Source organism: Peromyscus californicus, unplaced genomic scaffold, assembly GCF_007827085.1.
Source record: "Peromyscus californicus insignis strain IS unplaced genomic scaffold, ASM782708v3 Scaffold_12__1_contigs__length_115047231, whole genome shotgun sequence".
Lineage (NCBI taxonomy): Eukaryota > Metazoa > Chordata > Mammalia > Rodentia > Cricetidae > Peromyscus > Peromyscus californicus.
In genome coordinates, this window is record NW_026294413.1 from 36,046,454 (window position 1) to 36,118,542 (window position 72,089).

Genomic DNA, 72,089 nt, shown 5'->3' on the forward strand with positions numbered 1-72,089 from the left:
TCCCTTTCTGAACAGAAACAGATGAGGAGTGGATTTGGGGGAGTGAGGGGGAGGAGGTGAGGAGAGATAATGGGAATAGAAGAGGGAGGGCAACATGTAAAACAAATGAATGAATCTAATAAATAAAAAGAAATAGTCATTGTTATTATAGGAATAAATACCAATTGCAGAGGTAAATGATAAATATATATATAAATGAATACTAAAATATGAGTACATAGACATAAAATAAAGACAATCAGATAAAAAAAGTTACTAGAATGAGCAATAAAGTACAGCAGGAATTATATGAATCCTTCCTAAACTTTGTTTGAGGAGAGGCTTGAATTAAGTTAGGGCAAGAGTTATACAAAGATATGGGAGAAAAAGTTCACCTGAGAATGTATCAGAGAAGTCAAAGCCTCTGAATAATTTTACTGGACTGTGTTGACAAGAGGAAGGTAACATTGAGATGCAGTGATACCCATTGGAAGACTTGCAAGAGATGAATGAGAAACAGATTGTGTCTACACCTCTGGAAATAGTAATCAGCATGTTAGAGTTTACAGCTTGGAAGTCAAGACAATAATAAAGGCACACCAGTACATGTGCTAGAGACAAGCCATGGATACTATAAATATTCGATTTAGCCACACATCAAAGAGTGTTGTTATTATTAATAATGAGAAAATCATGTTGAGGATATATCAAATAGTTAAGTGTTAGATATGTTCAATTTGAGATATCACCCACATACTCTAGGAGTAAAAGCAAGAAAGTAGTTATAGTTTTCATTCCCACCCTACAACAGCCCATCCAGGAGATCTCTTCTATTTCCCCTTCCTAGGGAGATTCTTGCATGCCCCCTTGGGCCCTCCTTGTTACATAGCCTGTCCAAGTCTGTGGATTGTGGCATGATTATTCTATATTTTAAAGCTAACATCCAGTTATGAGTGAGTACCTTGTCTGTCTTTCTGGCTCTGGGTTACCAGGAAGATTCTTTTCTAGCTCCAACCATTTGCCTTCAAAATTGCTGATGTCATTGTTTTTAACAGCTGAGTAACATACCATTGTGTAGATGTATCATGTTTTATTTATCCATTCTTCAGTTGAGGGACATCTAGGATGCTACACAACTTTATGCACTTTACACCTCGTATGTGAGTTTCTTTTCTGAGTCTTGTAAACAAGGAAAACTATAACTATATATCTCATCTTCAACTCCCTCAGAGGCCTGAAAAGGAAATAATACTACCTGAGTAGGCAGGAAGTGCAAGCAAGCGACTTCCAAAAAAATGTGAGAAATGGCAGAAACAGCTGGCTGCCTGGACAGTTCCTGCAGGTTCCTCTGCAATATTGGGGCATTATGGAGTTAGAAAGAAACCTGGTACTAGGGAAATTCCCAGGATACCACAAGGATGACCCTTTAAGAGACTACTAGCAACAGTGGAGAGGGTGCCTGAACTTCAGTAATCAGATTTGTGAATACCCTAACTGTCATCATAGAACCTTCATTCAGTAACTGTTGGAAGCAGATGCAAAGATCCATAGCTAAGCACAAGGCCAACCTCCTGAAGTCCAGTCAAATAGAAGGAAGAAGGATTATATGAGAAATGGGAGTCAAGATCATGATGGGGAAATCTACAGAGACAACTGAACCAAGCTCATAGTAACTCACGAACTTTAGACCAACAGCCTGTGGATCCTTCATGGGACTGGAGGAGGCCATCTGCTTATGGGAGACAGTTGTGTGGCTTGGTTTGTTTGAGGGGCCCCTGGCAGTGGGATCAGGATCTATCCCTGGTGCATTAACTGGCTTTACCTATGCAGGAGTCCTTTACTTATGGTCAGACACCTTGCTCACCCTTGATGAAGGAGGAGGCTTGGTCCTGCCTCAACTAAATGTACCAGGCTTTGCTGACTCCCCATGGGAGGCCTTACCCTTTTGGAGGAGGGGATGGGGAGTGGGCTGGGGTGGAGGGAGGCTGGGGGAGAAAGGGAGGAGGGAACAGAGGTGCATCTGTGGTTGGTATGTAAAATTAATTTTAAAAAATTAAATAATAGAAATATCCAGTATGAAACAACATGCTCCAGCTTTCTGAGAGATCCTATCCTTAAGTAGAGTAATGGATGAACAATTTTATGAGCAAAGGGTGTCTATGATCTAGCTATAATAGATATATAAACAGCTAGGCTAGTCAGATTCCTTGACAAGTCATGTAATCTACTCATAGAAACAGAAAGTGCAGCGAAGGACGAAAATGCACTTTTCAAAAACTGTGTAAAAATTTCCCTGGCAAACACAGTAACTAACCATGATATTTGAAAATGCTGAACAGGTAAACTAGTTTTGTTTGAAATCCTCAGAATTACTGACTTTACTAGAAATAAAAAGTATCTGTATGAGAGTAGAATAATTTAGTATTAAATTTGTATGGCAGTAGGCAACTTATAAAATTATTTTAGAATCATTGAAAGCTAAAACTCACCAAAGAAAGACATATGAATGATTGTATTAACCAAGGAATCCAAAATATGCCTTAATCAATGCTGATAACTTTAAACTTATGTAATTCATAGATTTATTGAATCAAAAATAGAAGTATATATATGATTTTCACAATATATGAAATTATTATGCTTTTCTATATTTGTCTGCAGTATTTTAACTTAAAGAATAGACACACATCTTTACATCATACTTTATATACATGGACATGGATCTGCTTAAAGGAATGAGAGATTCTGTAAATTCTTATTCCCGCAAAATTGATGCTCCTGGGTGGAAGTAATTCATGGCTAATGGCTCAGAATACCATTACACAACTCTTAGATAAAAGCAATAAGAACACTGAAAATCAAAGCAATCTTAAGAGTACATGAAAATTTTAATCTAAACTTAAGCAAAGAAAATTGTAGCATAATTGAGTACTTATAAGGAATCAGAGTAAAATGGACCCACATTTTAATGGAACCAGATGGCATATTCTCATGTTTTTACCATGAATTTTTATTAAATGACACATAAGAATAATTAATTGGTCAATGTTTTTTAATCCTTTAAAACTTTTATTTATTTTTGGGGTGTTTTATTATTTTTGTAATTTTATAATTTAATTTAATTTTGCATATCTGCCACGGATTCCCCTGTCCTCCCTCCTCCTGACCCCACTCCCCCGCCTTCCTCCCAATCCTCCCCCCATTCCCATCTCCTCCAGGACAAGGACTCCTCTGGGGATTCAGATCAGCCTGGTAGATTCAGTCAAGGCAGGTCCAGTCCCCTCATCCCTTCACCCAGGCTGAGCAAAGTGTCCCAGCATAGGTCCCAGGCTCTAAAAAGCCAGCTCATGCACTAAGGACAGGTCCTGTTCTCACTGCCTGGAGTCCTCCCAAACAGTTCAAGCTAATTGACTGTCTCACTTATCCAGAGGGCCTGATCCAGTTGTAGGCTCCTCAGCTATTGGTTCATAGTTCATGTGTTTCCTCTAGTTTGGCTATTTGTCCCTGTGCTTTTTCCAATCATGGTCTCAACATCTCTTGCTCATACAGTCCCTCCTCTTTCTTGCTGATTGGACTGCCAGAGCTCCACCTGGGGCCTGGCCATGGATCTCTGCATCTGCTTCCATCAGTCATTGGATAAGAGTTCAATCATGACAGTTAGGGTGTTCGGTCATCAGATCACCAGAGTAGGTCAGTTCAGGCTTTCTCTCCACCATGGCCAGTAGTCTATTGTGGAGGTATCTTTGTGGATTTCTGTGGACCTCTCTAGTACTTTGCTTCTTCCTATTCCCATGGGTCTTCATTTATCATGGTCTCTCTTTCCTTGTTCTCCCTCTCTGTTCTTGATCCAGCTCAGGTCTCCCACTCCCCTAAGCTCTCTTTCCCTTGAAACTTGCCCTTCATTACTGCCCCCCCCCCACATCCAGCTTGATCATGTAAATCTCATCCATTTCTCTGTCATTGGGTGATCCCTGTGTCTTTCTTAGGGTCCTCTTTACTAGGTAGCCTCCCTGGAGTTGTGAGTAGCAGTCTAGTCATCCTTTGTTTTACATCTAGTATCCACCTATGAATGAGTACAAACCATGTTTGTCTTTCTGAGTCTGGGTTACCTCACTCAGGATGATTTTTTTCTAGATCCATCCATTTGCCTGCAAACCCCATGATGTCATTGTTTTTCTCTGCTGAGTAGTACTCCATTGTGTATATGTAACCACATTTTATTTATCCATTCTTCAGTTGAAGGGCATCTAGGTTGTTTCCATGTTCTGGTTATTATAAAGAATGCTGCTATGAACATAGCTGAGCATGTGCCCTAAAACTTTTAAATCAATTATTCATCATTTGATAATATGAAAGTAGTGTCTTGGGGCTGGAGAGATGGTTCAGTAGTTAAGAGCATTGACTAATCTTCCAGATGACCAGGGTTCAGTTCCCAGCATCCATATGGTGGTTCACACTGATTTGAATTTGTATCTACAGTTCAAGGGTATCATTTCCCTCTTCTGGTGTCCAGAGAAACTGCACACATAAAGTATAACAATATGTATGCAGGTAAAATATCTGTATACAAAAAATAAATACAAATCACAATAAAAAAAATCTAAAAGCAATTCTCTGGTTCCCAGAAAACAATTTTATTTAGAAAAGCATCTATGTAGTTAAGTCAGAATTTAATATTTAAGATAAATATTTATGTCCCTAAGATTCAAACATAAATAAAATAAGCAATATGCAGTTATCAAACATATTGTTTGTTAATCCTTAACAGAGATGAAAGTGAATTAAAAGTAACATTTTCATATCTTATCATGAATTCATTTAAATCACTAGAGTTATGTGCTTCTTCCTTGAAATTATAATGGCATATCCCAGAATAGTTACAAGAAGAAAAAAACTAAATACGCATGTCTCAAAATCATTGTTAAAAGAGATGAAGAAGGAATTGAACTCCACTGTGGATGTGTTATTTGCTATCACAGGATTAAATACATTGATCTGCAACCCAATTGGTATTATTCAAGCTGAGCTACATTCCTTGCAACATGTGACCTTTGTTGATTTATCATATATCATTTTGTCTTAGACTTTTGTTCTGTAAATAGAAAACTAACAACTCATCTATAATAGCTGTTTCAAAAACCAAATGTTGATAATCTAGTGTTTTAAATCATGTTAAAATAAATAAGTAATGAGACAATATACATACCTGAATGTAAATATTCTGCAATGTTTACACACTGAAATACCATATAATTTGTGTAGTTGGCATGGGCCTCCCAAAGTTCCTTATGTAAAATTTGATTCCTAGAGTGGAGTTATAAACAGATGCCATGATCCCTTATGAAGTGAGCCCTAGTGGAAGGGCTTTAGGTCATTGGATATGTTCCCTAAAAATGGATTATAAGATATGATTCTCAGTTTTCAGAGAGTGACCCTCTGTCTTAGCATCAGCCTGTGTTGTTTAGGGATTTCCACAGAACTCACTCACCCAACAACTCAATCAAACACAAACTAGTCCCACCACTGGTTACAAGGATGGCCAATGCAGACTCCATATCTTCCATTACTAGGAATCCCCACGTGGGTAAACTTTATAGATTCCAGGAAGTTTCCATTGCACTAGATTTCCACACTGCCCCCTAAATGCATCCCAATCCCATCTATCTCTACCCACATTCTCTCCCTCCATTATTTCTCCCAACTGATAGCTCCAATCTCATTCCCACCCACCCCCAGACCACCTTCAAAATATATTCTGTTCCCTCTTCCCATAGATATCCATGCTTCCCTTATAGAGCACTCCTCTTTGCCTAACTTCTCTGGGTCTGTGGAATGTGTTTTTATTATCATTTATTTAACAGCTAATATATACTTATAAGTGAATACAAACCATATTTGCTTTTCTGGGTCTGGGTTATCTCACGCAGGATGATTTATTTTTTCTAGTTCCATCCATTTGCCTGCATTTTTTTATAAAGAGCTGAGTAATACTCCATTGCATAAATGTATCATATTTTTATCCATTCTGTTGAAGGAAATCTAGGGTTTTTCCAGTTTCTAGTTATTGTGAATAAATCAGCAATGAACAACATTGAGGAAATGTCCTTGTAGAATGAGCCATCCTTTGGGTAGGCCCATGAGTGGTATAACTGGATCTTGAGGTAGATCAATTCCCAGTTTTCTGAGGAACTGCCATATTGATTTCCATAGTGGCTGTACAAGTTTGCACTCCCACCAAAAATGAATGAGTGTTCTCTATGCTCCATATCCTAGCCAGCATGAGCTGTCACTTGGGTTATTAATCTCAGCCATTCTGACAGGTATAAGATGGTATCTCAAAGTTGTTTTGATTTACATTTCCCTGATAACTAAGGATGTTGACCATTTCTTTAAGTATTTCTCAGCCATCTGAAATTCCTCTATTGAGGATTCTCTGTTTAATCTGTACCACTGTTAAAATTAGATTACTTGGATTTTTAATATCTTGTTTTTTGAGTCATGTATATATTTGGATCTCTATCAGATGGTGATTGGTAAAAGTCTTTCCCCCTTCTGTATGCTGCCACTTTGTCCAATTGACAGTGTCCTTTGCCTTATAGAAGCTTTTCAACTTTATGAGGTCTTATTTATTAACTGTCTATCTTAGTGCCTGTGCCATCAGCATTCTTTTTAAAAAAAAAAGTTGTCTCCTGTGTCAATGCATTCAAGGCTATTCCTCATTTCTGAAAACAGACAGCAGGGCCCCATAGCCAAGGACAACATCCACATAGCCTGATGAACAAAGCAAGTTCAAGCTGGTGCCTGCATGGAGCCTTCACCTTATGTTCTAGTCTCTTCAGCACATAAAGGTATTCTTCAGGCTACAAAAGAGAAAGATGGACACAAATCCAGACACAAAACCCTTAACCTACAATCTGTTCTGCCTCTAAGATGTGCTGGGACAATGGTGGCACAGAAATTGTGGGAGTGGCCAACCAGTGTCTGGTTTAACTTGAGGCCCAAACCATGAGAAGGATCCCATGCTCTACACTGCCTGAGTGGTTAGGAACTGAAGACTGAATAGCTCAGAGACCTAGAGTAGAACCAAACATGAGTGGCAAACTAACAAACAAACAAACAACAAAAGCAATGCAATAATTCCTAATGCTATTCTGCTATACTGACAGATCAGTGCCTTGTCCAATTGTCATCAGAGAGGCTTCCTCTGCAGTAGATGGGAGCAGGTGCAAAGGCCCACAGACAGACATTATGTGAAGAGAGAGTTTAAATTGGTGATCCTCCTTGGTTCCCTCCCCTCAGAGCTCCGGGAACCAAGCAGAAGAGGGGTAGGAGAGCTTCTAGGAGTCAGAGGAAATGGAGGAGAGCAGGAGAAAATGACCTAATGAACCAACTAAGCAGGGCTCATATTGGCTTACAGGGAATAAGCATAGGCCCTGCATGAGTGTGCACTAGGTCCTCTACATATACGTTATGGCTGTTAGCTTGGTGTTTTCATGGGAGTCATAACAGTGGGAGTGGATGTTTTTCTGACTCTTTTTTTGTGCTCTTGATACTTTTTATCCCATTGGGTTGCCTCATCTAGCCTCTATATGAGGGCTTTTGCCTAAACTTACTGTATCCTGTTTTGTTCTATTTGTCTGTTGTTTCTTGAAGGAGAGCTCTTTTCATTAGGGAAATAAAGGGTGAGTGGATCTGGGTTAGAGAGTGTGTAGTAGGGAGCTTGGAGGAAAGAAGGAGGAAAAACTGTGGTTGTGATGTACCATATAAGAAAGAATCTATTTTCAGTAAAATTTTAAAAGAAAAATGATTCTCTTTTCTCTTTCCCTTTCTCTGCTTCTTGGCTTATGATCAAAGCAATCACACTACACACAAGCAACCATGCCCATTCTCTAATCAGAAGCAAAAATTATGGACTAAATAATTTGTAGTTCAACTGTCAGAATAATGCGGAAAACTAAGACTCTCCTCAGATATGTCAAAGTTGACAAGTACAGTGCCATATTAATATATTGAACTTGTCAGTTTACAAAGTACTTTTAATTCAAAGCATAAAACGTGCTAGTACAAGGATTAACAATTAGTAAACATTAGGAAGGCATTAAATAAACTAAAAAGAAAAATTCAATATATATATATATGTGTGTGTGTGTGTGTGCATAATTATGATTTTCACAATAAATATATAATGAAGCTAACCTACATTATATACCATTGGTGTGAGAAGTTGAAATTATTTTTTATGATCACACTTAATGGATAACAAATACTTTAATATTTGATATTTTTTTTTCAGTACAGCAGTTCCTCAGAAAGTTGGGAATTGATCTACCTCAAGATCCAGGTATACCACTCTTGGGCATATACTCAAAGAATGTACAATCTGACAACAAGGACACTTGCACAGCCATATTCATAGTGGATCTATTTATAGTGCCCGGAAACTGGGAAAAACCTAGATGGCCCTCCACAGAAGAATGGATAAAGAAAATGTAGACCATTTCTACAATGGATTATTATTCAGCTGTTTCTAAAAAAAAATGACATCATGAAATTTGTGGGCAAGTGGATGGAACTAGAAAATATCACCCTGAGTGAGGTAACCCAGACTCAGAAAGACAAACATGGTATGTACTCACTCATAAGTAGATACTAGATGTAAAGCAAAGGATAACCAGACTGCAACCCAAAGATCCAGGGAGGCTAGCTAGCAGGGAGGCCCCTAGAAAGGATGCAGGCATCACCCAGTGAAGAAGAAATAGATGAGATCTACATGAGCAAACTGGGAGTAAGTGGGGGAGTAATGGAGGGCAATGATGAGGGTTAAGAATATTGGGGAATGGGAGGTTTGAACTGGAACAGTGACAGAGTGGAAATGCAAGGAAAAAGATACCATAATAAATGAAGACATCATGGGAATAGGGTTCTAGAAAAGTTCCCAGGAATCTACAAGAATGACCTCACCTTAGACTGCTGGCAATAGTCAAGAGGGTGCCTGAACTGGCCTACTCTGGTGATCAGCTGGCTGAATACTCTGTCATCATAGAGCCCTCATCCAATGACTGATGGAAGCAGATGCAGAGATCCATGGCCAGGTGCCAGGCAAGCTCCAGGAGTCCAATCAATGAGAGAGAGGAGGGAATCTATGAGCAAGAGATATCAAGACCATGACTGGAAAAACTACAGAGACAACTAACCAAACTAATGGAAATGCATGAACTGTGGACCAATAGCTTGGAGGCCCCCATGGTACTGGACTAGGCCCTCTGGATAGGTGAAATAGTTTCTTAGCTTGAACTGTTTAGGGGACCTCCAGTGGGATCGGGCCCCATCCCTGGTACATAAGCCTAGTGCCTATGGTGGGACATTTTGCACAGCCTTGGTGCAGAGAGGAGGGACTTGGACCTGCCTCAACTGAATGTACCAGTTGGAATTCCCCATGGAAGACCTTGCCTTGGAGGAGATGGGAATGGGGAGGGTAGTTAGGGGAAAGGCTGGGGAGCAGGAGGAAGGAGGTGAGGGGAATCTGTTATTGGTATGTAAAATGAATAAAAAAATCTCTTAATAATAATAAAAAAGAAGAAAAAGATATATATATATATGTATATATATATATATATGTGATAGATAGATGAGTGATAAATAGATGATAGATAGATAGATAGGTAGATAGATAGGTAGATAGATAGGTAGGAGACAAAGTATTTAAGGGGATTCAGGAGGGGTTAGAGGGAGGAGAAAAAAGGAGAAAAGGCCATGAAAATGATATAAGTACAATATATCTATAAAAATTTTAAATAAATTAAAAATTAAATTAGCTATATCTCTACATACACATACATGAATATTGAAATATAAAATAGAATAATTTCTGGTATTTTGGGCAATGTGGCTAGACCTGGAAATCATGCTAAGCACACTATGCTAGGCACAAAAAGACAAGCATCATACTAGTTATCTAATATTTAGAATCTAATACAGGTTGACTTCAATGACATTTAAAGTGGGGTGAATTATGACTGCCAGGGGACATGGAGGTAAAAAGCAAATGCTAAAAATTTGATCAATGGGTACTAGGCAATAGCAATGCAAACTTCTGACATGGTGTGATATAGTAGGTGAAAGTAAAGAGTAATAATGTGCTATAAAGTTTAACAACTCAGGAAAATCTTTAAAAGTTTTCACAAAAAAAGATAAATGTTAGAGAAGACAGTATGTTTACCTTATTTAAACATTAAACAGTATACATATTATACATATATGTATTAAAACATAAGGTAGCTCAATAATATATATAATATAAACTATTTTTATTTCTAAATATCAGTTCAAATAGGTAAAATTAACTCAATCTACTGCAGATTTTCCCTTCTATGTAAACTGACTGTATATGGACCTTCAAATCTTTATCAGGAAAAAAATTAAAAAATAAAATCATCCCTCAGATCCACTATTTTGCCCATGAACTTAACATGAAGCAATCAATGGGCTCACACAGTGATGTTTCAGAATGATTGAGACTGTTTTAAATGCTGGCATCTCTAGATTATAAGCTAGTTGTATTATGAAGTCAATTTGCAAGTCACACAATATAAAGGTCAGAAAAGACCTTAGAGGCCATCAACTTCCCTCTCCAATATTTGTGTAAAACCTTCTGGAATGTCCTTTTCCTTGACAGATGGTTTTGTATCCTTTGGTTAAAAATGTCAAGTGATCACCAGCTTGGTTTTACAAGCAGCCCATTCTGCTTTTGGACAGTTGAAAGCATCATTACATTCTATTCTATCAAACTTCTTCACAATACCTTAGTCTTTTTGCTCCAATTGTTTATTTAATGCCATATATATATATATATATATATATATATATATATATATATATGAGAGGTAAAAGAATATATCCAACAGAATAGACATATATGATTATGTAATGATTAAAATATGTTATTAGAAATTCCTTTGGGTACTGAGAATGTTCAAAGAGACAAGGTTGTGTTGTGAAATCTGGTGTTCTGCTCAGTTCACAGAGAACAAGCTTAAACATGTTATAAGTCTCAGCTGAGAAAATCACTCGATAATGGTCAAAGGACAGAAATAAATGATGCCCAGGGGAGAGAAGAGAGACCTGAGGAGTCTGCACGAGGAGAATGCAATACACAGGTCTTGAGAAGATAGTCAGTTAATGGTCTTTAAAATGACAAAGAGGCAGGAACGTGATGGAAGAAAATCACACAAGAAGGAAAATGGAAAGGGAGAAGCTGGAAAGTGGAAAATGTTTAGGGCAGTTTAAGTCCTAGCACCTTCTCCTGAATATGTTCCCTTTTATTCCCTCAGGTGGCACACAGTCTGTTGGCAAACTCTCCTACCTTGTAACTTGAGAACTTTTATCATTCCAAAACCTATCAGCAGAAGTATCTCCAATTCCATCAATTCCTCACACCATGGAGAGACACCACTATGCCATTGGATTTCTCAGTTTTGTTCAACGCAGGTTATAAGTGCATCACCTGAAGTAAATGAGGAAGAGGGTAGAATCCGGAATCCTGGACCCTCATTTCTACTACAGACACAGGCAATCAGAAAAAAAAAGAATCCCTCAAAAAATAGAGAGAAGAGCAGAAGTTTCCCCTCCCCCTAAAAAATTTAAAAAATGAGTATGATTATTACTCTAAAAGTGACCTCCCATATCTGCTAAACTTTAGCAGCTAAAGGGAGTATTTTGAAGTGACATGTTTCAAGACTATAGTGAAGGCACAAAGGTCTGTAAAATTCACTGATAAAGGCGAGTATACCCAGAAATATGCAATACTGTCATCATACAATCATTTCATACCAATCACTATTCCTTTTAGCCCACAAGAAGAAAGATAATCATATAAAAATAATTAAAATAATTATAGGAATACATTATATTGAAGATATAATTGTTCATTATAAAACTAGGTGTACTAGGAAAGAGAAGTGTTTTGAATAATATTAAAATTAAGTTGTTAATGCAAATACATTTCTATAACAAGTACAGTTTCATGCATGAATTCTATCAAACCATTTAATGATTATACCTATTCTTCCACACAATTGAAGAGCAACCATTTTCAAAATCATTTTATGAAGCAAGAATTACTTTAACATGAATGACAAGCAAAAACACTAAAAATGTAAAAACAGTTCAATACTCCTGATGAACATGAGCAAAATTTTTCAATAAAGTATTTGTAAAATGGTCTTCATTTACCATGGTCTCCTATTCCTTGTTCTCCCTATCTGTTGTTGATCCAGCTGGGATCTCCCGCTCCCCCAAGATCTCTTTCCCTCGATCCTTGCCCTTCATTACCCCCACTCATGTCCAGGCTGTTGACGTAGATCTCTTCCATTTCCATCATTGGGCGATCCCTGTGTCTTTCTTGGGGTCCTGTTTTCTAGGTAGCCTCCCTGGTGATGTGAGTAGCAGTCCAGTCATCCTTGTTCCATATCTAGAATCCTCCTATGAGTGAGTACATACCATGTTTGTCTTTCTGAGTCTGGGTTACCTCACTCAGGATGATTTTTTTCTAGATCCATCCATTTGTCTGCAAACTTCATGATGTCATTTTTTTCTCTGCTGAGTAGTATTCCATTGTGTATATGTACCACATTTTATTTATCCATTCTTCAGTTGAAGGGCATCTAGGTTGTGTCCAGGTTCTGGCTATTACAAACAATGCTGATATGAACACAGCTGAACAAGTGCTCTTGTGGTATGATTGAGCATTCCTTGGGTATATGCCCAAGAGTGGTATAGCTGGATCTTGGGGGAGATGGATTCCCAATTTTCTAAGAAAGCACCATATTGATTTCCAAAGTGGTTGTACAAGCTTGCATTCCCACCAGCAGTGGACGAGAGTTTCCCTAGCTCCACATCCTCTCCAGCATAAGCTGTCTTCAGCGTTTTTGATCTTAGCCATTCTGACAGGCATAAGGTGGTATCTCAGAGTTGTTTTGATTTGCATTTCCCTGATGATTAGGGATGTTAAGCAATTCCTTAAATGTCTTTCAGCCATTTGAGTTTCCTCTGTTGAGAATTCTCTGTTTAGTTCTATAGCCCATTTCTTAATTGGACTGTTGGGCATTTTGATGTCTAATTTAGTGCTAGAGAGGCCCACAGAAATCCACAAAGATACCCCCACAACTGACTGCTGGCAATGGTTGAGAGACAGCCCGAACTGACCTACTCTGGTGATGGGATGGCCAAACACCCTAATTGTCATGCTAGAAACCCCATCCAACTACTGAGGGATCTGGATGCAGAGATCCATGGCTAGGCCCTGGGTGGATCTCTGGGAGTCCAATTAGCGAGAATGAGGAGGGTTTATATGAGCGAGAATTGTTGAGACCAAGGTTGGATTAAGCACAGGGACAAATAGCCAAACGAATGGAAACACATGAACTATGAACCAGTGGCTGAGGGGTCACCAACTGGATCAGACCCTCTGAATGGGTGAAACAGTTGATTGGCTTGATCTGTGTGGGAGGCACCCAAGCAGTGGGACCGGGTCCTGTTCTCATTGCATGAGTTGGCTGTTTGAAACCTGGGGCCTATGCAGGATCGCTTGGCTCGGCCTGGGAGGAGGGTACTGGACCTGCCTGGACTGAGTCTACCAGGTTGATCTCAGTCAGCAGGGGAGGCTTTGCTCTGGGGGAGGTGGGAATGGGGGACGGGGTGGGGGGAAGATGAGAGGGGCCTGAGGGGGAAGAACAAGGGAATCCGTGGCTGATATGTAGAACTGAATTGTACTGCAAAATAAAAATAAAAATAAAAAAAATTTGTAAAATGGCTTCAATAGCACATTAAAGGTTCTTATGCCATCCATGTGTGATCTTCCCTGGTATGAAAATGTTCCATGTATGCAAATTAATTAATTAAACAACATTAAGACAATGACATCTGAAAACTGTGTGATCATTTCTGTAGATTCAAGAAAAGTATATGTTGAAATTGTGTACTGTTTATCATGAGACAAAGTTCTTTACAAATTCAGAATACAAGGAAAGCATATGAAATTCAGACTGTATCTGGAATATCCACAGGTAACGTCAGAGTTGAGTGAAAACTGAATGTCTTCTCTGTAAGATCAAGAGAAGTGAAGGATGTGCATTACTTCATCTATCCCACATAACACAGGAAGCCCTGGGCAGAATGAACAGGGCTATGTGTTGTTGGTTGTTTTTGCTATTTGGGGGATGGGAGGTCCACCACCCAGCTCCGAATTATCACACATTGAGGCTTATTCTTAATTATAAAAATCCAGCCTTAGCTTGGCTTGTTTCTTCTCAGCTTTACTTAAATTATCCCATCCAGCTTTGCCTTTGGGCTTTTACCTTTTTTTACTTCTGTAAATCTTACTTTGACTCCTACTCTGTGGCTTGCTATGTAGCTAGGTGGCTGGCTCCTGATGTCCTCCACCTTCTCTGGCTCTTTGATCTTTGCTCCCTCTCTCCTCTCTCATTCCTTCTTCTATATATTCTTTCTGCCTACCAGCCCTGCCTGTTTTTCTCTCCTGCCTCATTATTGGCCATTCAGCTCCTTATTAGACCATCAAGTGTTTTATGCACAGTAACACAGCTCCACAGCGTTAAACAAATGCAACATAAACAAAAGTAACACACTTTAAAATAATATTCTACAACAGTTATGTTATCAGTGTTAGTAGATGAAATAATTTCATGTGTAGAAAAGCTATACAACGTAAGGAAACTGGTGACAGCTGATAAAGGAATTCAGTTAACTTTAAGATGATAGCGACCCTACAAAGAGGAAAGCAATAAAAGTATAATAGCATAAAAAGAACATAATTATTGTGGGGAAATCATAACCAAGGGGTCAAAAACATGTGATGAAAAGTGTAAACATTTAGCCAGGCGGTGGTGGTGCACACCTTTAATCCCAGCACTCGGGAGGCAGAGGCAGGCGGATCTCTGTGAGTTCGAGGTCAGCCTGGTCTACAAAGCGAGTTCCAGGAAAGGCAAAGCTACACAGAGAAACCCTGTCTTGAAAAAAAGAAAGAAAGAAAAGAAAAGTGTAAACATTGAAAAAAAGCAATCAACAAAAGCACATTTATGACTATATGCTATTTTAGATGGAGATACATCCTGCTTGCATGAGTTACAACACTTAGTACAATTTAATGGTCCACAAAGCCAATGAAACTGCTGTCAAAATACGGCTGGCATTTTTGTGAACGTGTAGAAATATGAAAAAAATCTAAAAATTCATACAAAATGGAAAGATTTTTGAATTACCAGCATGATTTGGAGAAAATTAAAGGCATTTTCTAATTACAATTTATAATGCATAAAGTAATTAGACAGTATACTGCAGGTATAAATATAGACTAATATAACAAAGATGAAAGCTTGAAATGAATTTCTATATGGCCAGCTGAGCTTAAATAAGGATGCCAAGACTACACCTGGCAGAGTGATAGTCTACAACAGTTAGTATTGAGAAAAATAGGTATCTACTGGTAAAGTAATGAAATTTGGCCTTTATCTTGTATACGTTTAGGTAATATACATGGATGTATATATGTATATACAGACATACGAAGCAAAAAGGGATGTACTGAAATGGGGTACAACTAATAGGAGATGATTAGTCAGAGGCTCAGGACCCAGGAGATGCCTAGTCTGTGAAGCTACATGCCTGAGCAGCCCCAGTCTAGTGAGGAAGCCAGGAAAATTCCTACAATGCTGCTAGTATCCATTCCACATTGAAAAGCCAAATAATCTGGAGTCTGATGTTAATAAATGATGACAGCATGACTACAGGATAGACATTCACAGTGAAAAGTGAGTCAGACAAGCAAGCAGCCGCGATCACTCACCTGTCCTGTTTGTCACCAGGTCCCTTGCTGTAAGATACTGCCTCGCCTGGACGTGGCTCTTTTTGCTCAACTAATCCGCTCTAGAAATGGCCTCAAGAAATTCTTTCAGAGGCCCATCTGCTGCCTAATTCCAAATCTAGTGAAGTTGACAATAAACATTAAGGTCAAAGATAATCTTTTGAGAAATTAAAAAAAAAAATCTTCCCTGTAAACCAGCAAATTCATTTTGTGTATGAATTTAAAGGAAATGACATGAAAATTTCAAAGAGATATACGCACTCCCTTGTTTGATGTAGAATCGTTCAAATCTGATAAGATGTGCAAACAACTAATGTCCATTGATGCACTAACAACAAAAGTATGAAAAAAAATTAATGAGATATTTTTCTCTAAAACAAAAGAAATTACATATTTGAGAATAAGTGCTTTAAACAAGATAAAATAAGTGTAGTCACAGAAAAATAAATATTCCATGACTTTTCTTATGTGAAGTTTTTAAAATAGTCAGCTCATTAAAGCAAGAAGCAGAATGATGATCGCCAGGGCCCAAGACTGAAAGTATGAAATGCTTTTTTTCTACAATGGGCCTAAAGTTCCAGCTGCACAAAATGAACAGCAGACCGTGACTGCAGAGTCACATATTCATTTCTCAGAACATAGTTTTCAATACTTAAGACAGGGCTAAGTCCTGTGGAAGCATGGCATCTTCCCAGATTGTGATTTAAAAGTGAAACGATTTTACAAAGTTAACAAGAAGTTAAATGTTTCTGGACTGAATTACATGATCGCATAATTAGCACTGAATTCTGCTTTTAGTGACCAGAGTTAGAATTTACTTCCTAGAATGAAAGTGATTATGATGTGTCCAGCATCTTAAAAAACAGAGAGTACTTTTAATTAAACTGATAAAATATAGCTAATATCTGAGAACCTCAGGAAAATTTTCTGGTTTGAATTCTTTCATGTTTTACTGTTATTCCCACAATACTTTGATTCAAATGAGTGATCAACTTGTTGCTTTGATTTATATTCCTATCTGTGTCATAGTAGTGAAAAGACAAGGAATTTTTTTCCTGCTTAGAAAAACAAAACAATTTTTATTCATTGACTTTTGGAATAAAAGCTAAGTTTATCTCTTATTTGTAATTCAATAGCATTTAATAAAACCAGGTGTGATGATTTAAATGAGAGTGGCCCCCATAGGCTCACTGTTTAAATGCTTAGTCCCCATCTGAGAAGGAATAAGAGGAATGCCCTTGTTAGAAGAAGTATGCCACTTGAGGTTGGCATTGAGGTTCCAAAATCCCATGCCAGGCCCAGTCTTTCTGACTTTCTTTGTGTGTCTCTGTTTCTATCAGTCTTTCTCTGCTTCTCTCTCTGTTTTTTTCCTCTCTCTTTCTACATGCTGACTGTGGATCAGGATGTAAAGTTCTCAGCTATTGCTTCAATGTCATATTTGCCAGCTTCCTGCCATGATGATCTTGTAGTAATTCTCTAAAATTGTAGATGAGCCCCCAATTAAATTATTTATTTTATAAGAGTTGTCTTGGTCATGGTGTTTATTCACAGCAACAGAACAATAATCAAAACATCAGAAAAACATATTTTTCCTTGTCTAGATTACATGATATATTAAAGAAATTAAAATATACTGTAAACATGTTTGGTTACTAGTAATTGTTATATCAAGAAACTTTGTCTTGTATCGTATATATTAGATATTCAATAACCTTAAATGTGGAGAGTTCTGTATATAATGTTGTCTTAAGTCATATACAATCATATATATCTTATACAGTATTAAAATATACAATGATTAATTTGACAGTATACCACTGACCCATTTTATTTGAAAGTGTAGCAATCATATCCATGTTCAGTGGCTTGAAATAACAGTAATTTATTATTACTCACGTGCCTGGTTGTTTGATTGATTGAGACAGGGTTCATCAGGGCTGTTCTGTTTCATATGGTTTTAATCCTCCTTGGACAGGTGTACTTGCCTTAATGCGTTCTTTCCATGGTAAGGCTTGAGGTACAGAAACAAACCCAACTCTACAAGCACAGTTCCAGCTTCTGTTTTCTGTCTGTCTGTCAATATTTCATTGGCTGAATAAATCATAGTGTTAACCTCATACTCAACAAGCAGGAAAAAAACTGTACCTTTATTGTTGTACAAAACTGCTAAGTAAATGTATTTTTAAATATATAAAAATAGTTATTTAAGCAATATTATTGCTGTAAGTTAGACTCTGATTGGGTACTTGTAAAACTTACATTCTAGTCATCAAGCCATTTTACAGTATTTAATGAGGTCAAGCCACCTACCTTCAACAATTTGTTTACATAGTCAGAGTGTTATTAGTAAGTAAAGGGATACAGGTAAATTCCATATTTACTATCCATATTGAGGAACCAAACTATGTAAGTGGAAATCAAAATTTTAAAATGAGTGTACATAGATTCACCCATTTTTTTCCAAGAAAGGTGGAAGAATAAAAGAAAGGGAAGACCAACAAAGGACTTTTGATAGTCGTCTGCATGACTATTGGATTTTCTCATTACTTTTGCTATCAAATATAATCATTCTGCTGTCAGTCGCATCTAATTTTTTCTTAAGGCTTCTTTCCTAATTTTCTCCCAGGGTATTCACTGTGTTGCCATCATTGCTGTTTGTTCAGGTTTCTTTGGTTTGTCTGTCTGTCTGTCTGTCTGTTTTATTTTAGTTAGTATTTATCTTTCTACAGTCAAGTCAGTATTGGATCAACTAGGGAAACTCAAAATAGCTAGAATAACAAAATCCAGAAGTTCGCAGCTCAAATATCCTCATTATTGTTATATTGTTTTTATCTTCTATATTCACCATACATGTGATTAAAATAATTTGTGAAATTTAATACATTATTTGTTGACTTCACTTTATGATATATATGCATATATATATTTATATACATATATACATATAATTTTATATTTATATGCATGTATACATATAAACTGAAATCACTGTTTTGTCCTACAGCTTGTTCAAAGACCTTCAATTGCTTCTCTCAAAGTCATTTCATGCAGACTCCCCTTCACTATTGCTTTCCTAGACTGAAATAGGATAGGCTTTTTGTGCATGCATAGTTTGCTGACTTTCAAAGAGGCAGGGATTCATAAGAAAACAACATCATCATGTGCAATGATATACAAACTAAATGCAAAAATCTATGCAAAAGAATGTGAAACCATTTGGACTGTTACTAGGGCTTTTGTTCCTGGCTCAAATGCACTTAGGGCAATGTCTTTAGAAGGAGTCTTTTCAAAGGTAAACTCACAGCTGAGGATCCTCAGTTCTGCCATAGCACAATATGATGCCCCTGACAAACATCCCCTGCCTTTGTTATTCTCTTTAGTTGGTTCAAGAAAACAGTCTAGTCTAGGCTTCTCCCCTGCTGTTTTATATAGAAAGTAAGCATCATGTCTGTTCTAAGCTTTCAGGTTAAGTCTTTGAGTGTACTCAAATTTTGAAGCAGGGTGCAGACTTAGAAAAGAGGAGTTACATTGAAAAGTCACAGCATATTCCTGTATAAAAGATACATACCTCGGCCTTGTAACTGATACCACTTCCTCCTGCAATATTGAAACAGACTTCTGGTTCTCATTTATAGTATGCTCAATGTGCTGTTATTCTGTCTTCCTAAATGGTTTAATTAGGTGTTATCATTTACTTGTTTGAGGCTAATTCAACACTATTCTAAACAATAGTTTAATTGTTTTATTCATTTGAGGTTTATTTAGCTGCAGTATTTTAAAGTAAAATCACATTAACTCCAGTATATACTTTTAAAAGTGACAGAATTTCCAAGTATACACCTTTTTGGGTTTTTCTTTTTGGTGTTTGGTTTTGTTTTGGTCTTAAGAATACATATACATATATATATATATATATATATATATATATATATATATATATATAAATCAATTTTTTCATTCTTATATTTTTATTTATATATACATAATTTACTGTTTTTCATTAATTTACAGAATTTATAAACAATCTTTTGAGCATTTAACATTCTGAGGTCTGGCAATGCTACAGAGATTGCTAAATGATATTCACATTCAAATGGAAGTAGCTGTCTATGATAGTTCATTTCACATAGCTATTTTTCCTTCATTTATTATTTACCTGTTTTACTTCCATATCTGATGTTTATAATGATAGCCATGATGAAGCATGTCTTTCTTTTTCTTTGTTGCAATATTGGGTGTCAAACTCTGTGAATTCTAGACAAGTGCTGGAGTCCTAAGTTATGTTCACAGCCCAAGAATGTTCTTTTTTATCCAAGTTCTCTGTAATGTCACTTATTTGCTATCTGTCTCCTTGGGAACCTGCGTCAGTTTCCCTGCCTCATGAATTTGGCATGGACTTTGACTTTTTTAAAATGAATGAGAAATGAAAGAAATGACATTATTTTACTTCCTAGGAGAGGCTGTCAGAGTAATTATAGTTTTTGCTTTGATCCTCTGGGAACCATGAGTCAATATGACGTGAATAAGGCCAAATGAAAGATCACAGGGACAGAAAGAACCATACATCCCAGAGGCCCCTATCCTTAGAAGTCTTTTCATACGGAATCAGAAACAGTGAGGCCATGGAAGACTAACAGGAAAACTGTAATGCAAATCATTCCTTGTTGATCCATGCAAATGGTGCATCACACAGGAACTGTATGGGTTTGCATAGACAGAGTGACCTTATTAACATAGTGCTCAGAGTGAAAAGTGAGGAACAGGAGGAGATGTACCATCCAATCCAACTTCCCTTAGTAAAATATGGATATGTACAATAATACCCACTTGAATACTTAGAGACAGTACATAATACATAATATTATTTGGTTTCCTGTGGTAGGAGAGGAAAGGGATGTAGCACAAAGACAAATTTTGTAGCACAAAAGGAAATTTACAAAATAGGAGTAGGTTCTTCCGATAACAGCCTAAAATTTATGGCCACTGGTGATAATAGTCTTAAAATAATGGGGAACACACCTTTCTGCCCAGATACCATTCCCACTTCCCAAACCCACAAGGCCACTCAGGGTTATTAAGTAATAATCTCCTTAAATGTGGTATTTGTGGCTATTATCTCAAAGTCCCCTGGATTATATGAATGTGAAAAGCAGTCATGATTGATCACAACTTGTTGGAAATAAATTTTTTTTTAAAGTTCAAGAGAATAGTAAAAATGTAGCCATTTTTAATGTCCAATACTTTAGGAAGGAACACTAGCATAGAGAAAATTCAAAAAGGGCTGATACACTGATTTGATGTGAGACAGTGGTCTCCTTTTCAATTCCTCCATCTTATTTCTTTAGGACACAGAGCCTTATCTAATGAGCTATTTGGGCCAGGGCTTGACATTGCTCCCTTTGTCTGATCATTGGCTCATTCACATAGCAGGCTACCTATAACGCCTCAAATCTCAGTGTTCTGAGATAAGCCCTACCAGCGATGCTAACATCTCCTGCTTCTATGTAACTGTGATGCACTTTAAGCATACCTCGTACTGAAAAATGGACCATAACAATTTATCTCTTACACATTCACATTTAGTTTTGTTGAAAAAAAAATGCATGTGTTTAAAACAATCTGTGGCTTCTTGGCTGTCATGTTTGTTTGTGTTGTTGTTTCATTTTCTTTAAATGAAACTGAATTTAATTTGATTTTCCACCCTTATATCTATTCCTAGCAAAAGTTTTCAAGTTTTAGCAACTACTTTAAGAGAACATTTACATTCTTAGTTCTTAGTTCTCACCACAGGGTAACTTAGTTACTTATTATTACTTATTCTACTCTAATGTACAATGGTAAATAATATATTCTATGTGGTTTAAATTATTTCAGGATGTTTTAGATGATTTACAAAATAGTATATTTTTAACTGTCTAATGTATGATCCCAGAGTGCCAAAAAGTATGCCCGGTATAAAGGAAAGAAAGCAGGCACCTTGTTTTAACTTATGGGAACAAGAGAAAGAAACCAGTCCGGTAGGGTAGGAGTCCCAAAGCAGCAGTTCTGAGAATGTCCTTCTGGAGGCCAGGAAGAGAGTTCTTTGTTATTGTGTACACTTGTCTGGAGCTATATGTAACGATGTGACTGAAAATGAGATGGGACCCTGAGACACCTTGTGCTTGGGTCAACTGCACTGATCAGCTCATCTTCCATCATTTTTCCTTCTACTTTCTGAATTAAGACCTTTAAAAAGCCCAAAGGCTAGCAGTTTGATAGTATCCTACTTCCTGCAAATAAAGAAGTTTTGGCTCTTCTCCTGCTCTTAAGTTCCAACTGCTACTTTCTAAAAGTAACACTTAGTGGTCCAGGAATTTCATTCTTTGAGTTGAGAAGAAATGAAACTAAAGTCCATTGATGTAATGGAAGTCTTGAATGATTGAGCATCTCCAGCCCTGTTTCCTAAGGTAAACCTGGCCTGAGCCAAAGGGACAGGTCCTCAAATTTTAAGACACCCACTTTTTCCAATTAAAGTTCTTGAAGAGCTTCACAGCAGGGAGTCTTGGGTAAATAGACCAATGACACTTGGAAGGAGGCCTCCTTCAGCCTTAGATATGCAAAGTTTCTGACTTTTAAAAGAATTACTTGTGATAATAATATTTTAAGAATCTATGGATTTATGAATCATTGTCCTCAAGGAAACATGTCATAAAGAAGGGGAGTGGAATGGATATATTTAATAGAATTAGAACTCCATCTGTATATGCTAATAACATATACCTCACACAAAGAACACTGTGACCCTAGGCCAAAGACTAGGAGTGCACAAGAAATAAAAGAAGCACTTTGCATTCTATTTCAATGTCCAGACTTCTCTCTGCTTTTCCAGAACCTTCATTTCATCTCAGTTCTCAAAATTACTTGCCAGCAAAGCTTATGTGAAGTAAAAGTTTGATTAGGAACTCATCTGGATTTTAAAACCCATGGCATTTCCATGTCTAACTTCAATCAAGGCCTTTGTTTTCTTCTTCAAAACATCACTGAAAATCTATTTCCCATATGTGTATATATATATATATATATATATATATATATATATATATATATATATAATTTATAAATTCAATTATCTGGTATAATTCATAAAATCAATGTATTTGCTCATGATTACTTGCTGTGAGTGCTTAATGCTAACTTACTATTTTTTCCATATATTCACCACTTTTTAATTTTTTCTTTTATTTTGTTTTGTGATAGGATAGGTCCATATAGCACATGGTAGTATCTAATTAATACTCCTCCTGCCTCTTCTCTTCTGCATCCTGGCCTTATAGGTGTGGGGAGCATGACTATCTTATCCTGTTGTTTTCCTTTTTCCTTATTTTAGTCCTTTAAAAGTTCTATTTAAAGTTACTTTTCTTTACTCTGAAATTTGTCCACTTCAATTTCTTTAGTTTTCTACATACTTAACTGTTAGATTTTTTCCCTTATAAAAATGTAGCTTTGCTTTGCTTTTGAAATAAAAGTCAGGTTTTAAATAAAATATTGATTTCACTGTCTTCTCTATTTCACATCAAAACTCCTTTGCTGGGGTCTGATCAGGCCACCAATAATTTTAATAACTCACTTTTTCACTTCTAGAATTTCTATTCCATTGTTCTCCAGATTCACATATTATATTTTATAGATTATTCTTTTGCTCACATCTCTTCAGTTTAGTTTCTCTTCAGTTTTCTGCTTGAGCTTGATAATTTCTATGTATCATAGCTATGGCTTGGACATCATTGTGCAAAAATCTTAGAAAGCTTTCTCAGTGTGAAATTTCATTTAGTCAGAAACCTACAAATTCCAGAAAAATAATTTTTTGGCTATTTTTCATATGTTACAGTCAATCTGTCACTCAGAGGATAAACCTGGATCACTTCTAAGGATAAAATCAGGTCATTCTAGGTTATTTGTGTCCAAAAATTTTAGTTCAGCAGAGTTACTGCTTAATTGGGGAATGTTCAAAGACTTTGTACAATTCTTGGGATTAAGTTCTTACCTGTTTTTCACTTGAAATTTTCCAAAACACAATTTGATTTCTCAGCTATTTGTGTAAATAGGCCTACAACCAAAACAAAACAAATCAAAACTAGAACAGCTTCTAAGTGCTGGTTTTGAATGCATGAGTCATTTTCCTTATTAGAATTTAGACAGAAAAAATACACAATATTTTGTTGATATTTCTGCAAGATGTTTTAGAAATAATACTTATTGAACTTATAGAATTCTGTGCATGGAGAAATAAAGTAATGAAACACATGGTTTCATGTGATTATTTTTTTTGAAAACCCTGGCTTGATGAAATTCTATTAGTCCTAACTTATTAAAATAAAATGAGACTATAACAATTACAAAAACTAGTGACACTAAGTCATTCTACACAGAGGAAAGCCAAGTAAACTTTAATGGAGGTCACCATTATGCTCCTTTAATTAAACTCTAAAATTATCAACATAAAGAAATTCACTGATAATTAGGGATGTTGAGCAATTCCTTCAATGTCTTTCAGCCATTTGAGTTTCCTCTGTTGAGAATTCTCTGTTTAGTTCTATAGCCATTTCTTAATTGGACTGTTGGGCATTTTGATGTCTAATATCTTGAGTTCCTTATATATTCTGGATATCAGTCCTCTGTCAGATGTGGGGTTGGTGAAGACCTTTTCCCTTTCTGTAGGCTGTTGCTTTGTCTTGTTGACCGTATCCTTTGCTCTACAAAAGCTTCTCAGTTTCAAGAGGTCCCATAGATTGATTGTTTCTCTCAGTGTCTGTGCTACTGGTGTTATATTTAGGAAGTGATTTCCTATGCCAATGTGTTCAAGACTACTTCCTACTTTCTCTTCTAGTAGGTTCAGAGTAGCTGGATTTATGTTGAGGTCTTTGATACACTTGGACTTAAGTTTTGTGCATGGTGATAGATATGGATCTATTTGCAGCCTTCTACATGTTGATATCCAGTTATGCCAGCACCATTTGTTGAAGATGCTTTCTTTTGTGCATTGTACACTTTTGGCTTCTTTGTCAAAAATTATATGTTCATTGGTGTGCGGATTAATGTCAGGGTCTTCAATTCGATTCCATTGATCCACATGTTGGTTTTTATGGTCCAGAGACAGCCCAAACTGACCTACTCTGGTGATGGGATGGCCAAACACCCTAATTGTCATGCTAAAAACCCCATCCAATGACTGAGGGAATTGGATGCAGAGATCCAAAGCTAGGCCCTGGGTGGAGCTCTGGGAGTCCAATTAGCGAGAAAGAGGAGGGTTTATATGAGCAAGAATTGTTGAGACCAAGGTTGGATAAAGCACAGGGACAAAGAGCCAAACGAATGGAAACACATGAACTATGAACCAATGGCTGAGGGGCCCCCAACTGGATCAGGCCCTCTGAATGGGTGAGATAGTCAATTGGCTTGATCTGTTTGGGAGGCATCCAGGCAGTGGGACCAGTCCTGTGCTCATTGCATGAGTTGGCTGTTTGAAACCTGGGGCTTATACAGGGTCCTTTGGCTCGGCCTGGGAGGAGGAGACTGGACCTGCCTGGACTGAGTCTACCAGGTTGATTTCAGTCCTCGGGGGAGGATTTGCCCTGGAGGAGGGGGGAATAGGGGGTAGGCTGGGGGAACGGGAGGGGAGCGGGAGGGGGGAGAACAAGGGAATCCATGGCTGATATGTAGAATTGAATTGTATTGTAAAATAAAATAAAAAAAGGAAATTCACAAGTGGGCTTCTGACAGCTCACTCTGAGATAGTCTCACAAAATTATGTCTATACATTTACACATAAAAAATTACTATTGTTATAACATATTAATATTCACAAGGATATTGTTCCTTCATTAACTTACTGATGAAAATTATAACCCAGGATAAAGGCCCACAAACTTAACCATTTTATGAACAACAGTTCTAATGTATCCAAATAAAATTAGATTTGCTCTCCATTTGGGCTACATCTTAAGGTTCAGATGCTCAAAACTACATATGCATTTCAGTCTTGTTGCTAGTTATACAGAGCTCATATGTGCAGTTTAACTTTATCTTTTAAATGTTGACTTATTATCTAGGCAAATTTTGATTATGTAAAACATGTCATGTAGTAAGTTATTGAGGAAGAGCTGGCTGCTGGTGGAAACTATACTTTTATTATTCAGAGTTGTATGTGATGCATTCAAATGTCCTGAATTATGTAGTAACTTGAGTTTTCATATTCTAGAAAAACATGAATTTAAAGTTATGATCACTATCATTTTTAAACTGCTGCACAAAGAGAATTCATCCTCCTTAATTCAAGATATGTTATGTGTTAATTACTTACAAATAATAACTCATAAATGTAACAGGAGAAATTATCTTACAAATACGCTAGAAAATTTACCTTGATTTTAAAATTTTCATGCTTTTTTCTGTTACACAACATGTTTCTTAAGATCTAATCTTTAAAATTTTATCCTCCTCTATTACATATCCATAAGACATTTTCATATTATGAAATTGTATCTTTCATTATAGAGTGTTTTAATACAATTGTAGCTTTATCTATGACATAATTTTTAGGCTAAGACCCAGTCGTTCTGTTATGCTATAGCCAAAAGTGTTGTGTGGTACCCTTGTGCCTTATATTTCTACATATTTTCTGTCCTTTATAATATAGAAACATTAATTCCAATACATGTTCCATGTTTGATAAGTTCATTCACTCAAACAATGAATCCTAGTAATTTTCACCTCCCTCCTACTGACACCTTTCTTTTCACCAGGATGTCCTTATCCTTTCATATCTTCATTTTTGTGTGTGTGGTTCACTATGTTTGAGATTGTGGAGAGGGTGCCTGAGCTGGCGTACCCTGGTAATCAGATCAGTGAATACCCTAACTGTCATCATAGAGCCTTCATCCAGCAAGTGATAGAAGCAGATACAGAGATCCACAGCCAAACACTAGGCCACATTCCGGGAGTCCAGTTGAAGAGGGAGGTGGGATTCTATGAGCAAGGGGCATCAAGATCATGATAGGGAAACCTACAGAGACAAACAAACAAACTAGTGGGAACTCATGAAATTTAGATCAATAGCAGTGGAGCCTGCATGGGACTGGACTAAGCCCTCTGCATAGTGAGACAGTTGTGTAGGTTGATCTGCTTAAGAGGCCTCCTGGTGGTAGGATCAGGATCCATCCCTGGTGCATGAGTTGGCTTTTTGGAGCACATTATCTATGGTGGGATATCTTGCACAGCCTTGATGTGGGGGAAGGGTCTTGGACCTACCTCAACTGAATGTACCAGGTTCTCCTGACTCCCTGTTGGAGGCCTTTCCTTTCCAGAGGAGGGAATTGAGAGGGTGGGTGAGTTGGAGAGGAAGCTGGGAAGGGGTGGGAGGAGAGAATAGAGGAGACTCTGTGTTTGATATGTAAACTGAATAAAAATTTCTTAATAAAAACAGAAAATTCACCTTAGAATTTGGGGTCATAAGTGAAGCCACATCCAAGTTCTCTGCATGAGGAGAGAGCTCACCTACCTAAGAAGCTGGCTTTATATAATGATGTCATGTCTGCCCTAGTTACAATTAAAGGAGTGAAAAATTTGTGCTTGCCATTTGCTCCTAAGGTTGGGGTTGGAGGATGTTTTGACATCACTTTTGTCTTTAACATAAAGTTTTGTACCCTGGCAGATCTAGACATAAGGGAATATTTTAAAAATTCATGAATGGTCACGCAAACATTGAACCACCATTATTCTCCCAGAGCTAATATTTAAGAATTCTTCCAGTTTAACCTATAACCAGTTTCTATGAACATTTTTTCTGTACTGTGTAGACATGTTCCCTTTCTTCTCTTACTGTGGGTTTAACCTAGAACTTCACATATTCCAGCCCAGTGCTCTACCATAGAGCTATCCTAACCCTTTCCTGGGGCAGGTCCCAGCAAGTTGCCAACGCTCAACTTAAACTTGTTCCTTATCCCACATAGATCTCCTACCCCAGCTTCCCTCATAGCTGGAAGCCTTGCCATTAGTCCCATGTTTGTTTTTTGTTTCTTTTGTTGTTGTTGTTGTTTCTAAATAAAATTTTCTGATTGTGCATGATTTTAAAAGGTTAAGCATTTGAATTTAATGAATGAAACATACATTTATTTCATTTACACACTTAATATCCTCTTTCTTCTGAAAAAGATCTTAGGTATGTATACACCAAAACATAAAAACAGATGATCTCTTACTTGGTTATTTTTAGTGTTGCGTATTTACCAGTATACTACACCTATACCAGTATAAATACACTACGATATTTATCTTCATTATTTTCTATTTGAAAGTGGCATGTTTCTGTGCCATTTGTGTCTGAATCAAGTTTTCATTTTGGCATCAAGTAGCAGAAGGAAAAATAAGGACCAGAGAATAGAAATAACTTAAAAGTAAAGCCCATTTAGGGGAAGATCTCAGCAAGTGGGGATTTCAGGGAGGAAGAGCAGAAAAGAAGAAAGGAAAATATCTAATACTGACACACAATATTAGCTTGGAAAAAACATCTGAGCTCATTAAGACAAAGGACAGGATATTTTCTTAGCAACTACTTATACAACTTAATATGGAAAGATATTTTATTATGTTTCTATTTTTAGTTTAAATTCCCAAGTATTTGGGAGACTGAAAGTAGGTAAAGAATACACAAAGGGTTGAACCTTCAACATTTATTAATAACATGGTTTAACTGCTACAAAAAGCAAAGTAAAACAAGAAGCAATGATTTCATGGGTTTCCTACTAATTGATTACATACATGAACAAAGTTGGTTCTGGGACAATGACTGACTCTTAGTCAATGGCTACTCAGAGGCAAGAAGGAGTAAACTGACTTAACAGTTCTGAAAGCTGATGTGACATCACTTTCACTACAAGGTACCCATTCTCTAGCTTTCAAAGAGCTTGGAAAGAGAATATGGAAACAAATTATCAGGCCAAACTAACAAGTCCAATCACTTTCAGAGATCTCTGCTTTGTCATAGCAGATCTCCTTCATCACACTTTTCCGTCAAGTTTTCCATCTTAAATGTCTCATAGTACCATGCAACTTCAACACAATTCAATCCTTTCTAACTGCCAACCATTGAGAAAATGAATCTATATTCATTACCTACACTACACTATTTCTCTTTTATTGTTTAGCCTATTACAATCCAGGTTCTCCCAGTTGGATTGAATAAGTCATATTTTAAGTGACAGTAAATGCTATTTTTGCTTGAATTCCATTACAAACTATTTACCATGAAAGACGTCATGTATTTCACTTATAGTAAACAAATATATATATATATGTATTATCTGTGATGAGAAAACTGGTATAGACAGTTTATTTCTGCCAATTATATTTGTTTCCTAAATTCCTGGCATCTTCTTTTTTAGTTTGGAAATGAAAGATTCCCCAGAGGCTCAGATGTTGAATGCTTACTGTCCAGTTGGTCAAGCAACTTTTGAAGGCCGTGGAATCTTTAGAGGATCGGGATTAGCTAGAGGGAGTAGGTCTGTAGGGGTAAAGTGGGGGACTGAACTTTACCCAAGGTTCTTTCCTTGAGCCTTTTCTGCTTCCTGTGGCCTATAAGATAAACAGCTTCCTCCTCCACCTGTACATTCTATCTCCACTATTTTCCAACCAAGTTCAAGGGACAAGTAATCATGGATAAACCACTCTGAAACTGAGATCCAAACAAATATTTCCCCTTTTACATTGTTTATAATAGCTATTTTCTCCATAGACAAATAGAAGTAACAGTGAAATGACCATTCCTTCAAATGACATTTTATAAAATATTTCCCCCAAATTCCTTAAACTCTAGCAGATTCTTTCTAATGCACCAAAGTCTGTCTTACTAATGACCAAATCTACATGTCCTTTTTCTGTAAATTTTTTTCTAACAATTTTCTTTTGATTATATTTTGGATTTGGACAGTACTATTTTTTTCTATTCTGGCACTGAGTATCCTTAAGAATGTGAGCTGCCATCAGACACAACAGAGGTTGAAGCATATGCCTTACCATACGGCTTTCTTCTCCCTGGTTAACCTGGTGCACCAGTCTACCTCATAGCCTCTTATCCTTTTCTATTCAACCTCTCAAAAGTGGTTTTGCTTTCCCTCTTTGTCAAGGATGTTATTTTCTCTTTCAGTCTCCTATACTCAAACATTCTTAATGTTCAAGTGCTATTATTTGTTCTTGTCCTTAAATCCCACAGAGCTAATTAGAGTTTTTTCACAAGTTGACACAAACATTTTGTGTTTCTCACAAGACATGGTGTTATACCATTTGTTGCCTCTCTGTTTCTAGTAAAGACATCTGAATATTAATAAGTTCACAGCCTATTCTGATTCTTGATTGCTTAAATACAAATTTACTTAAAGATTTATTTCTTGCTAGAGGTTTTTATTTTTTTGGCTTTTTAATAAAACTTACAATGTTGCTGCTAAAAACAAACTTGGGGAAAATACACATATGTCCCAGAAAAGCTTGCCAAAAGCTTGTCAATGCCTTTATCATATAAAATTTAAAACAAACAAAAAATAACATTAAAAAATAAATACAGAACAAAGTGGTAACAGGAATCTTAAATGGTCTTATTAATAAAAACAAAACCAGAGCCAGTTTTGGGGATGAATGCTGGAAGATCAGAGAAGCAGAACAAGCCACAGCCACCTCACCTTGCTAATTCCTCAGCTGATCCTGTTTCCTCAGACTGGAAGCTTCTGAGTTCTCATCCAAATGGATCTCAGCTGAACTGCTTCTCGAAAGCCTGAATGAAGCTTAACCAGCCAAATGCTTCTAGTTTCTGGTCTTCAAGCCTTATATATCTTTCTGCTTTCTGCCATCACTCCCTGGGATTAAAGGCTCACTTTCTAGGATTAAAGGCCTATGCTTGGCTGTATCCTTGAACACACAGTGATCCAGGTAGATCTCTGCCTCTAGAATGCTAGGATTAAAGGTGTGTGTGCCACCATTTTCTAGCCTCTGTATCTAGTGGCTGTTCTGTCTCTGACCCCAGATAAGTTTATTAGGGTGCACAATATTTTGGGGAACATAATACCACCACACAAAGTAATGGCAATTTACTACTCAGTTTAAGTGCTAAGTAAAAGAATTATTTTTTTAACTTTTTTTTCCTTTTTCTATACTACCCCTACCTTCCTTTGAGATAAGACAGGTCTTTAGAGCCAGATTTTTAAAGTTTCCTCCTTTAAAAAAATTAAAAAACAAAACAGAGATTGTTGAGGGGGATGAACCATTGATTGTTATAACACCAACAATGGGTGACAGGAGCCATCTCTGGAGGTGGATGAGTCCTACAGAGGACTAAGGAGTTGGCAGGGGAAGGAAGTGAGCCAGGCCATGGTGGTCAGGAGAATCTTGCAGCCTGACTGACTCGCAGCCAGAGTACTTATTTATTTATACAGAATTTAGTAAGCAGGGATACATCCATGATGTTCCAAAAGATAGATCATATCATTTTTTGGTTTGGGACATATGTTTCACTTCCTTTTGCTCATCTTTTAGTCATCATTAATAAACTATGACAGAATAGAGTTATCATTTCTAATCATTTTCCCTCAAGTTTTGACATCATTAATAAACAGAGTTATCATTCTTACTCATTAACCCCATAACCCAGTTTTTAAGATCTAGAGGCATATGACAGCCTGTTCTCAGGCTGGTTACTTTGGTTGTTTCAAGGACACTAGACCAAAACAAAATCTTCAAGCCACGCTGGACATTTTGCCATGTCCCAAGTAGTGTATTATTAACTCTTAGTCATCAGATTACCCAGGAAAAACCCTCAGGAGAAAGCTGCTGCAGTTCTTATTCAAATTCTGGCATAATACAATGTTTGTATTTTATATCTTTATAGAATTTTTCTATATGTCTATTCCTGGCATTCTTTTGATTCCTGGTCATACATTACCATAGTGGCTCTGCATGAACTAACATTTCTAAGAGAGGAAGATCCTGACATCTCATTCTTTTATCATCTTTCCACTCCACACTTTGCTCATCAGTATGTCTCTATGTAGGGTAGAGTTGTATGCCATGTAATTGAGTGTACAGTAGAAAGAGGCTTGCAATCTGAAATGTGGACAATTCCTCCAGTCCACCAAATCTTGTTGACCTTTTTAAGTTTACCTTTTATTGAATATTTTGTTCCTGAGTAAGTACAGGGACAGATGTATCAAGAATGTCTCATAGCCTCATAAAGAGACCTCTGGCTTCTTTATGTGTTACAACCTCCAAGGCATAAGGAAGACCTTCAAGGAGATAAGGATATCTCCCTAAAGGCAGGGAGGGGGGAGGGCAGTAGTATGTTCAGGACTGTCCTGGGGAAGCTTAGAAGCAGCATTCCTGGGAGAAGGCATAAATGATTCATAAGAAATTTTCCATCAATCCAATATCCTCAAATTGTACAAATATTAAATTTTCCTCAAGTATGTAACAGGTGGAGATGAAAACCAAAGGTGGCATGGTTTCATCATGCAGCTCAGCTTTGCTGGATCTTTGTCAAGCAGCTGTGTTGGCTTTATGATTTCTGCCATTCCATTCAGATATGGCTGTGCCAAATGGACATTTTCTAACAACATCTCTGATTCCATGCCTACTCAAAACCAACATTGTGAAGCTTCCTAATTTGGCCAACTGAACAAGTAGAAACCGCAGCAGTCTGAATGTCAGTATCCCTAATCACCAATAAAGTTTCAAATATCTGATAAAACATCAGTATTGGTAGGAAGGGTTTGTTTCACCTGGCCAGTTACATTGACTGGAGTAAGGGCAGATACTCAAGGCAGAAATCTGAAGGCAGGAACTGAAGCATAAGCCATGAAGGAGTATTGCTTGGTGGTTTGTTCCCCATGTCATGCTTAGCCTGCATTCTTTCATTACTCATGACCAACTGCCCAGGGGCAGACCTGCCCCCAGTGAGCTGAACCCACCCACATCAATTATTAACCAGTAAAATACACTACATACTTGCTTATAGGCACATCTTATTTCACCATCTTCTCCACTAAGAATTGCTCTTGCCAAATGATTGTGGCTTGTGTAAAGCTGACATAAAACTAACAAAATGACCCCTTTCAACTTGACACACAAAGCCATAACTATTAAGCCATAAATTTCCCTTTCTTGCTTATCTCCAAATCTCATATCAGTATCACTATCACAAATAGAGCATCCCACCTTCTTAAATCCTCAGTCTTTAAAATCAAATACTTTAAAATTCCCTTGTCTTTAAAACATTCAAAGTTTTTTTCAGTGTTCAAATCTCCAAACTTCCTCAAACTGTTCCAAATTTGGCAACATATCTCTAAGATTCCAGAGTCTCAAAACTGTGGGCTCATGTAAAACAAGAAAATAAGTGTTTTACACACACACACACACACACACACACACACACACACACACATAAATATATATATATACATACATATATATGGAGAGAGAGATGATATTGATGATGATGGAAGACCTTCAGCATAGTAAAAATCAAAGCAAAACAAAAATTCAACAGTGTAGCCGGGCGGTGGTGGCGCACGCCTTTAATCCCAGCACTCGGGAGGCAGAGCCAGGCGGATCTCTGTGAGTTCGAGGCCAGCCTGGGCTACCAAGTGAGTCCCAGGAAAGGCGCAAAGCTACACGGAGAAACCCTGTCTAGAAAAACCAAAAAAAAAAAAAAAAAATTCAACAGTGTAAAAACTACAGTTCTTGACATCTAGAACTCACTCATAATCCTCTAGGCTCCAAAGGACCTCAACAGTCCCATTTCTCCTCTTCTGCCATCTGAAGCAACATAACTTGTCTCCTTATCTCATTCCAGATCTATTCCACAGTTGCTGCTGTCCTTATTGGTCATTCCATGGTCTCAAATCTCCAAAAAGCTGGGCTCTCCACTGCAATTGAGCTGTATCTTCACAGTTCTCCTGGCCTCTCTTCAAACCCTGCTACATGGTGCCAAACTCCAACTTATTTCTATGAAGTCTTCAATCTTGAAGCTTCTATCACTAATGAAGATGAACCTGCACTAATAACTTCTACTGTCCTCTCTGTGCCAAGCTTCATCTACTTTCTATAACACCTTCATGATTTCAAAACTATTACAATCTGGGAAACTCTTATACGTTACTAGGTTTGGCTGTACAGCTTTTGCAATCTCTGGACCAAACTCTGTGTGCTGATCTTCAGGAAGTACTTCCCAAAACATTTTGCCCCAATAGTTGCTGTTTTTTGTCTTTGTTTTTGTTTTGTTTTGTTTTTTAATCACAACTGCTTCTTCTGCCTCACCTGGCCAAAATCAGTTACCCCAGAAAAGGTGATATTTCACTTCAGTGGTATTGGTCTCTTACTAATCACTGACAATTCTCCAGCTCTGGCTAATCATACACTATAGATCCTCAATACAAATAACACTATCAACCTTCCTAGCATCTTTAAGGGACTCTCAAAGCTTCTCTCTGAAACTTCATGAGGCATGCCTCCACCATCTGCAATGCTCTCAGCATTGTCTTCTAAGTTCATTATGCCCTGAACCCTCAGTGATTTTTCTAGCCCCAAATCGCCAAAATGCTTCCACAATTCTCCCGAAAATTATTTGTCACAGCAATAATCCACTAGCCTGCTACAGATTGCTGTCTTTGTTGAGATTTCTGTTGATGTTGTAAAACATCATGACCAAAAGAAACTTGGTGATGAAAGAGTTTCCTTATCAAGCAGGTTAGCACGGATCCTAATCGGTCTTAATAAAAAGCCAGAGCCAGATATTGGGGTAAGTGCTGAAAGATCAGAGAGACAAAGCGTATAAATATTGATAAGTTATATACAAACATGAGAATGTCAAAGAATAAATTAAAATATTCAGAAGACTTTAACATTTATACTTTTTAGAGTAAGTAGTGATAGTGTGTCCCAAACCAATGCATTTTTTAACTGTACAATAGAAAAACAGTAGAAAGAAACAATTTAATTATGGTTATAGAAATGAAATGGTAGTTACAGGTAGTGCTTGACTCCTGGGATAGAATGAGTAACTCTCTATTGAACTAATGCTACTGGCAAGTTGCTGATATCCTAGTGCAGGGCCACACACCCATGTGCAGTTGGAAACCACTCAAGGAGTTATTAAAAATAAACAATACAATTTTTAGAAGGATATGAAGTTGGGAGGGAGATAAGATGGGCAGAAGTAAGAATTGGAGGGAGGCATGGTGAGCTGGCATGATCAATAGATATTGCATAAATACATGAAATTTCCAAACAATAAATGTTTAAAAAGAAATAGTAGAAAATAGTCTAAATAAAAGTTGTTACCTTGCCTCTATCAGTTTAGGATCTGTGCTGTCCTGCAGAACCCAAAAGCAGTTTGCAATAAGCTTAGAGAAGATTAGAAGTCTATGAGTGGGTAGAGATAAAACTCAGTAGGATATTAATCCTCTACTTCTATCTCCAGCCACTCTGATGTAATAATAGGTGGCTGCTGTAAGTGGAAGGACTTCAACTTTTGTGTACATCTTTAACATAATATTTTACTGAAAATTTCTAGGAAATAATATAATAGTGGCAGATCCTAGATAAATACCAAAACAGCAGAACTTGAAATCACTAATTAAAACTTTCCTCAAGCCTACGTCTGATGGTATATGCTTCTAATCCTGGAATTTAGAAGATGAAGACAGGGGGATTAGAAGTCAAGGCCACCCTTAGCTCCATGCCCAAGTTTCAGTCTCCAAAGAACAGAAACAAAGCAATGAATTTAGACAAATCAGTAAAAAGAGTATACATGCAGTCACTACCTTTTGAGATAATTAAAATTGTGCTATAATCTTTGGACTAAGAATTATTGAATGTAAATGGAACCTCCTAAAGTCAAAACTGAATTTGTCAAATTAATATCAAGCACCACATTAATAAATTCCTGTGAAAGTGTGTTTTACATTATTTCAGTATGACTTTTTGTTCAGATTCTGAAATTTAACATTTTGTGGTAGACACCTTTATACATGGTAATAATAAGAACATAGTACCTAAAACTGAAGATCTGTCATTACAATAATTCAATAAAATTTGCATAGGTATATATAACATATAATATAATTTATCACAAGAAAGGCTTAGAATACCAATACACACTAAGGAATTAGATTTATGTATATGTGTTTATTTTTAATTAATAATTCTAACATAAAATTGCTGTGGGATGTTCTGTATGGCAAATGTGTTGCTCTGATTGGTTAGTAAATAAAACACTGATTTGGCCAGTACTCAGGCAGGAGGAAGTATAGGCAGGACAAGGAGGAGAAGAATTCTGGGAAGTGGGAGGCTGAGTGAGTGAGAGACACTGCCAGTTGCCGCCGTGACAAACAGCATGTGAAGATGCTGGTAAGCCACGAGCCATGTGGCAAGGTATAGATTTATAGAAATGGATTAATTTAAGATATAAGAACAGTTAGCAAGAGGCCTGGTACAGCCATACGGTTTGTAAGTAATATAAGTCTCTGTGTTTACTTGGTTGGGTCTGAGCGGCTGTGGGACTGGTGGGTGAGAGAGAATTGTCCTGACTGTGGCCAGGCAGGAAGACTCTAGGAACAAATGGCGCCCAACATGGGGCAAGAGTTTCCACCTAAAACCTGAGAAAAGATTCTAAAATGGAGCTAAAAACAGCTTCCTAATTGTCTCTCTCAAATGAGTGGCAGCTGCCGGTTTGAGCTACTGTTGGGTTCCTAGCATGCACGCTCAACCTACCATATGGGGGGAATGAGGCCTCTGCAAGTGGCACATTAAGCTGCGTGGTAGATTTAGCCTTTACTAGTACAAAACAAAAAAAGAGGTTTCTGGACTATATGCTGCTTGGATACAAGCATAGATCCACGATAGCTCCCAGAGCTGGCAGTAAATGTACCACCGCCATGTTGGGAAGCTGAGGTGGGCAGAGCCAGCAGCCATAGTGCTGTTTCAGTCTTACAAATGCTGCAGTTTAAAGCAATAGATTCACAATAAGACAGATTCAGATGTAATAGTTTACAATGTGTGTAAAATATACATAGGCTTAAAAGAGACAAAAAAAGGTGATATATACAGTTATATAAACACATAGTTTTAAAACATAAAGTCTTTAAAGAAACAGTAAAATTAATATAAAAAAATAAGCCACGTAAAGATAAATATTACACAGAGAATCTGGATTGTGTTGTCTTTGGGATTTTTAACTGCAAAAAAAACATTTGATCGTAAAAGATGTTGAGTTAAACCAAAATGTATATTTTAAAGGTACCTTGACTTCAAAATTTAGATGTAAAGATATGTTTCTTTAGAAAGGAGGCTCTGCTTTTGTTTCCACAGAAAGCAAGAGGCTATAGACTTGTTCCAGATTAAGATACATCAGGTTTGACCAGCCAAGACCCCCTGAAAGGTCTCCGATGACACCATGGTCCAGATGATCCAACATCCAGAATGGTTTGAAGGCAACTGGCTCAGACAATACAGCCTCATGGACTATTCCATAATCCTAAAATTTTCTTTATGTCCCCATAAGATACAGCGCCCCCCTCCAGCAGGAAGTAGTAAGAGAAGCTACGCCCAAATTCCCAAATTATATGTAATTTTACTTTGCTAAGCTTAAAACCTTCCTTTTTGAAAAAAGAAAAAAGAAAAGGGGAAGTGCTATGAGATATTCTGTATGGCAAATGTGTTGCTCTGATTGGTTAGTAAATAAAACACTGATTGGCCAGTACTCAGGCAGGAGGAAGTATAGGCAGGACAAGGAGGAGAAGAATTCTGGGATGTGGAAGGTTGAGTGAGAGACACTGCCAGGTGCCGCCATGACAAACAGCATGTGAAGAAGCTGGTAAGCCACAAGTCACGTGGCAAGGTATAGATTTATAGAAATGAATTAATTTAAGATATAAGAACAGTTAGCAAGAAGCCTGCCATGGCCATACAGTTTGTAAGCAATATAAGTCTCTGTGTTTACTTGGTTGGGTCTGAGCGGCTGTGGGACTGGCGGGTGAGAGAGATTTGTCCTGACTGTGGCCAGGCAGGAAAACTCTAGCTACATAAAATTATACAAGTCAAATTAATTCCAGTTTGTCTTATTAGCATGTTTTATTAAACTTTAAAAATAATATCACTGTTGGACTCAAAAGAACAGAATTACTGTGGAACACATTTTGTTTTTGTATAAATAGGCGAGTTGGAGAAACAAACTTACACATCTCTAGTTTTTTATGCTGTATATAAATTACAGTGTAGAAAACATGAAATTTTTGTATAGTTTACCAAAGACATTACACAAAATGTGTTTATACTTAGAATTAATGAAATATTAATTTTGTTTTGAAGGTTGCGTGTTTATCCCTTTCAATGGCTAGTAATCTCAGAACATAATAGATGTAGCATGGCATTTAAAAGTAGGAGGAGAAATAACAGCTTAGTTATGCTTCTTTTAAAACCATTCATAACCTGACACAGTCTGTTACTGTTGCTTGCTGGTAAATAATCCAATGATGTGTGTATCATTTCTTTCATTTTAGAGTAAGGAACATGTGTACAGCTGTACCACATCATCTCATTGTTGGCATGGATTCTCCATTGCAAATTGTATTATGTAATAGGCTTTGTTTTTAATGTGTGCTATGTAGTACTCACATCTAGCAATGAATAATTTCACACTGTTGTACCAGAGTTAATCTACAATTTGGTTAATATGAATGTAGCTTATAGAAGAAATATGAAATTTTTTAATAAAATAACGGATATTGCAAGCATTATCTTCTCTTTTTCATACCAGTTCCATGAACAGCCATTGCTGCCCTATGGGATATGTACATTCATTTCTTTTTAATGAGATACATTCTTCCATAGACTTCAGTAAATGGCAACATGTTGAAATTTCTTCCTCCTGTAAGAAAAAATCATTGCTGCTTTGAGAAGCTTTTACATAAATACAAATTGCTATGATAATTACAAATAGTAGTTTGCTACATACTACCTAAACTACAGAGTTCTGTGCATCTAGTGATTTAGTATCTATACTGCTAGTGAAACTTTAAAATATTCTGAGAATATTTAATAAATGTTTAAAGATATCATTGCTTCTAGTGATTTAAAAGTTATCAGAAGGACACTGACTACCCACAAGCTCTATAGTTAATAAATCCATAAACAGTTTGCTATTTTGAGACAATTAAAATAAAATAACATTGTGAATATATGTCAAGTTATGGCTATAACTAAAAATATCAAAAATTTGAAAGGGAAATAGTAGCCCCTGAATTGTGCAATATACTTTACATAGCAATAAGAAACACCATCAATTAATAAAAATAAAAATATGGAAGACAGTTTTCATTTTCAAAATTACTTCTATCTCAAAATTAATAATACATAATCATATTTTAAAATAAAATCTAAAATATATGAATTATTGGCATTTTACTAAAATACATTAATAAACCTGTACTATTGCAAATTATTAAAACCTTTTAGAATTTCATTTATTTAAAACATTCAGAAAATCTTAAATTCCCCAACTCATTGAAGTATATGCTGAATACTTAGCAATTTATACTACTAATAATAAATATGTACAAAGATATGAATAAAGGAAGCATGATTTAAAATCTGTTTGGATTAAATATTGGAACAGGTAAAATATTTATATCTGTTTAGTTAATCCATATCAGATATTTCAGAAATGATATATAGAAAGTATATAAAATAAGCAAAAACTATAAAACATAAATGAAATATCCTAAAAATCTCCAAACTAAATAAAAACCCTTAGGAATTAAAATTGATATGAAAGAAAATACTGGAACAAACTGAATTAGAGTAAGTCACATGAAATATATGGTGAAATAATAATCATATTTTGGAAGAATCTAAGCAGGTAAGGTACAGAAACTTCAGTTGTAGTAAAATGTGTTCACAAGGATGCAGAAGTAGTAGTAATTATAAAGAAATAGATAGGAGGAAAGGAAAGATAAGAATTGAAATGATTTTATCTTAGGTACCATTTGCCTGACTTTATTGTGTTCAAAAACTGTAGTAAGCAATTTAAATAAATTTTCTTTTTTACATATGCACCACCATCACAGGATACATTCTTTCTCAGAACCCTGTTCTACAGGACAAATATAGGGTAATCAATGAGGGAGGGAGCTGAAGGCAGGCTGCCTCATTTCCTGTCCCTGTTTTGCCTGTGACTGGCTTCATCATCTATTGCCAGCTACATAGCTTCCTCAAGGTGTCATATTAAAAATAATGATGATAGTAGTTTCAGCTCACATGATTGTTATAAAAATTCCATTTTTAAAGTAAGTGTGATGTTTATAGTCTGGTAAATAAATGCTGAAAATTTTCAGCTACTTCTATGAAATGGAAATACGGAGTCTTTCAAGATTCTAAGTAATAATCAAAGCAGCCTCAGTAGTAACTTGAAGCATGAGGACTTGAATCTAGATGGTTTTCTAATCTAATGTCTAATCTCACAGTCAAGGTGCTTTACTGTGTCCATCTGTTCTTACAGTCTTCAGTGATATGCCACATGTTGTGATGGAAGTAAGGGGACACATCACATCGTTTGCCTCCTTTGATACACTATCATGAAAGTGTGCTTTGATAAAAAGAGAATGGTCCCAGGACATTCCCAGAAGAAGTTTCTTTTAAGGAAATTATGTGCTCAGGCATCAAAACTGGCCACTGTTAATACAAAAAGACCGTTTCAGAGAGACGATTTGTGGAAGCACAGAGGAAGGCAGAAGGAACGAGAGCCAGACAGCTGTTAGGGATTATACTGGGTAGATGATGACAGGTTCAGTCTGTTGTGAATAAATGTTTCACTCACTTTACAGTTTGATTCCCCCAGTTCCTCCTTTGCTTTCCATTTCCATCTTCAGAAAGGAAAACAAAATACATTTACATGTCACATGAATGTGGAAGTCTTTGCATGGCTTATCTTTTATTATGTGAATCTTTACACTGGTTATTATCTTTTATTGTATGTTGATTTTATGTGCCAATATTCTAAATGTGCTTAATTTGACCTTATATTTTATTAGCTGAAAGACTTCATTTTAGATGTGTAAGAGAGAATTATTAATGTCATAAGAATGCTAGTTAAAACAGATTGTCCTAGAAAATCAGTGTACCCTCATTAGGCAAGAATGTGTTCCTTCTTTCTCCAAAATACACTGTTCAGTCTATTGGATCTTGTGATGACCTATACTCTGTAGAATAATATCAGAATAACTGTACCTCATGGTTTAAATTATGGCTGTAAAATTTTGGAATTTTAAAATTTGAAGTAATTATTTTAAAATGGGAAAAATTACCCAATAGGGCTACTGTGAGGATTTATACACCACGACCCCACACACACACAGAGATACACATGCATACATGTTAGTCTAATAAATGCTCACAAAATGCTTGCTGTTGCTATTTTCTGATCAATCTACTCAATGCCACACTCCGAGGCTCTTATGAGGTGGGTAACTGATTTCCCTACATTGCAATGCTCTATTCCACCATGTGTTTTCATCAGAATTTTATCAGTGTTCCATTTGTTCCTAGAACAGCCAGCCCTGGGTGTATAAATAACAGAAGAGCAAAGCTATAAACCTCAATTCAGCCTTCCACCAACAGATGGCACAAGTAGTTATGTTCATAAATGAATGTTAGAATAATACTGATGAACTACATTTCAACAAATTACCTGCTTGTGAGTATGGGAGATTTTGTTTTGTCCTAGACACATTTCCATGTGTGGGTTGCCTGGTTTAGAACAAACTCCTTCATTTTAAATGTCACCTGAGAAGAAAGGTCTCTTAAACCCTTGCTGACATTACATAATCACAGAAAAATTGAGGCTACATAGAAATTAAAGACCTAGGGAGGGGATTTGGAAGGCCCATGTCTAGAAATAGAAAACTAGGATTATAATAGAAGAGCTCTCCAGAGAGAAAACAGGAGTCCTTTGGAATGAACTACAATTAAAAGGTGAAAACAGGAACAAGAGAAATCCAGCATAGCCAAAATAGAGAAATGACAAAAAGTTCAACAGATTCCATTAAGTATAATGTCACAGAAGGCAGATAAAGTAGATTATGTGTGGGTAAAGGACTCATAATGAAAGCCACAGACACCAAGGACCTAGGACCAGTTGTTGTTACTAGCTTTCTTCATCTTTAAAAATTGCTAAGGAATGTCCCATTTAATTGGAAGGAACATATAAATGTCATTCCAGTAAGATAACATACTTTGTAAATTCTAAAACATGGTTTTGATGTTTTGACCATGGCATTCAGGAAGTTAACTGTAGGCTGCTTGGTATCACCTCCTGTCTTAGGGTTTCTATTGCTGAGAAGAGACACCATGACCACAGCAACTCTTATAAAGGAAAGCATTTATTTGGGGCTGCCTTACAGGTTCAGAAGTTTAGTCCATTGTCATGTTGGCAGGCAGGCAGACATGGTGCATGAGAGATAGCAGAAAGTTCTACTTCAGGATTTGCAGGAAGAAAGACAGACACTGGACCTGGCTTGAGCATTTGAAACCTCAAAGCCCACCCACCTCCTGTGACACACTTCCTTCAGCAAGGCCACACCTACTCCAACAAGGCCAGAGGTCTTAACTGTTTCAAATAATGTCACTTCTTGTGATTCCATGGTGGCGATTTTCTTTTGTCTTTCCCTCTATTTATTTTTTTTTAAAAAAACTTTTTTTCATTTTACATACCAGTTCCAGTTACTCCTCCCTCCCCTTCTTCTGCCCCCTCACCTCCCCCAACTCCATCCCCCCCATTCACTCCTCAGAGAGGGTAAGGCCTCCCTTGGAGAGTCAACTAAATCTAGCATATTGAATTGAGGCAGGACCAAGCCCCTCTCCCTCCCCCCTCCCCCCACAACCGTGTTAAGGCTGAGCAAGGTATCCCACCCTAGAGAATGTGTTCCAAAAAGCCATTTCAGGCACCCGAGATAAGTCCTTTTTCATTCAAACCACCGCATCTCCTAAAGCCTTTGGTAATGAAGCAATTGAAAGATTTATACAACTGGGTCGAAGTGCTCCTATTCCTTATAGTAGATGACATGTGTGAAGATCTTACCTGGGATGAGACTTTATCCAGAAATCCCACAGAGCTCTAGCAAATAGGTAGGGAGGGCTCCTGAAGCTTCAGAGCTTTATGAATGGCATATGCTGTGGGTAAAACACCTTTTATGGTCATTGCTAAATGGTCAACAAGCCCTGGCCATCCTCTGACAGAGTGAGATTTTCCTTTCTCCTTTCTTCACAAGACGTATCAGGATCTAGAAATGAGCAAATGAGCATTAACCCTTTCACTTTATCAAAAATATACTATGTATTTACATTCTGAATTTAAAATTTTTTTAAAATGATGTTTTTTTCTTTGGATTTTTTTATTGAAAATAATTTTTTTCATGATTTTCCCTGTCTCCAATTTCTCCTAGATCCTCCCCATCCTATAGCAAATAAATATATTACTCAAGGATTTTTTTTTTTTTTGATTTTTCGAGACAGGTTTTCTCTGTGTAGCTTTGCGCATTTCCTGGATCTCGCTCTGTAGACCAGGCTGGCCTCGAACTCACAAAGATCCTCCTGCCTCTGCCTCCCGAGTGCTGGGATTAAAGGCGTGCGCCACCACCGCCTGGCTACTCAAGAAATTTTAATCCTTTTCACTTAATGAAAAATCCTACAGAAAAACGTCCCAACCTCCTTTTTAAATTTTCTTTTTTAAATCTCTCTCTTTTTATTATTGTTGTTGTTGTTATTATTATTATTATTATTATTAAGAAATTTTCTATTCATCTTACATACCAACCACAGATTCCACCTCCTCCCTCCCCTTTCCAGCCGTTCCTCCCCAACTCATCCCCCATTCCACCTCCTCCAAGTCAAGGTCTCCCATGGGGAGTCAGCAGAGCCTGGCACATTCAGTTGAGGCAGGTACAAGGCCCTCTCCCCTGCACAAGGTGTCACACCTTAGGCACTAGGCTCCAAAAAGCCCACTAAACAACTGTTTCACCTATCTAGAGGGCCCAGTCCAGTTCCATGAGGGCTACTCAGCTATTGGTTCACAGTTCATGCATTTCCACTAGTGTGGCTGACCATCTCTGTACTTTTCCCCATCATGATCTCGATGCCCCTTGCTCATAGAATCCCTCCTCTTTCTCATCAGTTGGACTCCTGGAGCTCGGCCTGGCACCCAGCCTTGGATCTCTGCATCTGCCTCCATCAGTATTTGGATGAGGGATCTATGATGAGTTAAGGTATTCACTAATCTCTCTCTTTTTCATATTGAAAAGGAGAGTTTTTCATACAATATATTCTGGTCACAGTCTCCTTTCCCCTAATTCCTCCCAGATCCTCCCTGATTCATGCACCCAACTCTAAACTTTCTCTCTTTAGACACCAAATATGGAAACAAAGAAAGCAAACAGACCAGAACAAAATAAAAAACAAACCAAAATAAAATAAGACAACAATGAAAAACACAAGAAACACTTTTTGTTTTCTAGTTTGTTTACATGTTGAATTACACAAGGTCTATATTCTGATCAGTGACATATATTACTTTAAAATATTTAACTGTTTGTTTGACTTATTTTAAATTCTGAAACAACATAAAATATTTAAAATAAATTTACTAATAAATTTTTTCCACTAGCTATCAACTCCCTTTAAATTTAATGCAAAATTCTCTTATCCACAGCAGTGAACAATCCATAAAATATAATTATTTCTATATATTTAGTAAAAATTAATATCTTTATTTTAGTATTATCTAGAGTTAAGAATTGTTAGGATTATGTGATACAGAGTTATCGTCAGTATGAACTTTTCTTTAACCAAGTAAATGCTTAAATGATATAAAATTCAAAATAGTTACTGATAATATCCTTTCTGGATAGCCCAAATGATTTACAGCTTTAGCAGTAAATGAAGTAAAAATCAAAAGCCTGTAACTCTACAGAAAAAAAGAGGTAACTCGTAATGACAGTCATCCCAACATGAAAATGTTGACGTCTTATGGATAACATTGTCACTGACCCTACAATACTCCTTTGGTGCTTTTATGTACCACACATACAAGTCAGAAAGGCTGCGCAGTGTTTAGCAACCCACCTTAGATTTACACAATAAAATAGAATGAGATTTTATCAAGCTAGGTGAAGATCTACCTTAACATAAAATTTCATTAATCTTTCCTACATGAAGCACTTCAGTTTGTGAGAATGAAGAATAGATGTCAGAAGGAAGGCAGGATCTAAGCCTTAAGATGAACTTATAATTCTTTCTGTCCCTCAGTAGATTTGTTAGGGCCATGACCCAATTTCTATGCTAATTTATAGGTTTTGCAATTGCTTTATTCTGTGCACAGCCTGTATTTCTCCCTCTTTCAAGACTCCAAGGTACTGGTTCCAAGGATTAAGACACATGCATCACCAATAAACTGCATTCAATAAACCATTCATCAGTCAGCAGTTGCTGGTCCATCCACATTGTGGATTTGCCGTGTGCCCTTCACTTCTTCTCTTCCTCAGTTGCCCCACCTTTCTTCTGATGCTTTTACTGTTCATTATCACCTCTGCCAGAAGTGAGAAGGAAGAATGTGGAATTCAAATGAGTTGAAAATGGCTTTTAAAATTTATTTTGAGTGTAAGGAGTGAAAGTTGAAAATGTTAGCTATAATTAAGCCTGGGCTTTTCTAGTGACTTCACCCAGCTATACTTATCTTTGCTAAGTAATATTAAATTATGAAAAGAAAAGGACCATTTGACCCTATTGCCTTCCTTCATGGATATATAGGTAAAGATATGTAAAATGAAAGATACTAATTAGTTAAGAATAATAGTCACAAAACTCCTATTTATGAATTACACAGAATATGCTTTAGAATAGAAATTCTTACTATAATAATTTAGCTTACCTGCATCTTACTTGATATAGGACATATAAACGTACATTTTGTTATTGTATTAAATGTCTAGTTTTTTAACAAAGAACCAGTATGCTGATTCTCTACTGGCCTCATAATTTAATTTCTAAAGTAATAAAGAAATAAAACAGCATATTTTAGTTTTCCTAATATAGCTGTAATATACTTGTACATTACGAAAATAACTAGCTTCTTTTAAAAATCGCATATTTGAAAATTAGTAAATAATTGAAAAGAAAGAAGTCAACACTTACTGCAATACTTGAAATCAGGATTTGATCCTAAATTTAGAGCATAAGAAAGGGTGCTCTTTTCTTAAGTTATCTTCTAATATCAAAATCTTGATATCAAAATTTAATCCATTTTTTTAAGAAATGAGGGTTTAAATTACTGATTTGTCTCTCTTACTTTCAGTTAATAAGTAAAAGAGACAAGCAAACAAACAAAAAACCACTATGTGATCCTGGTGTCCTCAAGATTACTTAAAGGCTGTTGATATGGCCTATAACATAGTTGCCCCACAAGACAGGCAATTTGCTTTCAACCCTGAATCCAATGCAAAGGTAGAAAGAGAGATTTGACTCCACAAAGTTGTACTCTAACCTCCATACTTGATCCATGACACATGTGCCCCCTCCACACACCGATCACACACACACAATACTAAAAGATTATTTATGTTTTCAAGTATATATATAATTACATATGCAATATATTTTAAGTCTACAAATTGAGATAGCTAAGCTATTCAAACATAGGTAAAATGGGTTTGTTTGTATGGACAGTACTAATAGGTTAAAGAACTTTTTAAACACCAAAAAAATTAGTAATATCACAAATCCATATCTCTAACAATGTTTCCGTGGTTATCAGCTTGTTGGCTGAATTAAGCACAATTAGATGATAGGTCTTGATTAATTAACTGATTGATTGATTAGTCAATCCATCCATTCGTGGAAGAAGGATATACTAGAAGACAAAAATCATATATATTCTACATCACAGATCAGAGTCCAATAACCACACCAGACATCATGTAACCTTGCAAAATTGTTGTCATAATAATTGTATTCTAAAACTGCCACAAGGATTAATAAAATAACAAATAAGTTACTTGACTGCATGTTCATAACATAAATACTAATAAATTATCATCTTAACATTTCTCAAAAATTGTTTATTCTCTTAAATGTAGTCACCATTAACATTGTTTAATCAGCCAGAATAGGTTTTGTATTGTATATCATATGGATTATACTATAAAAACTCTGATGTATTAATATATTACATACATTCATGCTTAACATACATTTTAAATCATCGTACTTGGTTTTGAGAAGCTGTTAATAATATAATCAAACTATCTTAAAATAAGGTAATACAATTTATATTTTACAATTTTGAACCAGATGGAACGTACATTGGGTTGTGTTTCAAAATACATTAAACATATTAGTGTTAAAGGGTTAATTAAGTGACCTTTATGAACACCATGCTATTATTAAAATAAGTTTAAAAGGTAAAATGAAAATTAATTACAGACATAATAACATAAATAGTATTTTATGAATTCAAATATTTTAACGTATGCTTATTACAGTACAGTTTTGAAACTTGACTCTTTATGGACACATAGAAACATGCTCATTCCATTATACAAGGAAAAACATTAGGGAGAGAAGGCTTGCAGCCACTGAAAAGCATTACTACCATTTAGTTATATAACTTAGTGAATTATAACCAAACTCATCTGTGTATTATCAAGCAGCATCTGTTAATGACAGAAATCAATTAAGCCAGTTCACGCATATATGTACTTGTGGTGTGTGGGGATGTGCAGTAGGAAATTAAAGCAGAGGTGTAACAATCTGTCCAAAGTCACACAGGACTTAAGCAACAAACGAGAGAGTAGAGTCCAAATCCCCAGCTCTGTTCAAAATACCAGCCATTATTTCATGCTGTTTCTTTGTCTACAGCAGAAACAGGCTTGGGAGGCACATAATCTAACTATTCTTCTAGATCAATTTTTACAAAACACCTGGGAAGCAGGCCCAGAGCGATTGAGACATCCGAGAAGCTCATGAGTATTACTTTCAAGGGACTAATAGCATGGAAGCTCTCTAAATCATCTTTAAAAAGAAATCTGTGGCACCAGATGGTAGGTCACAAGGCTATGTCCAGAAGGAACAAGAGTCTGGGGATGCATTTACAATGCCCAGGAAAATTGTGCATAGAACCACAGAAGCTCATTTGGTTTGCCTTTTTTTTAAACCCAATTAAAAAACAGAACACTGTGTGATGCCTCTGCTTAGATCCTCAAAGAGGGGAGATGATAACAAGTAGTTCATTTAACACTGTGTGTGTGACACGTAAGGTGTCACCTAGTGTTGTGCCAAGGCTCCTGGTTTATGTGACAAACAACCATTCAGGGAGGGACTCAAAAACTGGCAGAGCGATTTAAAAAGAAACTGTCTCATCTTGTCATCACAAATAGTTCTTTCGGAACCTGTTCAGTACCTATCTTTCAACTCACTTGAAGAGATTCTGCTACAGTTCTTATATCCGATCTTTTTAGAAACACTGTAGACAAATTATAGTCTAGAAGGGAGATTTAATTTCTATCCAACTTAACAAAGATGTGGAACAGTAATGTAGTTTTCCATAAAGACAGCTGGATAATATGGCAAAAAAAAAAAAAAAGAAAAACAAAAAAGTCCACTGTGGTGGGTTTGTAAGGGATACTTTTTAAAAAGTAGATTTGTAAAAAAGAAGGGAAGGATGCCAGAGAAAAGAAAAGCTAGTTGTGTATATCATCATGAAGAGATGTTTTCCAGCTAGATTGTCTTTATAAACAATAGTTCCACTGCAACATTCTTATAAACAAATGAAAACCTAGGAAACATACACACCTACACAGAAAGACAGAGATAGAAACAGCACCCGAGTCAGAGATGGAGACCTTAAGCAGTTGAAGAAGGCATGAAGTGTGTGAGCATATACAATCCAATGCATTTGCTGTTTATGCAGCAACTGAATTATTGCATATTGTGGGTTTTATAACCATTGAAAGATGCTCTCACTCTAGGCATGGCTCCTGACTTCCAGAGGCTAAGGGTATTGCATTAAGTTATAAACACAATTTAGATGGAATGTGGGACAGATTTTTTAGAATCTGATAATGTTTTCACTACAGACTCCAAGGTAAATATTTACCAATGATGGTAAAAGTTCAGTTGTAGGGCAGAACCAGCAGACGAAGTAGTGAGGCAGAGGAAACAAACACTCCTCCCTGTGGATGGGGTTGGTTTACCAGATGCATAATGGCCTTCTACCCAGAAGACCACGGCCAGATGTGTACACGTGGGTTTGCCACTTCACCTACTTTCCCATAGCATAGCTGTAAAGAGTATGTTCATATTATAATGCAATATAGAGTGTTTGGTCTGTTGCATGTACAGCACCATTTCTGTAATAACAAGCTGTTACACACCAGGTATTCTAATGGGGTACTTTGTCAATGTTTAGGACTCTGGACCTAGGATTAGTGAACACGAGGAGAAAACATGAGCATAAGCTGAACAATGAGCTTAGACAAACAATTTCTATTTGGGTTAGTAAGGTAGAAGGAAACTAAATTAACTTTCCTCTGGACAACACAGAAAATTGCTATTTCTGATGCCAGAGGAATAGATTTTTCTGGTCTAGACTCGGTCACTTACCACTCAGCAGATAAGAAGTTTGTTTAGGTCAGTAAAGGGGAAATTTGGAAGCCTAGTGAAGAGAATCTAAACTTGAAGAGAGGCTGAGTAGCCTTGGGCATTCCTTTTACAGCACCCTGCTGATAAGGCAGTCTCACAGACTGAACGCACTGGATTTTCCCACCAGCTCTGATTTCATGAAATATTACAGGTCACAAACTGTTGAGGGTCAGAGTCAGAAAAGCTAGCAAAGCATTTTGGACCCTGCTCCAAGATCTGTTTCTAAGGGGTCACTTCTCCAATAGGCATTTGGGAGAGGAGAGTAAAAAGAGAAAACAAAAATTTAAAAAATAATCAGTGTTTTATTTAAGCTTTGGTGACTGCCCTCTCTTCTTTAAATATTTCCGTTCCAGAAAGACAGCTGATTGCTTGCAGTGCGTACACACACACACACACACACACACACACACACACACACACACACACATACACACACACACACACCACTTCCTTCTAGCCTTTCAGGTACAAACTGCGGCTGTCTCTAAAATCAAACCTCCAGGCAGACACCCAAAGATGCTTGCACCCTGGAAACTATCATCTTTGCCATCACCAACAGCTCAGCTTAAAACGAAGACATGAGGAACCTTTATGGATTTCATAGATTGGCTTTTCTGGCTCTCTCTCATCCTGGCACAAAGAAGTTGAGGCTGCCGTTCTTTGAGAAAAGTGTGTTTTCTTGCTCTGTGCAAAGAACTGCTGGACCCGCATGACTGGGAGGAACTGGTTGGCAAAGCAGGATTTTGTGGAACCGCTTTTGTGCCTTCGGATACCAGTGTGGTCTTGATTTATTGTAATTCTCCCTCTCTTGCGAGCAACCTGTGGACTTGGGATTTAACTGGCGCAATAAAGAGCAAGGCTGGTTGACAGGCGCTCTGGTGCCAGACCTGGTGGCATCTCCTAGCAGCCTTGAAGAGCCAGTCCTCGTTTCAGCTTCTTTGGCGGGCTGTGGACGTATCATGTCCAGGAGTGGACACTGTAAATGTCCCCTTCTGGCCCTGGGCTTTCCAGTGCACCCGAGTTCCTGGTCTTAATTGACAGGCCAGTGACTATTGGCTGAAGTTCCCCAGCGATTTGCATGAACGGGGAGGGAGTGTCCTCCGCCACCCTCCCTTCTGGAGCGCGCTGACTGCAGCCTCCCAGGGAATGCGCGGCCAAGGGAACGCGCGCAGCTCGCTGGTCCAGGCAGTGAGCTTGCGCCCGGCGACCTGGCACCCGTGCCTGGATATGGGGCATCTACATCGTCCCAGGAGCAGTACCAGCCACAGGAACCTGACGGTAAGGATGCAGAAACCCCGGGTCTCCCAGAAGTTGCCATGCTCTCCAGCTGTTCCTACTCCTTGACGGTGTTTTCAAACGTTTTCCCATAATGCTAACTTCAGGAGAAGATGGGAGGGGGGGGAGAACGGAGTTTTGGATACAGCGCCTGTGGTATTTTAGCAAATAGCTTCGTCCCTCGGGTTCAGAAAGGAAGTTTCTGAAGCAGAAATGTTGGGTGAGGTGGAGGGCCGAGGGTGCCCTCAATTCTCTTTATATTCAGGGGTCTAAGAATTGATTCCTGTGGCCGATGTAAGCTTCTAACTGTCTACTGCAATTGACAAATGCTTTTGCATAACAATTTTCCGCGTTTCCATTGCTGGGTCCTAAGCTTGGCAGGAGGTAGAAGGCACGATAAGAGATAGCGACCCAGATCATTTGATTTGATTTTTATGTGCGAACTAAAATGAAAAAAAAATCCCCCCCCATCTAAGGGGGGAGCAGGTAGGGATTATGTCTCAATTTTCCATATTGTTGTTGTTATTTTATTATTGGTGTTGATGCTGTTGCTTATAGTGGCTTCATAGAAAATGAGTGTAACACGTTAGGTGTTTGGGAACCTTCATGGCAGAATCATTTCAATGAGAAGTAAATCATTCACCGCTCAGCGCTTTCCGCCACCATCTCCTTCTCTCCCCATAACCTAAAGAGGTTTCCTGTCGCGTTGCGCAGCCCTTGAGTCCAAGTCTTCTCTGCTGTGTGTTTCCAGGGACCCAATGCCATACGATTTGTGATTGTAAATGTCGGCTAGACGAGGCTAGTGATCCTACCGGGTGGGAGTGGGGAGAATATAAGAATATAAGAAAGGAGTAAGTTTGAAGACTGCTTTGCTCCACAGACCTCCCTCTGTGGCAGCAAGTTTGCTCTTATCCCTTGCGCTTGCAATGAGAGGTTTTGTTTGTGGAAATAGGGATGAGGATTTAGCGTTGTCCCGGGCGGGGGGCGAGGGGGGGGTCACTCCTTCCTAACTCCCATCTCTGCTTCCGGGAGTGTGTAATCACCTTCTCCCCCTCCCTTCACTCCAGCATGTTTTTCTGCTTTTCCTCTTCGTGGGACCCTTCAACTGCCTCGCGAGTTACAGCCGTGCCACGGAGCTTCTGTACAGCCTAAACGAGGGACTGCCCGCGGGGGTGCTCATAGGCAGCCTGGCCGAAGACCTAAGGCTGCTGCCCCGGGCCTCTGGGAGGCAGAGTCAGCAACTGCTGCATCCAGAGCGCGCTGCCACTGAGGGGAACCCCCCTCTCTCTTTCAGCTTGGCCTCTGGAGGGCTGAGTGGCCAGTATGTGACCCTAGACAACCGCTCCGGGGAGCTGCACACTTCTGCCCAGGAGATCGACAGAGAAGCCTTGTGTCTCGATGGGGGCGGAGGGACTGCCTGGGGCGGCAGCACCTCCATTGCCTCCTCTCCTTCCTCTGACTCTTGCCTTTTGCTTCTGGATGTGCTGGTCCTGCCTCAGGAATATTTTAGGTTTGTGAAGGTGAAAATTGCCATCAGGGATATCAATGACAATGCTCCACAGTTCCCAATTTCTGAAATCTCTGTTTGGGTCCCGGAAAATTCACCTGTAAACACCCGATTGGCGATAGAGCACCCAGCCGTGGACCCTGATGTAGGCATTAATGGAGTGCAAACCTATCGCTTACTGGACTACCATGGCATGTTTACCCTGGATGTGGAGGAGAATGAGAATGGGGAACGAACCCCCTACTTGATTGTCATGGGTGCTTTGGACAGAGAAACCCAGGACCAGTATGTAAGCATCATCATAGCTGAGGATGGTGGTTCCCCACCACTGCTGGGCAGTGCCACCCTCACCATTGGCATAAGTGACATTAATGACAATTGTCCTCTCTTTGTAGACTCACAAATTAATGTCACCGTCTATGGAAATGCTACAGTGGGCACCCCCATTGCAGCTGTCCAGGCTGTCGATAGAGACTTAGGGACCAACGCACAGATCACTTACAGTTACAGCCAGAAAGTTCCACAGGAATCCAAGGATTTATTCCACCTGGATGAGACGACTGGAGTCATTAAACTTTTCAGTACGATTGGTGGGAATGTTCTACAGACACATAAGCTCACCATCCTTGCTAATGGACCAGGCTGTATCCCTGCAGTGATCACTGCTCTTGTGTCCATCATCAAAGTCATTTTCAGACCCCCAGAAATCGTCCCACGTTATATTGCAAATGAGATGGATGGGGTTGTGTATCTGAAAGAACTGGAACCTGTTAACACCCCAATTGCATTTTTCACCATAAGAGATCCAGAAGGTAAATCCAAGATTAACTGCTACCTCGATGGTGAAGGGCCATTTAGGCTAGCACCCTACAAGCCTTACAACAATGAATATTTGTTGGAGACCACAAAACCTATGGACTATGAGCAGCAGCAACTCTATGAAATAGCTGTGGTGGCCTGGAACTCAGAAGGGTTTCATGTCAAGAGAGTCATCAAAGTACAACTTTTAGACGACAATGACAATGCTCCTGTTTTCCTTCAACCTTTGATAGAACTGACCATTGAAGAAAACAACGCCCCCAATGCCTTTCTAACGAAGCTCTATGCTACAGATGCTGACAGTGGTGAGAGGGGCCAAGTTTCCTATTTCCTGGGGCCAGATGCACCATCGTATTTTTCCTTAGACAGTGTCACGGGGATTCTGACCGTTTCTACCCAACTGGACAGAGAAGAGAAAGAAAAGTATAGGTACACTGTCCGCGCTGTGGACTCTGGGAAGCCACCCAGAGAATCAGTGGCTACAGTGGCTCTCACTGTGTTGGATAAAAATGACAACAGTCCCAGGTTCATCAACAAGGACTTCAGCTTTTTTGTGCCAGAAAACTTTCCAGGCTATGGTGAAATCGGAGTCATTAGTGTAACAGATGCCGACGCTGGGAGGAATGGGTGGGTAGCCCTTTCAGTGGTAAACCAGAGTGACATTTTTGTCATAGATACAGGAAAGGGCATGCTGAGAGCTAAAGTCTCTTTAGACAGAGAGCAGCAAAGCTCTTACACTCTGTGGGTAGAAGCTGTCGATGGGGGTGAGCCTGCCCTTTCTTCCACCACAAAAATCACAATTCTCCTTCTAGACATCAATGATAACCCTCCTCTTGTCTTATTTCCTCAGTCTAATATGTCTTATTTGTTGGTCCTACCTTCCACTCTCCCTGGCTCACCAGTGACAGAGGTCTATGCTGTTGACAAAGATACAGGCATGAATGCTGTCATAGCTTACAGTATCATAGGGAGAAGAGGTCCCAGGCCTGAGTCCTTCAGAATTGACCCTAAAACTGGCAACATAACTCTGGAAGAAGCTTTGCTGCAGACAGATTATGGACTGCATCGCTTACTGGTGAAAGTGAGTGACCATGGCTACCCCGAGCCTCTCCATTCCACTGTCATGGTGAACCTATTTGTCAATGACACTGTCAGTAACGAAAGCTATATTGAGAGTCTTTTAAGGAAAGAACCAGAAATTAATATAGAAGAGAAAGAACCACAAATCTCAATAGAACCAACTCATAGGAAGGTAGAATCTGTGTCCTGTATGCCCACATTAGTAGCTCTGTCTGTCATCAGCTTGGGTTCCATCACACTAGTAACAGGGATGGGCATATATATCTGCTTACGGAAAGGTAAAAAGCATCACAGGGAAGAAGAAAATTTGGAAGTACAAATTCCACTGAAAGGAAAAATTGACTTGTGTATGAGAGAGAGGAAACCAATGGATATTTCCAATATTTGATGTCTCATTGTGGAATAACAGAGAGGGATGTTTTAACTGCCATGAGTAGTCTTTGTCAACGCAAATAAGGATGTGTTAATGCAGTTCCACTGAAGGACAACTAATTTATAACTTGTAACATATTGTAAATAGCTCTTTACAGGTTTTTAATTCAAATTCAGAGGTTATAAAACGTGTACAGAATTTTTAAATGAAAATTAGTACTAACAGCTATATCATTGTTATTTATATATAAATATATAAAACGCTGGACATAACTGGCAGCTCTCATACACCAAGCAGATGACTGACAAAACTCAAGACTAAGGTAAGAAAAGTACATTTTTGTTGTTCTAAAATGTCTTTTCACCACAAGAGGGCACCAGATGCCCCTTTGCAGGGAGCTGCAGTATTGTACATGATAGTTGTTGTACATTAACGAGAGAGTATATTTTAAATATGTTGTTTTTCACATTAAATATAAAATTAAAGTAAATTGAATTTCCCTACTTAAATATATGATAAGAATGAAAAGAAATCCACTTGTAAACAGGATTCATTACCTCGTAAGGACATCAATTGTAGTTTGAAATAGAGGACGTTTAAAAGAAGTGCAATTCATGTTGGGCAAGCATCAAAACATTGCCATGTGTTACAAATTTTACCTGCTGAAGAGTGCACTCTTTTGCGTATGCCCACCTGCTGCCTGTTGGCTTTACCACGGCACCTACTTGCTAGAATTACAGGAGGTGGGCACCATTTGTGAATTATTCTCTTTGTGAAATGTAACTAGACGTTGCACAAGAAGCACACCGGGGTCTCAATCTCAGCTTGCTGGCTTGGTGTTTACAACGACGTCAGTGCATCCTCAGCTGGTCAGCAGCAGTTTGTTCTTGGATTATATGTTAGGTTGTGTGTGATTGTATTCATCTACCACGTGAGAAAAATAAAAGTTGCATTCAAGTTAAATTCCTCTGAAAGCTAGCGTTCACTATTGGTTGTTTTAGTTAGGCATTTTATGCGAACGTGATACTTTTTCTGTAGTTGTTTAGCTCCGTTGGCTACCATTCTGGCTCCTTTCTTTGGTTCTGGAAAACATCCAATAGTTTATTTGTAAGCAGATTCCTTTGATAATTTAGTTTTTACTGACTCTTTTGCAATGAAGAAACCTGGTTTGTCAGTGATTTCTAACTTGTCCTTCTTTGCATGAGATGGAGATTTTATTTTATGTAAGAACTGTAGAAAAGCTGTCAGTGTAAACAAGAAATGTGTTAGCTTCAAATGGGTCACTTTACTTATCATCATCATGTGTCTGTACCGTACCAAAATTGTTTATATGTCTTCAAATTAAAGGTATATATTTTCATAATTTCTTGATTGTTTTTACCATTTTATATTTGAACATGGGCTTGTTCTTTCACTGAAGTGCCTGCTATTGGTGTCTGTTAGCTTTTAGGATTAAATGTGAGATATTGTAGTATTCTGCTATGCTAAAGTTTATATTAAACTAATTCATGACTTAATTAAGCATTGGGTAAATTATTAAGGGTGTGTATAATTGTAGCATATATGGAAGAGAGTATGCTTCTATGTTTAAGTTCTTATGAAAACTTGCACCATGCACGTGTATAGTCATTTTAACCAATTATAAATTTAATATCAGTGTAACTTTTCTCTCACATTCCAGCAAAACTTTTGTTTGCTGTGTTTCACTAGCTTGCAATAAGTTTTAAGTTAATAACACACCAGGAAGAAAAAAAACTTAAACACAAACACAGGATTTATTAGATTTATATTAATTACTTATTTTTGTTTTCTTCAACTTGGTAATCTGGATAAGTAAATATATAAGGCAGCAGAGTTTGAGACAAAAAATCAATATATTTTCATGAAAGTTCCTTTTGTATGATAGGTACTTGAACTAGGAGACTTATAAGGCCATGTAAGCCCATAAATTGTTCATTCACACCTCTTATGTAACAAAATAGGAAAACATCCTTTCTAGTCATGTTTTATTTAGTTCCTTTTATCAAAGGAGGAACTACATAAAAGATATGTAGCACCATTAATAAAAAACAAGTCATCCGCGAGCTCCATGACTTTTGCCAACATTATAAAGAGAAAAATAAATATTCTATTCATTTCAAAATTCCAACGTGGTTCGTGTGTTGAGGGGGGTGGCTACTGGACTTCGTTTCTTGCATGAGAAATATCTATAACCTTAATAAAATCATGTATTTTAAAATAATTTTTGTTGTAGGATTTCCTTTACACATTATTTTATTCACATTAAAAACAGAAATATCAGGGAAAGCTAAAGTCGACTAAGCTTAAAGATAAAAGCTTCTTTTTCCTAAGACTCTGTGCTAGAACAGTTGCCAAAATGTATGCTAATCATGTCAGTGTTGTTAGTTAAGCTGGCACAAAGATAACTGTTCCATTCATTAAAAGCCCTAATATCCATTTAACAGTTTGAGAACCAGTGAGTTACCCTTGCCCAATTTAATGATGAAGGGATGGCTCTGATATTTGTCGTGCCAAATACATCCTACATTATGGAGGAAAGGGTTCATTAATTTGAACTGAGAAATGAAATACCAATATAGTAATTTAAGCTGGGGTGGTGGTGGAAATAACTTACATTATTTTTGGCATTATCTGACTATTGGCCATACAGTTTTTAAAGCTAATTTTTTTACTGGCAGATAAACTTTTATCGGGAAAAGTTCAAAAATAACACACACACACACACACACACACACACACACACACACACACACACTTCTTTTAAAACAATCCTGAAGAGTTGGTACGTTAGAAAAACTTAAATCTTTAATGATTTGGATGCTGTACTGGTGTTTTAGATAATAGAAGGCTTGATTGTACTATGAAATAACATCAGTAAAAGAAGCGTTAAAGAGGGTGTATGAAGACTTGATTGCAGTAAGAAGTCTCACAAAGAGTCTAATTTGCGCTACTAGAAGATTCCCCAATTGACAACTATAAGTGGAGAAATCAAACAATTCTCCATGAGGACAAATTTCAGAGCATTGATCTTTGACAGAAACAGGAAAACACAATCCAAATGTAGCAGTGCAAAAGGGGTGTTCTTCAGCTCCATGGGGAGCCTCAGTTCACGGAGACATGGAACACACATATCGGAGGCTGTCTTCACTCTAAGCTGGATTTGTACACTCAAAGGTAAAGCAGTTTACTGTCACAAAATTCCATATCCCTGACTTACATAATCTGCTTATCATGGTGTGTTTACATGTAACTAGTAAATAAATATTGACAGGAGAGTCAACAGTGGTGCAAGAAATCATAAAAAAAAAATAAGCCCATTCCTAATTACTGTGCAATGGAGATCCATCATCTTTTCCCTAGTTATTTTAGTTTTAGGCAAGAAATTATCAAGTAAACTTTCAGAGAGAATACATGTAATTACAATCTTTAATGATTTTCACATCACTTATTTATACATACTATTTCTTAAATTATTCCTTTTCTTTGCATGATAAACTCCTAAACTTGAAATGTTTTCCTTTACATTTATTTTTATTTAATTTTTAGTGGGGCCATGGTGCAGCTATATGTGGAGGTCAGAGAACAACTTGGAGCCGTCAGTTCCAGGGATCAAACTCAGGTGGTGATACTGAGTAGCACGCCCCTTTATCCTTTGAGCCATCTCACCGGTCCCTGGATTGCCATCCTTTAAGGACACCACACAAAGTAAATGAACACCACACAAACCTAATAATGTGCAAAGAAAGAACACTATGCTAATTAAAAACATCCAGTTTCTCATTTTATTATGTATTTTCTACACAAAATTAAGAAGGAACTAACCGTCAAGATGGCAGGGTTTCTTACAAACTTGTATTATGGTGTGGAAGGCCGATAAGAAAACAAAATTTCAAAATGTTCTGCCTGATAAAAACACCTATGTTATGGATTGTCATGGCAACAGGACCTACCCTAATTTTAGAAGTTTCCAGAAGACCTCAGAATGGAAGTGATTTCTATTCTCTGTTCCTCACAAAGAGAAACCTTAGGCAAGGGGACAAGGGCATCTGAAAGTGAGAGGATTGTATGCAAGGCAGAAAACTGTGTGTATGTGTGTTTGCAGAGCTGCCAGCCTTCCAGGTCTTCCTAGCTGCAGGGATAAAGCAATGAAAGAAATCAAAAAAGAGTTTGGAGAGGAAAGATAGTATTATCTTAATTTTCCAATCAAGAAATCTCTGTATTTAAAATATCACTTTGACGATATGTATAAATTTTGTTGAGAAGTAAATACATATTGAACAAAACCTTTAGTGATAATTTAACTTAATAAGAGCTTTATACTAGAGTATATGAAATATACAGGATTTTTATATAGGGTATAAATACAATATAATGGATAAAACTAGTGTTACTATAAAAATTTGCATATGAAAACCAGCAAGTAAATAGTTTCTGTAATTTGTTTTGAGCCTTTTTTTTTTTTTTTTTACAAATTTGAAAAACATAAGTGATCATATTCACAGTAAATCAGCAATGAGTGATTTGAGGCAATAACTCCCATCTCTAATGTTCGGTTTTATGACAGATGGAATTAGAAAGGCACTAATTTACCCAGTTTATTTCATCTTTATGTCTGTCAATTCTATTCAATTTAGTAAACATTACTGTGTGTCCATGTGGTAGATATTTCATTATGAGTGTAATGTCACCGAATATGTCTTATTCTAAGAATTTGCTACTGTATTTGCTTTGTAGGCACAATAAAAATGCACATGCACAAAACTTTCATACTGAAAAATTGGGAAAATATAGTAGGATGTTAATGTATGATGTTCAGGATAAATATAATTGCCAACGTTATCTGAAAACAAAAAAGGATTATGATGAATTTAGTGGTTTGGGGCATACTCTAGAAAACATGACCTCAAGAACTAGCAAATAAGAGCCTAAGCAGCACAATCTCTGAGCTTCAACATCAGTTTTCAATAGCATACATAATTTAGCACATCCTATTCTCTACACTATTTTGGTGTTTTATTTTGAAGAACTTATCTGTACTTAACAGTCAGTAGGAAAGTCTCCAATCACAGTTGAACAAGCATGCATTTGTTATAAAGCAGCATCATAGGCAGTCTTGGACTCTTTCCATATACTTTCCCCTTCTAATATCCTCTTATGTGAAAACTATTAGCATGTCTTTTGTTAAGTAGAACTTTGAAAATTTAAAGAGATAATTTGTAACTAATATTTTGAGTGTTCTATGATATTAATTGTTGCTGTTATTGAAATTAAAAGTGGCCCATGAAGTGGTCATAACAGTTTATTCTCCCATTCTTCCATAAAAATTTATTCAAACAATATTATTTATTATGTAACAAAAGTCCATGAGTTTAACAATATTTTAGATAAAAAGCTGTTACAGAATCCATGCTTCAACATAATTATGCCCCTTTTATATATCATAAGGTTCATGGTTTCCTTTTTCTCTGACAATGAGTTCATATATTCCTTTTCTTTTAGAAGCATCACAAGGGCCTTGAATATGATTTATATTTTCAAACTGTGATAATAGAGAGACCACACCACTGATTTTACACTTGAAGTAACTAAGACTTTTGATATTACAAAAAAGGTTGCGGAGTGAAACAGGATAGTAGTCTAGCATGTTTAAGAACATGGATTCAATCCCTAAAGGAAGAAAGAGAGACATAAAGGAATGAAATAAAGAAAAGTAATATACTGTGGTTGTTTGAATAAGAATGGCCCTCTTAGGCACATATGTTTTAATACTTGGTCCCCAGCTAGTGGAACTGTTAAAAAAGGATTAGGATTTATTTCACTTTTGAAGTAGGTGTGGTCTTGTTAGAGGAGGTGTGTCACGGCAGGTGGGCTTTGAGGTTTCGCAGGCATAACCATATCTAGGGTCTCTCTCTTTGCTTTCTGGATGTAAGCTCTAAGCTGCTATTTCTATGACATGTCTGACTACTAGCTGCCATGTTCCCTGTCATGAGGTCATATTCTCCAATCTTCTGGAAACATAAGACCAAAATTAAATTCTCTATTTAATTATTATTTTTAATTATTTTTGGACTTGAAAAGCAGTTGAATGCTGTAAGTGGGGCTTGATGGGCAAATCAGGTAAGAACTTGGAAGACAGTGGTACTGAGATCAATGTGGACGATGGAGACTCAGCTCATGAGGTTTTGGAGGTTAACAATATTAGAAACTGGACTAGAAACCATTCTTGGGATATTTTGGCAAAGAATGTGGCTGGTTTTTTTTGCACTAGTCTTAAGAATCTGCCTGACGCCGGGCGGTGGTGGCGCACGCCTTTAATCCCAGCACTCGGGAGGCAGAGCCAGGCGGATCTCTGTGAGTTCGAGGCCAGCCTGGGCTACCAAGTGAGTTCCAGGAGAGGCGCAAAGCTACACAGAGAAACCCTGTCTCGAAAAACCAAAAAAAAAAAAAAAAAAAAAAAAAAAAAAAAAAAAAAAAGAATCTGCCTGAGGCTAATCAAAGAGTTTTAGAACAATTTCATTGGCAGAGCGGATTTCAAGAGAGCCTATTATTGAGTCTGTCACATTGTTATTAACAACCATTTTTCTGCAGGTCTCAGTGAGCAAGAGCAAGCAAGGCAAAAAGAAAAGCAAACTGTACAGTTTGAGGAGAAAAAATGAGCAACAGGAAATTTAAGTTAGGACTTTTGCTGAAAGAGGAAATATAGGCCTGAAATGAAATGGAATAAAGGGAGTGATGCACTTAGATCAAGAATCCACCCAAATAACACTGCATCTTGTGAAAAGAAAATGCCTACAAATAATTTGCCCTAAAGAGCAACAAACAGTCAAAGGTTGTGAAGGTTTTATTAAAGGGGTGGCCAAATACCAGCCTTAGCAGGCAGCCAAACTTGGTAGAAACTTGGCTCAAGCTTTAGAGTAATGAAGGATGCTGGATTAAAGAGTTTGTGGAAACTTCCTGTCTGGTTAAGGAAAGCCACTAAGGCCAAGTCTGTGACCCAGGGATTCCTTCATTGAGGACCTGAGATAACATTGAATGAAGCTGTGAAAGCAAAGCTTGGATTGTGTTGGAGTCCCCAAGATGTTAGAAATGATAGTCTGGAATATCTTCCAGGAAGAATTGTATACAGGAAGTAGAACCAGACTGAGATAGAAGTGTGTTTTAGTCAGCAAAGCTAGAAGGACAGAGCCTTCTAAGCCCTTCGACATCAGACATGGAGTCTGGAAATTTCTTTGCTGGTTTTCAGTTTTGCTTTGGTGCCATAATTCCTCATTAAACCTTTTGTGTTTTGGAAGAATGAGGTATATTCTGTTCTATTGTATGTTGGTAATGTATATACTATGTACATTGTATGTATATAATTTTGCTTTTTACTTTTACATGGCTTATAATTAAGAGATTGTCTTGATTCTCAGAAGATCTGACTTTTACACTGAATTGAGTCTGAAAGCCTGTGAGGATTTTTGAAGTTGAACTCAATTTACTTTGCATTATGATAAGGCCAGGAGCCTATGGGTATTAGAGAGTGAAATATGGTAGTTTTAATGAGAATGGTCCCAAGAGGCATATATGTTTGAATGCTTGGTCCCACATAAGTGAGATTGATTAAGAAGGATTAGGTGTGGCTTTTTGGATTGGATGTGTCACAGGGTGTGGGCTTTAAGGTTTTAAATGTCCACACCAGTCTTAGTGTTTTTCCGTTTCCTGTTGTGAATCAAGATGAAGCTCTCAGCTGGTAACTCAGCATGACGTCTGACTGCCATTTCCCCACTTTGATATTCATGGAATCATATGGAACTGTGAGCATCAAATTAATCTCTTTCTTTTATAGGTTGCCTTGGTCATGATGTTTTGTTGGCATAATAGAAAAGACAGTAGCTAAGGATGTTAAGTGAGAGGACAGCAATCCTGAATTTAAAAATGTTTAAAAGGTTAAAGAAAACTCAGCATATACCCAAATGACTCTATGCCCTATAAAACTGCATTTCTGTAGCATTGTGGCTCTATTCATAATCCCAGGGAAATAGAACCAGCCTAGATGTCAATCAACCACATGAATGGTTTAATGTGATATATATTCATTTTGTTTTAGGGTTAAAAAAGAAAGTAAAATTAGGGAACGTTGAGGAAAATGGATGGATCTGGAATATTGAGTGAAGTAACTCAGGCTCAGAAACACAAATGTCCCATGTTTTCTGTAATTTGAACATTCTAGCTATGCATCTTTAGAAAACTGTGCTGACTGACTTTAGAAAACTGACTGCTGGTAAAGGCCAGACAGATAGAAAGGGGCCATTAGAGGGAGGAAGATGAATAGTAAAACACAATAGACTAGAAATTGAAGGCAGAGACTAATGGTGGAAGAAGAGTCTAAGCAGAAGCAGAGTCAATGGTAGAGAAGAAGAGGTGAGAAGAGAAATTGAAGGCAGAGACTAATGGTGGAAGAGTCTAAGCAGAAGCAGAGTCAATGGTAGAGAAGAAGAGGTGAGAAGAGAGACACGTAAACAAATCTAGGAATATTGTTGGAGAAAACACATAGTTTCTTCATAGGATATATAGAGATCAAGCTGAAGATTATTTGAAAGTGTCCTCCATAATTGGATAACATTCACAGTGACAGAAGTTTCTGGCTGGGCGGGGGGTGGGAGGGAGTCATCATCAAGACTTAGCCAGTTTTGAGTCCTGTGAACTACAATAATAAATTTGACAGTCAAATTGTGCCCTCTAGTGTGATAGTGGCAGGCTTATTATGGGTAACTGTCTTAGTTACCTTTGTATTATTATAAAGAATACCATGAGCAAGGCAACTTAGAGTTTATTTGGACTTCAGGTTCAAGATGGTTAGGGTCTGTGATCATTTTGGTGGAGCATGGCAGAAGGCAGGCAGGCATGGCACTGGAGTAGTAACTGAGAGCTTACGTTATGATCCACAGGAAGGCAGCAGAGACAGAGACAGAGAGAACACTACCTCTGAAGAACATTAGCTTTTGAAACTTCAAAGCCTTCCCCTAGTGACATACCAGCTCTGATGAGGCCACACATCCCATTCTTTCCCAAAGTTCGACTAACTGGGGACCCAAGCATTCAAAAGTATAAGCCTATAGGCCATTCTCATCCAAACAATCACAATAGCCAAACACTTTTGGATTGGATATGAGGCAAATACTATAGAACATTATAGAATCTGTGCTTGGTTCCAAAAACCTGGCCAAGAACTCCTTGATAGAAAGGTCATGGATCCTAGGGAGGAAAATACTGTTGTTTTGCTAAATGCTCTGTTGTCAAACTGCCATCCAAATACTCATGTTTATATTCATAGACTAGTGTTGCATATAGGCATCACCAGAGGAGCTTATTGTTGTAGCAGACAGCAAACAGTTAATGCAGAAACTCATAACTGGCCGAAGTGCAAAGAATAAGTGATGGTATAGTGCAATACTCTAAACTGAACAGATATATCACCTCATACAAAGCTTGGGGAAATATTTCATAAGCTGGAGAGGGAGTAAAATGCAAAAGTAGACATGGGGATGTATAGCAAAAATATTTCTCCAGTACATGACATAAATGGAATATTCACGACCTCACAGTAGATGTGGTTATCTGCACAACTGGGCCTGTAAAATTTTCTCATGGGTGCAAGAGAGGCATATGAGACTCCACTCCTCTCTGAGGAATTATTGGCAGTTGACTGAATATTGGCATTATCGGCAAATGGCTGAAAGCCATTATGCAACTGTATAAAACTGTCAAAACATTTTAAAAAATTGAAAAAAAAAAGGTGAACACAGCTGCCCCTCCATCAGAACTGTTGTAAGACAACCTCTCCAGTTTTACCTTCGTTGGAAAGGTGCCATTCCGATGCTTACAGAGACAATAGACTGGGTGTCAAATTCTCAGAGATGAAATGTCATCTAATTAGTCAACCAACATAAATTATTAAATGAATAGTTATATATTTCCCCATATTTACAAGGGAGATAACATAATTTTAAAAATGAAACTCCTTGTACTTTATAAGTAGAAGTAAATATACAGGAAATATGAAATTAAGCATTTGGCAAACTTACTGTCAGAAAACAACAGCAAAAAGTTCAACTAAAGAACAAGTATGAATTATCAAGCAAAGCTTTTGTAAGCCCTGAAGGAAATGAGAAGTAATAAAACTGATTTGTAATAAGGGTTAAGTATTGTACTTAAAAATATTGCATATTCAGTTTATAAAAGTGTGGTTAGAATGTGATGACATTGGGAGTAATTAATTTTTGTTTTGTTTTGTTTTGTTTTTCGAGACAGGGTTTCTCTGTGTAGCTTTGCGCCTTTCCTGGAACTCGCTTTGGAGACCAGGCTGGCCTCGAACTCACAGAGATCCGCCTGGCTCTGCCTCCCGAGTGCTAGGATTAAAGGCGTGCGCCACCACCGCCCGGCTGGGAGTAATTAATTTTAAAATGAAGAGGTTGACATTTTAGCCAAAGGAATAAAAGCAAAAGCAAGAATGTAGAAAGAAAAAAATAAGTGGTTTGTTATTAGTCAACTTGAAATTACATAAGAAATAAAAATCACCTAAAAATAATAATTTTAAGAAACACACAGAAGATCAGGCTTTGAGGATTATAGGTGGAAAGACAAATATGGAGGAAAATCCTGGATGGCTTCTCTTAGGAGCACACAACCTCAGTTTGTCGACTCCAAAGGAGTATGGGGTTACAATTTTCCCTTTAAGGTTTAGAGTATAATACTATCAAACTTTAGCAAAGTTAAACACAATGTACAATATACATGAGTCATTAATGTAGCCAATGTGTTCAGTCTGTGCCTTTAAAAATTGGTTATTATGCTGGGCATAGAAGTAAACTCCCTTCAATTTTCTTAAGAATTATTCTTTAGTTTGAAAGAACCAATAAAACTCTTTGTATATAAGGTAGGATTTGCAACTCTCCCATCAACTTTCCACTGTGACATTCCATAAACACCTGTACTCCAAACAACTAAGAACCTTATGGCAGATAAGATGCTCTCCAGAGGTAAGTGCTACAAATTAAAAAGCTATTTAATAATATAATATTGATAATATATAAATTACAAAATAAAGGATGATTACTTTCTTTACAGATGATGAACAAATTTAAATATTTGATAACATTTATTTCTGGTATTCTTTAGGAAAATTGAATTCTTTATAACTCCTAAGAACAATGTTTCTAAAAAATCAAGAAATGTATGTACTGGACACTGTGGACCAGACAGTCTCCTGAGAAAGATTTAAATTTACTTGTCTGCACAAGTAAAATACAATTATTATGTTAATTAACCTAGACTATGTAAAAATAACCCTGTAACTGTGCTCCAAGAATAGCACTAATTTTCATTTTGCAAATATACTTTCTTTCATTTCAAATTAGGCTTTGTGTTTTCTTAATGTGTTTTCCTGGCAATGTGAGTTTTTAATTTACTGTAGTATAAAACAGACTTTGGAAACAGTTGTGTAAAGTCTTTGAAATAATACTATATAGTATTATTTTAATGCTAAGATATCTGGTGAAAGCCAGGCGGCGGTGGTGCATTCCTTTAATCCCCGCACTTGAGAGGCAGCACTAGGTGGATCTCTCTGAGTTTGAGGCCAGCCTGGCAACAGAGTGAGTTTCAGAAAAGGCATAAAGCTACACAGAGAAACCCTGTCTCAAAAAAAACAAAAAACAAAAACCAAAAAACTAACCAAACAAACAAACAAAAAAGATATCTGGTGAAATATGATGAGGGATAATAATACTAATGCTAATATTAATACAATGATTGCATGTGTGTTCATTATGGACAAAATTTCCTCCAGAGAAAACAACTGTAGACCAGTCATAGAAAAAGGTACCATCGGGCAGTGGTGGCGCATGCCTTTAATTCCAGAACTCTGGAGGCAGAGCCAGGTGGATCTCTGTGAATTCAAGGCCAGCCTGCTCAACAGCAGGAGATCCAGGACAGGCACCAAAACTATAGAGAGAAACCCTGCCCCCCCCCCAAAAAAAAGTGAAAAAAAGTACTGCAACTAGATGAAGAGTAAAATTAGCTTAACCAAGGAAGACAATCCATTGAACACAGCTTTTAAAATTATGAATGGAAGGGTTGTGGCTGTCATTCACAGTACAGCACTTGCCTCGTATGTCTGAGACCTTGGGTTTAACCATCATCATGAATGCCAAAAACTAAATTCTGAAAATAGATACAATTTCTCTAATGATACTTTCCTCTTAGAAAAATCATCTATCCACTTTCTTTCCTTAATCTACTGCTTTATATATGAGGAATTAGTTTACTTAGTGGAATTTTGTATTTAAATTATAAAATTCTGAAGTTTTCAATCTCAAATACTGACAGTGCTAATTCTAAGCCATGTGCTGAAAGCAACTCTTCTTAAGGCTGGACATGGTGGTGGAGGCCTATAACCCAGTACTCTGGAGGCAGAGACAACACATTGCACAGATTCAAGGCCAGCTTGATGTACACAGGCAGAGACTAGGCATTGCTATATAGAAGACACTGTTTCAAACAGCTTTCCATTTTATGATACTTTGAATCAGTTGTTTTCAACAGTTTAAAGTTCTATTTTATGTCCACTTTCCCTTCTCAGTGTTGGGATTCTGTCTGGCTTGAACCTGTGCAGGTTTTGTGCATGTTGCCGCGGTCTCTATGAGTTCATATATGCTGCATCTGTCAACATCCATACTGTTATGTGTGGAAGACACTGTTTCCTTGGAGTCATATACTACCTCTCGCTTTAAAAAAACAATCTTCCCTCTTCCTCTTTTCCATAGATCCGTGGGAGTGAATATATCCCATTGAAGACTGAGTGCTCCAAAGTCTCTCACTCTCTGCAGATTATCCAGTGAAGTCTCAACCCTAACCAAGAAGCTATTTATAGGTGATGCATGTTAGAAAAAAAGAAAATCAGTTTTATCTAATTGAGTGTCACTGGGTACATCAACAACTTTTCAGGACAGACTATTTGCCAAGGAGTAGTTGACCAACACAAAATGAACTCCATATTTTTCTGCACTTTTCATTTTGTTTTTTGTTTGTTTGTTTGTTTGTTTGTTTGCTTGCCTGGGTAGTTTTTTGCTTATAATTTTCTTCAGTTTGCTTGTTTTGTGTTTGCAGTTTTTTGTTTGATCGATGAAAAAAAGAAGTGGGATTGGTAGAGAGGTAGGGAGGAGTACAGGGAGGGATAACTTCAAAATATATGAAAAAAATGAAGTAAAAATTTCTATTTTGTAGAATTTTCTTATAAGTAGCAGTTGACATATTCAGTGCAAGAACTCCTGTAGCCTGTATTTGGCCTCTTTCTACAATACTTACATTGAATGATGAGCTCAAATTGAGCAAAAACAAGTATTCTGTATGTGCTTGATGTCTCAAACTGGCCCTTTAAAAGACTATTTCCCAACATAATGAACTGTAGTGTATCCCAATCTCCTTTTATCAGTATATTCAGCATCTGAGTGCATACATTTCTGTCAAGAATAGCTGAATAAGCTGGCCTATATGAGACCTTTGAAAGTTAGTCTAATAGAACTTGGGTGAAGTAAACTTCATTTTACTTTGTTTGACTCAGGAATTGCTCTTTAAGTTTCTATGGCATATCAAAGTTTCCACTAAAAATATCTTGGGGGAAAACCATCAGGTCATTTGAAGAGGATTTCTAAAAGACTGTACTAATGAATATATATAATGGAAAGAGTAAAGTCTCAGAAGGTATGTAAACTGTCTCTTAGAGCCAGGAAGAATTCTAAAATATTTTGTATTTTGTTCTTCCCCTTTGAGCTTCTTTGTGAATACTTGGTTGTCATGCTGTTATTCCACATAGTAAGCGAACTATTTATTGTTCTAACCAGTAGGCAGACTATTCCCATAAAGTTGTCGATGCCTTAAGCCATGGAACCTGTGAGTATGCTCTATTATATGAAAATGGGAAAAGTACATTTACATCACAATACAATTGACAGAGAAAGGTTTTCCTGGTATATGTAGCCCAGAAAGTTCCCTAGCAGATACAACAACTGTTCTAGTTATTCTTTTCTGTTGCTGTGATAAAACACCATGGCCAGTGGTAGAGGCAGTGTTCACCAAAAATATTACACTATCCCAAAAAAAGTACAAGAAGAGTCCGTGAATGAGAAAGTTTAGCTTACTCATATAAAAAAAACCCAACACTGTATGTGAATAAACATTACAATAGATATTTGAACTGTTCTCTCTAAAATAAAAGTGTTAAATAGATGCCTAATTATTTGCTAAGTGAGGGAAAGTAAACAAGTCTTAGAATAAGTAACACAAATAGAAATGGAAAATAAAGTGAGAGACTTGTAACACTGCTGAATAAACATATTCACATTAGTTAATGAAGTCACAGCGTTACATAGAGAACTGCAGTTGTTTTTATTTCTGTGAAAGCTTTTGCTAGTTGATTAGCACTGACATGAATAACACTGGATTTGAGAATCCAATTCAGACACAATTTAGGATGAGATAAACTCAGTGACTAATATTTGTAATTGAGATAAGTTGGATGAGCAAGAAGATATTGTATTTGTAAAAGGTTGCTGGAATTAAGAAAAAGCTATATGTTAAATATATCATTTTATACCATTACAGAAAAATACCTGTGTCTCTAGCAGATGAGTCTCCTTAATTAATTGATTCTCTAAAATGATTTATAATCTCTAATTTTTTAAAAAATAAGCAATCATCTTGGAAATTTTTTCTCCTGAAGCCTTTTTATTCCACTTTTTTATCTGCCCTATTTCCAATTCAAATATTGTGCATTATATACAATAAATGTATAGCAGAAGATGAAGTTCATTAGAATCACTGTTTTAGATGGCACTAAGTGCATACAAGACATTTATTACCACACTTCCCAAACCTAATACGTGTTAGAGAACACACTGTAATAATAAATGATATCATCCTACAAATGTAGTCCAATGCATTTGGATTGATATGAGGTCTCTTCCCTCTGATAAGCTAAAGCACAAAGCAGTAGTCTCTCCTCATTTTAGAGGAAGGCAGAATCCCTTTTTAAACATGCATATTTCTTTGTCATTTTTGACAACTGAAAGGTGATTTTCATAAATTTTGATATGGAGCAAAAATGGGGACACTGGTTCAGATAAATGTAAAATGCAAACAAAAGAAAATATACCTAAAGGATAACATTTCTACACAGTGAATACAGAAAGAATTGGGACAGGGAGACAGATAGGACCTAAGAAATAGTCCATGGCACATTTCAGAAAGAAATTGGATGATTACCTGTGGGGCTAAATATTTGAATTCTAAATAATGCCCCCCTCTCTCTCCCTCTCTCTCTCTCTCTCTGTCTCTCTCTGTCTCTCTCTCTCTCTCTCTCTCTTTCTCTCTCTCATACACACAGACAGACAGACAGATACATGATACACAGACACACAGACACAGAGAGACAGAGGGACAGAGAACAAACACAGAAACAGAGAAATATAGAGACAAGGATACCATGCCTTTCTCATAATCTGTGTTGTTATCACTAGACAGAGGAATAAGCTCTGGTGAGAATACTTTATTTATAAAAAGAATTTAGACTATGAAGTTGCTACATTTATAAAACTCTGCTAACTCTATCTTTTTCTCTCCTGTGAGGTTTAATTGTTGATTAAGTATGAGTGAGGATGTGCTGATACTGCCTCCTGATGAATGTGAAGACCAGTTTTCCTAGATGTCTATGCTCTACAAGTCATATTGGGATAGGAATGAGTCTCAGCTATTCCATTAATTAGATGGTTAAAGAACAAGCAAAATTGCTTCTCATGGATGTGAAAGCCAGAAGTGGAAGAGCACATGCTCATAGTTTCAAAATGCTGGGGTCTGCTTTCGCATACATGAACCTGTCCAGCTGTGTTCTCACATGTAAGAATGAATACTAGCCTCATTTATTACAGTTCTGTTTTTCCAGACAGAATTATTTTGCCAAAGTTCTCAGTACCTAAAAGAATGCCCCATGTGGGTTTTGGTGAAAGAGATCTTTATGCCAAAGAATGGAGTGTTTGGAAACTAAGCAACCAAGGACATTAGAATCTCTTCTCTAAATGTTTTCAAGCTTCCCTGGACTTGGAGCACTGATGAGTTTTCACAATTCTGAATTGGTGTGACAGTGAACCACTACTTGGAAAAGACTAGAGCTTTTAGCATCTTGACAAGGAGATAAGTGTTGGTTAGCACATTACTCTACAATGTGTGACATACATATAAGCAGATAGAGCACCCTAAAGCATTTTTTGACATAAATAATCCACAGTCATCCCCAGACCTTTCAAATCAGGAACTTAGCAATATTCTTGGATGATTTCTCCAGACACTCAGGTTAAAAAAATAAACATGGTTGTAACACTGCCTCTCAAGTTTTTACATTGAAATACCATGGAGCTGTTGTCAAAAGTTTTCTCCAGTCCCACCCAGCCCCGAAGTCCAGCAGCCACTTACAAAATAATCATTCAGAGGCTTAATATTAATTACAAACTGTATGGCCTATGGCAAGCTAGCTCTTATATGTTAAATTAACCCATTTCCATTAATCTATACTTTGCCATGTGTTCCATGGCTTTACCAGTCTGCTGGCATGTCACCTTAGGTGACAGGCTGGTGTCTCTCCCTCCTCCTCTTTTTTCTCTCCATATACCTGCTTGGATTTTCCACCTGTCTCTAAGCTGCCTTGCCATAGGCCAATGCAGCTTTATGCATCAACCAATCAGAGCAAAACATATTCACAGCATACAGAAAGACATCCCACAGCACAGAGCATTTCAAAAAACAACAACAACAAATAATGCCTGGGTTCTCCCAGAGTTCCTATTTAATTTGTGTGGTATTGAAGATGAAAATCTGTTTTTTTCTTAAAGATGTGTTTGTATATATATATATATGTCTGCAGGTGCACCATGTTCATACAATGCTAGTGGAGGCCAAAGAGGGCATAAAATCCTCTGGAACTGGAGTTACAGCACTGAGCCACTGTATGTCAGTTCTGAAACTGAATTGAGAGCCTCTGAAAGAGCAACAATTGCTCTTAACCACTGAGAAATCACTCCAGCCCATTCATCAGAGTTTTTAGAAATTTCCAAGGTGATTCAATACATAGAAAACTTTGAGACTCAGTAGTTTATAGTCTTGTTCCCATACTTGGCCACTTTCCCTCAGTATGGTAATGTGAACACCAAATGCACTATATAACAGAACACCAAAAAAGACTATGTAGAGACTTAAATCAGCACTAAAAAAGAGTATTTTTCTTTCACATCACCACCACCATCATCATTACCACAATATTGGTATAAGCCTCATCAAGAGTTAGTATATTAACTAGAATGTCTGATCCTGCA

At 37.3% G+C, this 72,089-nt stretch overlaps 1 protein-coding gene across 1 annotated transcript; it reads left to right on the top strand.

Annotated features, from left to right (window-relative positions):
• The first annotated feature begins 50,094 nt into the window (after positions 1 to 50,094).
• Pcdh20 (protocadherin 20) lies at positions 50,095 to 56,753 on the top strand. The gene is made up of 2 exons (XM_052732614.1): positions 50,095 to 50,893; positions 51,958 to 56,753. Exons 1-2 carry the CDS (start codon positions 50,762 to 50,764, stop codon positions 54,682 to 54,684), a joined length of 2,859 nt encoding a protein of 952 aa, XP_052588574.1. The 5' UTR covers positions 50,095 to 50,761; the 3' UTR covers positions 54,685 to 56,753.
• Positions 56,754 to 72,089: the final 15,336 nt, after the last annotated feature.

Bases quoted from the DNA above. Each gene is read 5' to 3' on its own strand.
- Pcdh20 (XM_052732614.1), top strand. From the start codon at position 50,762: ATGCGCGGCCAAGGGAACGCGCGCAGCTCGCTGGTCCAGGCAGTGAGC. The intron at 50,894-51,957 runs GTAAGGATGCAG...CCTTCACTCCAG, and splicing joins CCAGCCACAGGAACCTGACG to CATGTTTTTCTGCTTTTCCT.